Here is a 72,089-nt window from a genome sequence, read left to right as displayed (position 1 = left end):
TGAATTTGTCTTCATCCTATCATCCTCAAACCGTTGGCCAAACGGAGCGGGTGAACCAGATTCTTGAGCAATACCTTTGATGCTCACTTAGCTACCAGCAAGATGATTGGGTTGACCTCCTACCCTTGGCAAAGTTCACATATAATAATACGCAACATGGTTCAACTGGGGTCACCCCATTTTTCGCCAACTATGGTTTCCATCCTCACTTCAGTATTTCCATCCCTGGAAACTCTGTCAACCCATCATCGGAAGGACGTGCTCGTATTTTAGCCGACATTCATCAAGACCTCTCCCTTAAACTCATCCTTGCAAAGGACCAATATAAAGTGCAAGCTGATCATTGTCGTTCCACTACAGCCGCCTTTGCAGTTGGTGATCAAATTTGGCTCTTACATCGCCATGTTGATACTATTCGACCTTGCAGAAAGTTGGATTACAAGAAGTTGGGGCCTTTCTACATCATTGAGTGTGTCAATTCTGTCACTCCACATTTCTGGATTCATAATGTCTTCCATGCCTCTCTTCTCGAACCTTATCATCCATCCACTATTCCTGGAAGACACTCTCCACCTCCACCTCCAATTGAGCTTTCCACAGGTGAGGAGTATGAGGTGGATAAGATTCTGGACTCTCGTTGGCATCGACGACAACTTCAATACTTAGTCCTATGGAAAGGGTATCCCATTTCAGAGGCAACTTGGGAACCAGCCCAACACTTGGAGAATGCATCGGATGTTGTTCATGCATTTCATCAACAATATCCACAAAATCCGGGGAGGCATCTTTAGAGGCAGCCTTAGTAGGGGGATAATGTCATGGACATGACAACAGTCATGTCATGATTCGAACGCTTGACCTACTATATTTAATTGATATGTTTTAACCAACACATCCAATCCATAATCATGTTACCTTATTAGATTATTGTAGATTATCTATTCTACATGTAGCAATGGGCCCGGTTTTGGCTCAAACCGAACCGAACCGTTAAACTGTGGGTTAATGGTTTATTGGTTCAAAAATAAATAAACCATTTGGTTTGGTTTCAAATGTTATGATTCGATTTGGTTTCGGTTCGGTTTGATTTTGAATTTCATGGTTTAGCGGTTTAAAGGTTTATAGGTTTATAGGTTTATAGGTTAAAAAATATTCCTAAATTTTCATCTTTAGGCCAACTTTCAACTTTTAATTTTAAACCTCTAGGCTCTAACTTATTAAATTTTATATACATTATAAGTAGAGTGTCCTTTCGATGTATGATTATCAAATTTATGATAAGTACGATGACCAAAATTATAATATGTATGATAACTAAATTTATGGCAGGTATGATGACCAAATTTATAATAAGTGTGATAACTAAATTTATGATAAGTATGATGACCAAATTTATGATGATTTTCTCACATAGATTCATAATATGTATAATAATCAATATCACAAAAAAATGATTTGGTTTGGTTTTGATTTATGATTGTTGAGAATCAAGCTCAACATAGCACAATGTGTGAACACACCTTTTGAGAATCTATGATTACTCAAAGGTCAAGAGTCACACTACTACTCTCTACACATTAACTATGTGTCATAGAATCATATTCTATGATATATAACTAATGAGTTACATATTCCCCATGACTATGAGTCTTCACATTCCCCAAGAGAGAGAGTGGTCGTTGTAAGTTAATGAAGAGAGAGGGTGACTCTATATAAAGCACCCTCCTCATACTTCATACTAAGTTGGTTGTGACTCCTTGTAATGCTACATTTTCATTTATCATATTCTCCTTGTTAATATACATCTCCTTCTTCTTGAGTATTCCTTTTTCTATCTATCTTGTGTTCTTTCATCTCTCCTCTAATTCCTCTCACACATACACATAACACACATCTCTTCCGCTACACAAGAATCACCACCGATTCTTTACAATGATAAACCAGTTTGGTTTGGTTCTAAAATTTCCGTAAATGGTTTGGTTTGGTTTTTATTATAAATAAATAGTTTGGTTTGGTTTGGTTTGGTTTGGTTTCAAGGCCAAGAAACCGAACCGAACCAGGCCCATTGTTATCTACATGTAGAATTTTAGAAGCTTCTAGAAAGCTCCAGAAGCTAGAACATTCTAGAAGCTTGTGCATGAAAATGAGTCTTTGCATGGGGCTACATTTAGAGCCCATAAACATGTATAAATACAGGGGTTCACCTTGGCCTTAGTCAAGGTGAATAACACCAGTTATGAAATCATAATTCAGTTCTTGTTCTCTTGACTACTTTCTCTCTCTCTTTCTTATTATCTTGTCTATGATCTCTCTCTCACTCTCTTAGTATTGAGCCTCGTCTACTTGTCCGTGACAATGCGTGCTTTTCTAGGTATAATAACGTTACTAAACTGCGATGACCACAATCTTGTGAATTGATTCTAGGCAACATACCTATCGCTGAATGTACACATCTCTGATCTATAGGAATCATTGTCGTAGTGTGCTTCATATTCTGCGTGAAAAACATATAAAATAACTAATTGAATAAATATAAAGAAAAAGAAGAAAATATTAAAATATATGTTACATGCATAGGGCAAGATTCAAACCTTGTACCTCCATGTTATTTGAAGCCTTAACATTATACTAACACATCATGAATATTAAAAAAATAGATTTCCCATATACAAAGGTTATTTCACGCATATTTTCTAGGAAAAAGCTTTAGTTAGAAGAAAACACATGATTGAAAAATGCAACACATGAACATCTAGCATGCATGAACACTATAGTTGATAAAAAAAATGCATGAGGTTAGAAAAAGCATAAAGTCTATAGTTAGAAAAGGTATGGATTGTTAAAGCCTCTCCCATCACTATATAAGGATGGGAGTAAATTGTAATTAGGGTGTGAAAAAATTTTAGGGTTTCTAAATATTAATAAACTACATATATTATACTCGTGGGATTCACGAGTTTCCTATCTCTTTCTTACAATCTATTCATAACTAGATTCATCTCAAATTCTTCCTCCTCCTAGTCTAAAACCCCAGCGGTTCCCACCTGACTCACGCAACGATCTGGCGCTGAAAGGCACGACATCATAAACTTCTCAACATGTGTAATTATATGAGTGATGCAACCTACCGGTAGTTGGCATTACGTCAAAATTCAGCTTAAAGTATGTCTTCATCCAACTGATCGCATTTCTTCTTGATGCACCCTTCATACTTATCACATTATCGGTTTCGATATTAGGATCATCATTCAAAACTTGTAGTTGCACTCGATGTAATCTCATGTTGCTAACACATAGTGAAATCTTGAACACTACCCTACAACATTGTTGCGCCGTGAAGAGATAATACCCGGAGGAGATCGAGATGTCTGATGTTTTGTCGGATACCATCTATACAACGACCGCAAGTTTTCCTTTCCCATCCTTGACATACACCCACAAGTACAACATACTTTGTTAACATCTAAGGTAAGTTGATTCTCAGATGTTACTAGAGCAAATCTATCTTAACCTATATAGCGAGCAACCCTCCTAAAATACAACGGGGTTACCGACTTGATCTCCTTTATACCAGCAATTGATATCTCATCTTGCGCTAGATTGTTTATTTGTCTACCACCTAAAACACTTGTCGTAGTTTGATAAACATTCCTTGCATTAGTCGATTCCTCATTGAGATCGTACTCATCAACAAAGAACTCATGACTTAGTGGCATACTTTGTGGAGTCTCGATATTTGATAAACCAATGCAATATTCCTCCACCAAGAAAGGAGAACTTGTGGACAATGGGTATTCATCCACAGAAAATGGTGAGTTAGGGCTCATTTTTCAAGCTTATTCTATGCTATCAAAATAACTAAAAAGGCATACAAGAGTTTGCTTTTCAACAATAAACATAGATTTTTAAGCTTACATAGTATCGAGTTGACCTTCCAAATCGATACAATGTATCGAGTTCGGACTCTAACTCACTGCAATGTATCTAGTTAAAGTCTGAAAAAGAATACGTGTGCGATAGACACCAAGTACATAGTTGGTTTCGGAAACTCGACAGTTAGGTAAACACAGAGAATGGTGTAAGACAGAGACAGAGAGAGCAGACAACAACCTCTATTTCAAATAATGAACACTCTGTACATACATTGTGCTCAGTGAGCACTTTTTATACAAGCCCTTGACGAGTGGGCTGACACAAGTACTGTTAGTACTTGAATGCTCATAAATGAGTCTGACACTAATTTTGTCTACAATATTCCTATTTACTATAATAGGAATATAGACCCTCAATGGCCTTTCAGAATCCTTCCTACTCGGCTCACAACTCTCGGCTCTCGGCTCTCGGCTTCTTCAGCCGATTTAGCCCATGTTGAGCTTGTCTCTCAACATTCCCCCTCAAGCTCAACTTGACGTCTCTCCGTGTCAGTTCTAGTTGGTTTGTCATTCCAACCTCTTCTCCTAGCGTCCTAACGGCTCGCTCGTGCTCCTCGTCCAGTTCGGCCTTACGGCCCACGACCCCTTTGGTCTGACGATCCTCGACCCGTTTGGTTCCGCACACCTCGACCCTTACGGTCGGCTTGTCTGCTTCCGAGGCCCTTGTCAGCTCCCTTGTTGTCGTGGTATTTGTGCCCCTTGACCCGTCGGTTCCTCCGTGTCAGCGTCGGCTTTAGCTACCTCCTCATCCACTTGGCCTCTGTGTAATTCGGCTCGTCTGAATCACCTTCCATGATTGAATCGGCTGGTTCCGATTCGTTCCAAGTCTTGTCCAAATTGGTTGTCTCCAATTCTTCCTCCTTCAGGCCCTTGACCACATCTACCCATGTCTTGGTCTTGGCCTTCACTCAGCTGGCTTTGTCCTTTTTTACTCTACCGCCTTTCTTGCCCTTCTCGGCTTCACTTCCCCTTGGTACCATTGGCTTAGGCTTTGGCTCTCTTTTCCAGCTGCTCCCCCCGCATTTGGCTAGTTTCTTCTTAGCCGATCTTCTTCCATCTATCCATACGTCCCCGACTTCTCTAGCCGTTCTGACTTCTTTAGTCATGTTGAAGTCAAATTCTGCATCTGATTCGGTTCTTCGAACTTCATCTCTCTCCTTTTCATTTTCACTCCTCCCCCTCAAGTTCGGCATATCAAGGTGTTGTCTGCCAAACATGCCCAGGAATTGCCGCAACTTGTCTAGACCAAAAGGTTTGGTGAAGATATCAACAGTCTGTCGATCAATCGGAACATACACCAATTCGACTTCTCTAGAGAGGACTCGCTCGCGGACAAAATGATAGTGCACCTCAATGTGCTTTGTTTGGGCGTGGTAGACAAGGTTTTTCATGAGTTGGATGTTGCTGAGGTTGTCACAGTATATCATTGTCGGCTCAGACACCTCTACATGCAGATCCTTCAACAACCTTTTGAGCCAAATGGCTTCGCACGTGGCGATAGCCGCCCCTCGATATTTGGCCTCAGTGCTCGATAGTGCCACTATTGGTTGCTTTTTATTGCTCCAAGCAATCACGGCACTTCCCAGTGAAAACGCGAATCCAGACGTAGACCTGCGATCGTCGGCATTTCCGGCCCAATCGGCATTCGTGTTGCTGACTAACTCTTCGGCTACTCTTGCCCGATACAACAACACCCTATCCTTAGTGCCGCTAACATATTGCAATATCCTTTGCGTACACTAAAGGTATTTGGTCTTTGGTTATGAGATGAATTTACTATTCAGGCCGACCGGGTAACTGAGGTCCGACCGAGTGATTTTCTAATAGATAAGGCTCCCGACAATTTGTCGGAACCGTGTCAGGTCGCACGCCTCTCCCGAATCTCGACGAAGCTTCACGTTTCTGTCCAAAGGGGTTGAGATGGACTTACAATCCGCCATCCTGAACTTGAAGAGCATATTCAACACATAATGGTGTTGGCTGATCGATATGCCTTCGGGGGTTCGGATCACTTTGATCCTGAGGAAGTAATGAAGGTCCTCCCAGATCCTTTATTTCGAATGATGTCGCAAGCTGAGACTTTACTCAGCCGATTTCTTTGAGATCGGCACTAGCGATAACTAGATCATCAACATAAAGCAGAATGCTAAATTATCGGCTCAATTCCACTCGGCCGAATGAACAGTGAAGAGTCTGATTCTGATGGAGCAAACCCCACCTTATGCAACCTTTGCGTGATCTTCGCGTTCTAGACATACGTGGCTTGCTTCAGTCCATACAACGACTTCTTCAATCAACAAACTACTAAGGTGTTTCATTCGTATAGAAATCTGAGGGGCTATACCATGTACACTTGTTCCTCAAGATCGTCTTGCAGGAACGCGTTCTTTACATCCATTTCATGTAAGTGCCACCTCTTTGCCACTGCTACCGCCAGCAATACATGAACAATCGTCATCTTCGCAACTGGCGCAAAGGTCTCATCATAATCGATACCGTGTTTTTGTGCGTAGCCCTATGCCACTAATCGGGCCATCTGCATTGTACTTGACCTTGTACACCCACCTACATCTAATCAGCTTTACACCCTTTGGGGCGTCAACCAGGTCCTACGCCTCGTTCTCCATTAACGCATGCATCTCTTCCTCCATAGTGGCATACCAATTTGCGTCCTTGGCCACTTCTGCGTAGCTCTCCGGCTCACGCACATTTTCCACCATCACCATATATGCATAATGATGCGCCATATACTCATTGTACCCATACCAAATTACGAGATCTTTTGGCCGGTGGATCGGCGTAACGTCTAGTTCGCCGATTTCGTGACCCTCTCAGCCAACTTCAACCTCGTCTTCGGAGGTCCCTCTTTGCTCCTGGACGCATCGGATTCACTTTGATCCAATGTTTCGGCCTCGGTACCATACTCAGGTGCTTTGATCTTTCCCTACTCGTTGTGCATAAATCGTCTCCTCGATTTCTGGCGTGGGGACTGCACAGCCGAGTCTCCACTGCTCGCTGACTCTTCATCCAACTGGTCCGTTCGACTCGGTCACTCATTCGGCCCACTTAGCCGAAATGAGATCGGACTCTCTTCTAGAGTTCTGATTTCCTCTTCATCAAGAGGGCATCTCGGCCTCACTGGCCTCATCCTCAGAACTCGGAATGTAGTGGATGGGAGTTGGAGGTGAAGGCACGTACCACAAAGTCAACTCATTGGAAACGACATCTGGGCTTACTCGGACTTCTTTTTTGCGGGGTTTATAACACTTATAACCCTTCTGCTCATCCGAGTAGATGACCAAGATACATTTTTCGGCTTTTGCGACCAGCTCCCTTCGCTTTTCCTTCGGCACATGCACATATGCAACGCTACCGAAAACCCTCAACTATGCCAAATTCGGCTTCTTCCCGAAGTACAACTCGTGTGGCAACACTCCTCCATTTGCAAAAGTCCGATTTTGCAGGTATATTGCCGTCCTGACTGTTTTGGCCCAGTAAATCTTCGGCATATGCTTCTCTTCAAGCATCGCCCTGGCCGCTTTTTCGATCGTCCGATTCTTCCTCTCGGTCATGCCATTCTGCTTTGGCGTGTATCTACAGGAGAATTCATGTTGAATTCCTTCCTTTTGCAGATAGCTAGAGAACTGGTCAACGAAGTACTCTTTCCCGCCATCGGTGCTTAGGCACTTGATTTTTCGGCATGTCTCCTATTCGGCAAGACTCTTCACCTTTAAGAAGCAAGAGAAGACTTTGCTTTTCTTCTCGATCACGCATGCGAAAGTGTGCCAAGTGTAATCATCGATGAAGGTTACAAAGTAACGACTTCTTGATGCTTGAATCTCCGGGTGTGTCTATAGCATGAAATGCCATTTGTCGTAAACGCTTAGGACCCAAGAGGATTTGCTTTTGACTTTCAAATGCGGCCTCTCTTGGTTGAAGTTCCATATACGAACGCCTAGATAAAGCATATGCTTTTCCTTGTTGCATCCCAAGGCGATATAGAATTACGAAATTAAAACAAGTTAAGAATTGCACCCAACGAGCTTGTCGACGACTCAAGACTCGAGCACTTTGGAAGTACATTAGATTTTTGTAATCATTGTAGGCAACGATCTGTTGAGAAGAACCCTCCAAAAAATGACGCCATTGTTGAAAAGGATCCACAATGGCAAGAAGCTCTTTGTCGTAAATCTCATAGTTTCTTTCTGCAGTATCAAATTTCCGTGAGTGAAAAGCCATAGGGTGCAGTTGGCCATCATCACTAATCTAGGATAGCACGCTTCCTAGTGTGAAGTCGGATGCATTAGCTTCGAGTATAAAGCGCTTCAGTGGATCAACATCTATCAAAATTGGTGCGGATGTAAATGCTTGCTTCAAACCTTCAAATGCAGAGTTTGCATTTGTACTCCACACAAATGGTCGATTCTTTTGTGTCAGTTGAGTGAGGAGCAATATGATCTTTGAATAATCTTTGATGAACTTGTGATAAAAGTTTGTGAACCCCAAAAAACATTATACATCTCGCACAGACTATGGTGTTTGCCAATCCAAAATTGTTTGAACCTTTGTTGGATCCATAGAGATGCCATGTGAAGAGACTATGTACCCCAAAAAATCCACTTGACGTTGATCGAAACTACACTTCTCCAATTTTGCATATAGACCATATTCACGCAACCGTTGCAAATCTTGTCGAACATGTATATCATGCTCCTCTTGAGTTTTTGCATAGATCAAGATATCATTCAGGTAAACTATAACGAAAATATCGAGGAAATCTCGAAAAATGTCATTCGCCATATGTTGGAAAACTATTGGTACATTCGTGAGACCAAATGGCATCACTATATACTCAAAATGGCCATAGCGAGTACGGAAAGCAGTCTTCCATTCATCCCCAGGACGAATTCGTACAAGGCTGTAAGCACCTCAAAGATCTAACTTTGTGAACTATTTAGCTTCGTTGAGGCATTCCAAAACACTTGAAATCAATGGTAGAGCATATTGGTTTCGAATTCTTACTTTATTCAATCCACAATAATCCACGACCAGATGATGTGAACCATCTTTCTTCTTAACGAAAAATATGGGTGCGCTGGTAGGAGATCTTGAATGCTAGATAAACCCATTTGCCAAGTGCTCATCGATATATTCCTGAAGAACCTCTAGCTCTGTGGGCGAAAGGTTATAAATTGGCAACCATGGAGGCTCTTTTCGGAGCTCAAATCAATCGGGCAATCATATGGTCAATGCTCTGGTTGTCTATTGGCCTTCACCTTATCAAACACATCAAAGAAATCTATATATTTCTTCGGTAGTTGGACCCCCAATTCTTGTGAGCTCGATGTGGGAGTTGCTAAAACTGCAAACACAAACATGTCTTCCTTCCATCCTTCCTCACATAACTGATGTACAAAGAATGTCGAAATCTTTTGGAATCTCATATCCCTTCTTGGAGTTTTAAGAGACTCAGACTGTATTGAGACCTCTTCAATGGTTCTTTTTCTCTAATCAATAGTTGGGTTATGTAGCTCAAACCATGGAAGACCAAGAACTTGGGAATGCTCTAGACTACTAATGATGTTGAACGAGATGACACTAACCAAATTGCCTAGGACTACACAAATTGGTTCAAAATCTTCAACTATATCACCTGATGCTATGGGGCGTCCATCAATGACTCTGACAGACACTGGGCTTGGGAGCTTATGCAACTGAATATTATGCATTACATCAATGTTATTATAATGGTTAAAGGTCTAACATATAGACCAAGACGTCGTGGGTTCGAATCCTTGTAGGGCCAAAATGTATTGTATGTCTTCATGACAATTGCTTGTTGGTTTATCCACCCAATCGGGTGAGGATCGTAGCCAAGGTTGTTGCCTTGAGTCTAATATATTTCCTCTAGTCAAAAACCTAGAGAGACTACACTTAGTTGTGCTTATTATTGTTGTATCCACCCGATCATGTGAAGATTGTAGCCAAGGCCTGTTGTCTTGAGGCCAATACGTTTCCTCTACTTCAAAACTAGAGATACTATACTCAATTGTAATCTTTGTTGTCTTATCCACCCAATTGGGTGAAGATAGTAGCCAAGGTTGTTGTCTTGAGGCTAGTTCATTTCTTCTACTTCAAACCTAGAAAGACTATACTCAGTTGTAATCTTTGATATTCTATACACCCGATTGGGTGAAGGTTGTAACCAAGGCCATTGCCTTGAGGTAGACACATTCCTCTTGTGAGGTCGTATTCTATTGTACTCAAAACATAGTGAAGTTGTTCAGAACCTACGGTTCCCATGGTTTTTCCGTATTTTGGGTTTTCCACGTTAAAATTTTTGGTGCACTCTCATTTTCTGTCTTGTGGTTTCATCTATTATTTCATTTTTCTTGATTGTGTTGGTAGTCCAAATCATCCCGATTCAGTCCCACATTCCTAGCAATTTATATAATTGTTTTGTAATTTCTGTAATTGTTTTGTACTTTTTGTAATTTCTCTGTAATTTCGTTGTAATTTTTGTAATTTCTTTGTAATTTCTATAATTTCTTTCTTTTACCAAAAACATATTCTTCATTAGTACAAATTCTACATACATGACTAAATGATTAGACAGACAACCTTATAAAGGTTGTAGCCGTGGTAGACCAATAAAAACTACAAAGACTCAAAGTATAAAACTACAAAGAACGGTGAACACATACAGGAATCTTCTTTCCATTCATGTGATCATTGGCTTAAACATTGAACTATAATTTCTGTAATTTCTTTGTTATTTTTGTAATTTCTTTGTCATTTCTGTAAATTTTGTAATTCTTTTGTAATTGCTCTCTAAGTTTTGTAATTTTTCTATAAAGCTTGTAATTTGTTGAATTTTTGCAATTTTTTTAAATTTCTTACCTTGAAAAAATATTTAACTTATAGTAAATAATTTATCCAAAGGTATGGTATTTACCATTCTTCAAGGGTGTTTACCATACTCGAATGATTGAAACATTCTCGAACACGAATGCATGTATGGTACGTATGGTTCATACTATGAAGTGAATAATCAAAGAATGTTGTTGTTGAAAAACCAAGGAGATTATTTTTTACTACAAACTGAATCTTGCATCCTTAGAATCATACATCTATTCAAAAGATGTACAATGTATGTATGTATGTATGTATGTATGTATATACACCTCCACGATTGTGATACTTGGAAGAAATGCATTTTAACCTAGAAAGCAAGAGAGCAACTTTTCATCGAGAAATGCAAAAATAAAGAGGAGGAATGAGAATGCATACCAAAGTTGAAAGGAAGAAGAAAGAAAACAAAGGAAAGATTACGAAGAGAGGGATGCGAGGAGATCCCGCCCCCACTTCATATATGATGATGCATGCATGTATATGTGTATCTATGTGCATCCAACAACTTCTACCTGAACCGGAAAAAAAAAATATGAATGAAGGGAAGGATGAAAACGAAAGAACAAAGAAATACCTAATCGAGAGAAGCATTAGCAACAACATAAACCCTAAAACCCTAAACTGATTGTTAGGGTTTCAATTTGCGCAATCGTGTTCTCTGTTTTCCCCGTCCTCACTCACCACATAAATAAAGTTTCAAAATTCTCTTCCCACACCACAATATATGTATATACAATAGACATTCAGTTAAGTATGTGCCCACTTAAGTGCACCATTCTATTAAGTACGCTTTTTATAGAGGTCAAAATCCAGATCAAAAAATTTACATTGTTTCATGACGAAATTAAATTAAACCAAATTGAAACTATGTTCCAAACATTCAAAAATAACAAAAGGAGTTTCTGTGTGTATGTGTATGTGTATGTGTATGTGTATGTGTATGTGTATGTGTATGTGTATGTGTATGTGTATGTGTATGTGTATGTGTATGTGTATGTGTATGTGTATGTGTATGTGTTTGTGTGTGTGTATGTGTGTGTGTGTATGTGCGCGCGCGCGTGTGTGTTTATGATTATGAGTCTGTGATTTTGATGCTTGATTAAAGAACATAAGCAAAGAAAAGCAAACAATTCTTGATGATTGTGAACAATCAAGTTTTTGCAGCGATCGGCCGTGAACGCGAGCTCTCCTTCTCCATGTGCAACAAAACTTCTATCTATTGTCCTTCTCTTTTTGTGTGTGTCTGTGCCACATGCATGCATGCTCTTTTCCTGCATGAAGAAAGCCTCTCTCCCTCCCTCTCTCTTTCTGTGCATCTTGTTTATTTTCAAAGATGACAAAAGTTGCAGCCTGTGATTTGTCCATTGCTCCCTCACTCTCTTTTCCTGTCTCCTCCATCTGCACTTCGATTCCTCAAACCTACCGCCACTAGGAAGAAAACGCAAGAAAAAACTCATCGCATCCAAGGAAGTTCATTAGTTTTGTTGCATAATGGATGTATTCCTCAAACGTAGCAAAAAGGTGAAAACTAAAGGTAACCTAGAATGGAGAAAGAAACTGAAGAGTATGTATGCTGAAACCAGAAACATTTCAGGTCAATTATATCATGTAAATTGATCACTTTTCTTATCAAGAATTGTATGATTAGAGCACAAAAGGAAAATATTTCAAAAAACCCTAAAAACTTCCAAAAAACCATAAAATGTTATAGAAAACCCCTAAGTGCGCAGCTCGGTTAAGTGCACACTTCTTCCTTGCGTTCAAAGTGTGCACTTAACCGAATGTCTAGTGTATACGGGCTCCTCGGGCTCCTGCTTCAGTTGAGTCATGATTCCCTCAATTGACCTCTTTAATATTTGGGAGTAGTTAGACACGTCGGTGTGTGTATGTGTGTGTGTGTGTGTATTTGTATTTGTTTGTTGGGCTCGTGACTAACTACTACAAAAAATTAAAGAGGGAAAGTGAGGGAATCGCGGGCGCAGACGGTGCAGGTCGCTCAGCTGATGGCGCGTGCAATCTCCACCGTCCAATCTGGATAAAAAGCTGACAACGTCTGTCACCAGGAGCCCGACTTTGTCATAAGGAGCCCTGCTATCTGACAGCCTCTATCACCAGGAGCCCGACTTTGTCAAAAGGAACCCCACTGTCTAACAGCCTCTGTCACTAGGAGCCCGACCAACTTTGGGTTGGAGCCCGACTCTCAAAAACGTAAAACCAATATAATAAAATAAAAATGAATAGGGCATTGGTTAATGTTATTCTTAAGTTTTGCTAGGTTTATGGTTCAAATCCTTCTTTTTTAATTCTTTCTCTTTGGTTTTTTTTCTTCTTCGATTAATTTCTTTATTAGGGTTTCAACATTTGGTTAGTCACTTTACACTTCATTTACATTTAAGGGTCGTAATAGTGGTATTGAATTCTCTTCTTTACAAGTTACAACGTGATGAATTCTTGTCTTTTGCAATTGTAGATCTTTTACCCTATGATCCTTCTAATCCGCATCCTGCCCTTAACACTTTTGTTTAAGTAAAATTAGCTCGTACCATTTGAATTTTGGGCTATGTTGATTGTCACTTTAATATGCAACTCACTCATGTTCCAAGTAAAGTTAACTCTCGTAATTTGGGCTTTTTCTTGATTCTTTGACTTTATACCATGGAATACTCTACCTATGGATCATGAGCCAAAACAAGAAGAAATGACACAATGACACATTCACATTTTCAAACTCACTCATTCACTCATGTTCCATGTAAAGTTAGCTTTCATAATTTGGGCATTTTCTTGGTTCTTTGACTTTTTACCATGGAATACTACTACCTATGGATCATCAATCAACAGAAGACGAAATGACACAATAACACATTTTCAAACTTGTAGGAAGCATTGGACACCACTTGGAATTTCCAAGGTTAAATAGACATAGCAAACAACTACTAAAGAGTACAAAAAATAGTGGCACTTATAACATTTCAATTCCACATGAAAGATTCCATATTAGGGTGTAAAAATAAATTTCCATACATACATCCCTCTAGAGTACCAGTATCAATATAATACTACCCAATTTTGAATATATACAAGGTATGCATAGAAAACCTTGTGGATGGTGAATATCATTCTCACATGCTCATCGGATGCAATAAGTATGATGTCGTACTAGAGAAGCATGATACTCAAATCCCACCAAGAAGGATGAGCATATAAGCACATTAATTACCTTCACACACTTTTTAACTACAAAACAGCAAACCCCCTTCACAAGGGATCACATATATGATGACATGTTTAATTGCTCCCATAGATCGGAATTTGCTGAATGGAAAATAAGAATAGATTCTATTCTACTCCATTCTCTCTTAACACCTGAATTCAATAGAAGTGTTTCATTCTTTTATACCATTACTCAACTACAATATCTCATGATAATAGGACAAGTTTAGCATGTATTGAACTCATATATTAGTATTCTTGTAGGATTGTCTATAAGATTGAATTCTGACCCTTTTTTAGCATTGAACAGAAAATCCTTGGTTTAACACACCCAAAATCCATATAATAAATCAATGGCTATCCATATAAGAACATTGAGATATTACCATGATGGCCTTTTCAATGCAACTACATGTATAACATAACAAAGTTGTGATTTATGTTCGCTTCACAAAGAAATATAGCAATGTGAGAAAAAATGTAGCTCCACATTGAGTTAGATACAACCAAAATGAGATTCAAATATTGATTTTGATATTACAAAATCCATATACATCATCATCAGTTTTGGTTATACTGAAGTAGATCATCACCCTTAGAGTAGATCATAAGTAAATCCATTGGCATAAGAGTGTATCATAAGTAATTCCATTGCATTACTCATGTTGTCAATTAATCATATCCTCTAAACAAAATCCATTGCATACAAAAACTGAAAAATCAAAACTCCATCCTCTGAACATAATCAAAACTCATCAGCCTATATACAAACAGTTTCATATAAACAAGCTTTACATCCATGTTACAAATAAGAGGCAAGAAGAAGATACACAAGACGTATAGATGCCATATTACAAAATCAACCATTTACAACAGGCCACGATCATTCAAGTTGCCTTGGTTACAATATGCAAAAAAGGTTGGCAGCCTTGGTTCCAACGTACTAAAAAGATTTACAACATTGTTACAAAAAATTGATACAAAAAAGCTTGATAATACACCGATATCATATATTTTATGTTACAAAGTATAACATTTCCTTCGGTTAATATATGGGAAAGCCCAAAATTCGGCATGCCCATTTTGCCAACGTTTTCGAAGGAGCTCCACATCAAAATCTGTTGAATCAGAGATTCCTTGAATGAACTCCTCAACCATAATCCAAATTATAAGCATCATGTAAAACCCACAATCTGCCCCATTGGGTTGGGTCAGGATATGCAATACATGATGACGCTCGTCGCTAATGATGCAATGGTCGGCTGCAACAGTAGAGATATGACGTATCATCAAATCACCCAATGTCTTCAAGTTGACCGTCGATGGATTATTCAACAGGTCACAATAGACTATTGGGCTCCTCCTCAACATTTCGTCATATTGATGCTGAAATTATAACTGTTACAATGCATTTATATGATACATTTGAAAAATGGAACAATTAAGTCTCTCACCATGTTAGAATATGGAACCATGTGATCAAATGTAAATGAAAAGAAACCCTAAACGATGTAAAAAATAAAAATAACCATGAAAATACACACCTATTATTTCCTTCATTTTGCAAATTGAATGTAGGTGGTTAGGAAGTGCTCGCTGGCAGAAAGTGGTGCTCCTCTCTGATTCTTCCATCCAAATACCCTAAAATTCTCTTTTCAAAATAGGTTCAAAATGAGTGATTCAGGGTTTTTATAATCAGTGCTCATTAATAATGAGTGGGGTTCCTAGTCGGGCTCCCCAGTAAGTGACGATTTCTTCGCGAGTTTTTTTTCCCCACATCGGACGGTGCAAATCGCATTTGCCCTAGGCTAAGCGACATGCACCATCCCTCTCCGCAATTCCCTCACTTGCCCTCTTCAATTTTTGGAGGTATTTAGACACCACGGTTTGTTGGTGTGTGTATGTATGTATGTATGTATGTATGTATGTATGTATGTATGTATGTATGTATGTATGTATGTATGTATGTATGTATGTATGTGTGTGTGTGTGTGTGTGTGTGTGTGTGTGTATTTGTATTTGTATTTGTATTTGTATATGTATGTGTATTCGTATTTGTATTTGTATTTGTATTTGTATTTGTATTTGTATTTGTATTTGTATGTGTATTCGTACTTGTATTTGTATTCGTATTCGTATTTGTCTGTTGAGCTCCATAAATAGCGCTAAGAATCCATTCTATCCTTCCTTGAGTTCTTGTTCGATGTCTACAGAGAGAATGCATTGCACAGTGACCACACGCTCTCCCCCGTCGTCATCAAAGAGGATCTATGGTGAATTCCATGCCTCCTCTCTCATCCCAGGAACCTTCTCTACTCCCGCTGCTCATCATCTAGCCATACATCGACCCCCTCCTACACAGGTAAACGTTAAATCCGTCCCAATTTTGGCGTAAATTTCTATCCATAGCTGTATTTTCCATGAACCCTCTTTAGGGTTTAGCGCATCTGATATATGATATATGATATATGATATATGTAAAATGTGGTTTAGAGTCAAAGAGTAAATGGTTTAGGATTAATCCAACTGTTATTCCATTCCACTTTGGTGAATATTCAGATGGATATTAAACATGTAATGTAACAGAAAAACCTAAAGAGTTCATTAAATTGCCGAAATATTGTGTCCAGGAAGCAAATATTTTACCATTGAAAGCTTCTTTGTACAAATCTCATAGTAGCGGATTAATGTTCACAGTTAATTGTCTATTGTAACTCCATCAAAACATTCATTAAATAGCATGTAATAAAATCAAATCTAGATCCATGTAACATATGAACATATCAATTTTCTCAAATGAATCCATAAAACGATATGTACCAAGCAATGATGTTTTGGTTGGATCTCAGGATAAAATCATGGTTTAAGTTTCAGTGTTTATAGTTTAGGTTTTAGTGCTTCCAGTGTTTGTTTGTGTTTGGTGTGCTGCTTGAGATCTTTTTTCTTCTCTTTCTATTGGATATGTTAGGGCATCATACTTGGAACGGACCATTTTGGGATTTTCCCTTTTGTAGTCAATATTTGGCTCCGTTATAAACAAATTCAGGTTATGCCGATATTTAGTAAAGACATGATGAATAATGCTTGGAGAGCTCTATTTCTTTGGGATATGCATGTGATAATCATAGCTAGGGTTGTCTGCGAGGTATTTCATGATGGGCTATACCACTAGTAGTAAGCATTCCCTTTATGGGACAAATGTTGCAGGAAAGTTGTTAGATAACAAGAAAGTTTAAGGAGCAATGACAGGAAAGTTGTTAGATAACATTTCATTCAATTGCCAAATTGTGTGTCGATCCATGCATGTGAGATGCTTAGTAAGATGTGTCCTAAGGAGGGTGTTATGTCCCAAAATCACGATTCAACTAATCACACACAAGAACACACAAATGGAAACAAACATGGGACAAAAATGCTAGTATATTATCTTCCAACGCAAAATATTACAACCATCCCAATATTTGGACAAAACCAAAACATGAGTTGGGACAAGTTGGGACAAATCGGGACGAGTAGTCAGGACAACTCCAAAACTGATTCGAGGGAGAGAGAAAGAGCACCACACTCCTTGGAGCAAAATTTGTGAATTTGAGAATGAAGTGAATGTGGAATGGCTCCTCCTTATGTAAGGCCAAATATGACCATTCAGACTAGCTGTTCGGAGTATAGCCATTGGATAGTCCATTGAGATTACCCATTGGGACACAAGGTTGGGACAGACCATGGTGGTGCCCCTTTTGGGATTGGGACTGGGTCCCTTGTTCAGTCCTACTCAGTTTTGGGACAAAATAGGGACATCCTCTAGAGCTCTAGACCCATCAAGATCACAAAACTGCTTCAAGCACTTTGATGCCTTAGTCTTGTGCCTTGTGTTGCTCAGGCTACTCTCAATACATAAATAAATAGATAAATATTTTTAGTCCATAGAGAGGCCAACATTGACCCATGGGATCTAATTACAAAAGTTCCCTTGATGTGTGTCTCCTTCCTAAGAAGGGATAATCATACTTCGAAGCACCAAGTCTCAATGTGTGAATAAGGCATACACATATGAACTCAACCTTCTAGGTATTCCATTTAGTGTGACACTCAAATTATCACTCCCTCTTAATATACCATCATAGCTTTCATGAATTGCACTATATGTAGAGCATGTAAAAAGCAAATGATACTCATCCTCTACTATCCCTACTTTGCATACCTTACATGCCTTTATATTTGGCTGATTTTGATGCCATAATGCAACTTCAATACCTAGGTCGTGTGATCGAGTGCAAAGGAGTGTTAGGGCTATACGAGAACTGATACACATTTTAGTAATGAGGTAAGGTTGAATATGATCAATAGGGCTTCTTGCCTTTTATAGAACCCAACATTCAGGATTGATGTTTGCAATGTAATATTCTAATTTTGTCCTTTTAGCATCTCTCCACTTCTAGTGGGTCCATTAAACTTTCCTAAATAACTACATATTTCATAGCATCACTTGAAAGCTCTAAGAGATCTTCCATGAAAGAAAAAGTGATCGAGGAAAGTAGATTGGAGTCAAAATCAGAAGTAATCAAGGAACCATGAGGGGGAGGGAACCCGGTTGAGATTGCTTTGGCCAAGTTGGCGGAAATCTTGAAGGAAAAAACGAAGGAACAAAGCTCACCAAGGGGGCAGAGGGAAAGGGTTGAGGAGGAAGACAATTATGGAAGCTACAAGCCAGCTGCCCCGATAGAGTACATAGGAACGAGGGAGTCCTTCATGCTAACTAGATGGATCCGCGACAAAACGGAAGGCTATCTAGAGCAATGTCGAGTGAAGCCGAGGTGATGGGTGAAGGTTGCAAGTCAGTTCCTCAAGACAAATGCCTATAACTAGTACTTGTTGGTGGAGCGGAGGATCCCCTTCAAAGATTGAGAAGATTTCAAACAAAGGATTAGGCAGTATTTCATTCCATGGAATGAACCTTTTAAAAGAAGGGATGAATGGAGAAATCTAACTCAAGAGTTTTGGAAACTCAAAAGTTATATTTCTAAGTATAGGAAATTGATGTTAGGAATAACTAACATTTGAGATTTTTAATAAGTTGCATGGTTTTCTCTATGGGTTGTTGTGGCCTTCGGTGAGGAAGGAGGTAGAGAAGATAGAGCCAACAACATTGGAAGAAGCAATTCAAGTAGCGGAGCGAGTTGGTGACTGGGAGCCGAGCTAAGTGTGGTGCTCCACGCTTGAAGCAACCTCGTTGGAATTGGGATGTCCGTCCATCAAAATTTTGAGGGTGTGACTCATTCTCTCGCTTTGCTTGGTTCCTCATACCTTGCTCGATCGCAAGGTCTCGTGATTCCTTCTTTCTCCATGGTGTCTTGCTTGTATTGGGCCACCTCCCAATCACCCATGCACTCCACTACGTCAATCGCCTCCTCTAGGTTTGTTTGTTCCATCTTCTCTACCTCCTTCCTCACCAAAGGCCGCAACCCATAGAGAAACCCATGTAACCTATCCAATCATCAATGTTAGCGATTTGTAACACAAGCTTCCTATATTTAGAAATATAACTCTTTGAGTTAAAGCTCTCCATTCATCCATTAGCCTCAAAGGCTCATTCTGTGGGATGAAATTTTCTTGCATTCTCTGCTTGAAATCTTTCCAGCCTTCAAAGGGGCACCTCTCGACCAAAAGTAACCAATTATAGGCATCATCCTTGAGGTACCAACCCACTACGTCCACCCATGCTCGTGGCCTCACTCAACACTGCTCTAGACAGCCTTCCATGTCCCAGATCCACCTATTCAGTACTAAGGATTCCCCCATCCGTGCGTACTCCCTTGGGGGACTGGCTTGTAGCTTCTTTAGTCGGATTCCTCCTCCTCGACCCTCTCCCTTTGGCTCCTCCTTGGTGAGCGTTGCTCCCTTCTTTGCTCCTTCAAGATTTAAGCAAGTTGCGCTTTCATGATCTCCACAGGACTCCCTCCCTTCTGTGGCTCCTTGATCGCCTTGGATTCCGATTCACTCTCTTCATCGCTTTCTCTTTCCTTGTATAGTTTTGTACACTACTAGAACTCTCTTAGCTTAAGCTATTTTCTTTTATTTTAGTTTTGATGATTGGATAAACACTCATTTTTGTTGTAAACCAATTGTCTCATGGGCCAAATTTGGCCTTAGAAGACGTTAATATATCTTTCTCTCTTTCTAATAACGATTGTTACATCCCATAATCAAGATTACACAAGAACACGCAAATGTAAACAAACCCAGGACAAAAATGCTAGTACATTAAATATAGTCCAACTCAAAATATTACAACCATCCCAATATTGGGATATAACCAGTGTTTGGGAACTCTTTCCCTGTTGGAACAGAATAGGGACACCATAGAGGGTCTTGTTGATTGGTAAATGTGTCAATAATGTCTTGGTTAATGCTTAGTATTTCGTCATACCCAAACCTGGATAAGGCTGTGGTTGATAATTCAAATAATCTCAAGAAAAACCTTCACAACTGAGGGTAATAATGATATAAGAAATGTTATCATCTTGCCTAACAAGCATAATACCACTACTTGTCACTAAAGCTAAAGTAATTTTTGTGAAATCAAAACGAAATTTTAATTTTGGTAATATATCTGGAAGAACATGCATCTGTTCAAAAGTTGACATGACAAGTTTATATTAAATGCCCAAGTAACACAAGACTTATCTAATATTTTGTCCATTGTACAATATGTCATGTAATCACTCTAGAAATGTTGATTTCTAGTGATTGTATTGCTTTAATGGTTGGTAACTGTGAAATAATACAAATTGTAGGCATTAGCTATGAAAATTTGCTGATGCAGTTGCAGCTAGTTACACCCCATGCAAACAAAGTGATCAATATCTGGAACTCAAGGCTACATAACATATGCTGCTCACATTTGGAGAAGAGCCCTATTGAACATGAAGGCAGGTGATAGACTTCTATTTTCTTTGTTTTCTATTTTCCACAATTTCTATAAAATGAACTTCTAATCTACAGGGGTATGATTATGCAGAAGAACTGCAAAAAGGTAGCAAACTTCAGAGTGCAACCGAGATTCAAGGAAGCTTGGGGGTTGCAATTGCACTCGCACTCTTAAGCTTCTATAGAAGTAAGTTTTCTTTCCAAGGAAACTTGTATAGCTTGTAAAGCCCTTAATATACAAAAGAAGCTATCTACTTTTTGGCCAAAATTATTTTATCAATGAAGGTTCTAGAACCTTCTATACATTTGTAGGGATTTTTTGTCTGAAATGGGGATGTGTTATAGAAAGGATATCACAAGAAGGATACAAATGCATAACATTGTAAGCCGTGTGATGAATCTCAATGCAAACATGGAGATGATTCTATGCAAAAAATATCACATGCAGATTACCAAAGTTTTATCAGATTTATTCTAATCAGCAACCTTCCAATTCTTCTGTTGAAATTGATTTTGAAAGGAATTCTAAAACAAATCTACCTTCTCTGGACAACTGCAAGATCTTGTACTTTGAAGCAAAGCAGAGCATAACACTATTTAGTATGCTGCGAGAAACATTATATACCTTTTTGTTTTTATCTTTGCAGGAGAAATATCACCATTTTTACCACGAACTTGTCGCTATGTGCCAACATGTAGTGAATACTCTATGCAAGCATATCAAAGATATGGAGTTACAAAGGGTACAATTTTAACCGCGTGGAGGTTGTTAAGATGCAACCCTTTTGGTAAGTGTTTGCACATGATTGAAGAGCTTCGAAATTATGAATCATGAGATCGTGAAATTGATCATTATATAGCATGGTATTTGTTTGCAAAGAAAGATTGTTAAATTGTACAGTATGGAAAACGTTTGCTGATTAATAGTATGAAGTATTTAGGTATTTTAAGCACACCGTGTGATATGACAGAAATGCACTATAGAGTACCCAGTCCTATTTTTATTGATAAATCCTAGGTCTATGCCCAGACATTGGAAAGATGAGGACACCTCTTCTTGTGCTCAATACAAGTGCTAGACTTAAGATGTAGTTGGGTCTTGTCAATGTGTTTCGCAATGCATTTTGATCACTGAATGATCGACACTCTTGGAATGTTGCCCTTGGTGGCCTTGTACATATACTAATGTAGAGTGGATCCATAGATAGGATGCCACATTTGTGGCAAGAGCTATTCTCTCTAAGGGAACTAGGCTTAGCCCTTATCTATGGTAAATGTCCATCCCTATGGTGGTTCATGTTGTGTCATGTCATGTGTGTGGGTCAAAATTCTCAAAGGTTTTTGAAGAAAGTTCTGGCATTGCATCAAGTTCAATCTAATATCAACCTTTTGTGAATATGTCAGGTTCATCTGGATTTGATCCTCCACGTTGGTTTGGAGAGAGCGAAGCTCCTATTGATTAGGTCTTATGATCAGAAAAAAACAATTATATTTATTTGTTCTAATTATTATCATGCTTGTAACATATATCTCATGAGCTGTTTGTGGGAAGTTGCATGTGTAATTTATACCACTGATAAAATATGAATGATTTGATGTCTCCGAACTGCTCTACTACAGAGCACATTTTTTTGAGTATCCTAGGTTTGGTTGAAATGTATGATTCGGCTTACTATAAGAAAAAAAAACATAAGAAATATCAAAATCTAATTTTAAGCCCTCAGCACTCTTGAAACTAGAAAATAGTTATCATGATTATGAAATTGATAAAAAAGGATTGGAATTGGCTATGGAAACTAATGATCTTACTAGAAGGATCTTAATATATCTTTAGAAGATTTTAAATCTTTGTTTGAATGATGCAAATGTTTCTTAGTGGACATGCGTGTTCCATCTATCAATGTATAAATAAAGGCACTATGAAGAGGATAAATAGCAACATTTGCAAGACATTACTTTAATTCAATATGTTGTTGGGTTGCTTATTGTGTTTCCACATACGACTATAACATTACCTTGTTTGTTTTTGGTAGAGTATAACAAAAGTCAAGTTATCTACCTAGCCAGAATGACTTACATTGATAATCACCTTGTCGCAAACCAAGGACATCAACATGCTGGATAACTTAAAGGATGTTGATATCAATTGAGCTCAAACTATATAGCCTAAATAGATGAAGATGTAAATAAGATTCTCTTCTCTCAATATATTCAGCCAATCAAGAAGATAACTTGGTTTAGTCCAATTTTGATTGTTATCAAGAGGAATGGGAAGCTTTGGGTAGGCAAAAACTACAAGAAAGTTGATGACATCACAATTGTGACGAATCTAAAACGTGGGGGTCTCGAAACAAACCCAAAACACGGTGGGGAGAAGAGAGATTTTATTAATATAACTTGAGCATTATTATAATTAAGGAGCAAAGAGTTTCTAAATCCGGGAATGCTAAAAAAGAATAGGGTTCTTATATAGGCCAAGGGAGTGGCCGTTATGCCGAGAGGGGTGGTTGTTATGCCAAGAGGTGGCTATTGGTCTCTCTTAATGTTAGGCCAATAGGTGTCTTTTGGTCGATCCTATGGCTGATCGTTTGCACTTGGACGTTGTTGTTCTTGTAGTAGGGTTTGGAGTTGGGTCTTTCCCAAGTCCCAACTCAGTTTGGGACTCGTGGTCCCAACCCAAGGGTGGAACCCCTTCTTAGGAATTGGGACTGGGACTGGAACCGTGATTGGGACTAGTTCCCTTCTTGGGTCCCAACTCCTTATGCTTGTGCCAACATTGATGGTGACCCCTTGTCCCAAGTCGTTTCGGGGCTTCTTGGGTCTGTTGTGGCTCACTTCGGGATCGTGTTCCGGTTGGGACTCTTTAGGGACCCCACAATAATAATGAACCCCTACTCCAACCCCTTTTGTAATCCTATTTTGGATATGTTGTCCAACCATGAATTGTATAGTTTCTTGGTTGTGCTTAGGGGTTATAACCAAGGGATTAGACTAAAAACCACATCAATGAGTTTCTAATGACTCATCATAGAGATATTTGAACTTTTCATCTTGACATTAATGCAAGTTTTCTTGGAAGAAATTGTAATGTCCAAACATATAGACACCAACCTACAACACTTATTGAAGTATCAAGTGAATCGGGTCAACCCCATGTTGTCATTCCTTTTTGGGTCAATGTCGTGCATTTCAACTATGTTGACACTAGGAATCTTCAACCCTAGCAAAAACAATTGCTATGAGACACCAACTTGTTGTAGATCTAAAGGTTATCCTATGTTACCAATCATTGAGGGGGGGAGTTAGGATCCCCTAAGGGGTGCTCTATCTTAAACAAACTTGCATTGACTTCTTAGTTGTTACCTCTCTATACACCACTTTCATTCAACTAGAACTTGGTTGTAAAAAGGAGAAAGCTTAACAATTTGCTATGTTGGAAGGGCCATTTACACCATTTAATCAAATGGGTGACACACAATTAAACAATGAAGTTAATGAAGAGGATAGGTAAAGGGTCACATGTTGCAGTGGTATTAAACACATATGCCCGGAACTACCTATTCTTCTTAGGAACGACCACAATTGTACTAGAACAAATTATATTCTTATATTTGAGTAAAATTGAAGTTGAGAAGCTTATCAATATCCATGTCTCTCACACCTCTTACCCGTAACCCATGTCTCTTGTTTGCACTTCAACATATCCGGGTCATGCTTGTACATAAGATTAGGATACCAAGACAATTATATAGTATATGATTTGAATACAATTATAGATTATTTTACCACAATAATCATACATTTATTGTTTGAAAAATATCTCAATTAACATGCAATTGAAACAAAATACTTAGTAATCAATTAGTTTAAGAATCATAGGCACTTGCTTTAAAACATTGTATGATGTGGGTTAAATAACATTAAAACCTCTATTAAATTGTATCATGATTCACAACTATGTACGTATAGCTTATAACCCCATAATTCTTTGTTACATCAAGTTACATTTATATAGGTTTGTAGGTTTAACTATCTTAATTTTTGGCCAATTGATCAACAATTGCTTTCACTTTAAAATCTTACTCCCCCTATTTAATGATTATTTATTCACCCTATTTTACACATAATGTTACGAGTCTTTCAATCGCCTACACACTTGTTAGACAGCTAACAACAATATTTCATTTACTTGATGACCCTAGAGCACCATCCACGCATCATATTAAGTGATAATAATGTTGGCAAGTCTTTTGAATGTGTTATAGATATTGTGATGAAGAAAATCTAGGATGGATAACATTATATCACAGAGCACGGATTGGACCTAATTGGTACCAATATTCCATTACTAGACTATCAAGTCTTGTACTTGGTTTTTGCCGCCAATGGATTATTTGAATCTCCAATTGATTTATTCTATCCAACGTCAATTGTGGGTTGTTGGTTGAATCATTAGATTCAAGGTGTGGTGGTACTTCCAACCTAATTGAAAGTAGTACACAATAAGAATCCTTCATGTTAGCCTATTTAGGTGATCAAGAAAACCTTGGTGGTGGAATAAAGCAACTAGTGAAAAAGAATCTGCATAGAGTTCTAGGTTATGAAAATATTAATGTCCTATCTCTACTTAAGAAATTTCAAAAAAAAGTTAGAAAAAAAAAGTTGGGACACTCCAAATGATGTTTTTTTATAGGTGATCCATCACATGATAACCTTATTGTATATTTGTCATTTGGCTTACCGCCACTTTTTGTCTCTATCCTACTTAGACTTGTCCACACACATTGTATGGATACTTAGACTTTCCAACAACCATTATGGTATAATTTGTTCCTCTTTTAGATTATTTAATGGCTCCTCAATGGAGTCCTTGTCTTGGACAAACAAATTTGTTGCCATGATTGCACAGTATGACTTAAGCAAGAATCCATTTATCATTGTTTCTCGATCCATTCGTCCACATATTAACCTAGTACATACATTTCTTCTATTTGTAGAATAGTAGGAAAGGCATCATATTTGTACTCATTTTATAGGTCGTGTTATATACACCAAAAGCACATAATTGAGTTTGTGGCCCCAAATCATCCACTTATTAAGGATGATACAAAGGCTTTTCGGTGAACTTTTACAATCCGTTCATTTGTGGTTCATAGGAAGTAACCTATGGCATTTGTCAAAACCCTTTTTTGTGGAGATGTTTTTCTGTATTGTTGGGCACCGTAATCTGCCTTGTTATACTTAGTGTTGTCATCTTCTACATAATGTTTCCTAGTGTTTTTCACCCTTTTACATCCTAACGTATGACTTGGGTGTACAAATAAGCGAGCAACCTCTTGAAAAGTCATTTCAAACTACATTTGCATGTACAAGGTAAATTTGCTCCATCATTGGACCTTATTAATTCGACAAGTAACAACTAAAACACTTGCCTAACTCTTCCTAATGGTCACAAAATATTTCAAACCTTAACATCATCAAGTTAGTTTGAGTAATTAGTAAAGTGATTATACGTATGCTATTTGAATTCCACCATGTTTCTTATGGTGGATAGAGTTCTGAAGTTGAATGTTGGCATTAGTGAAGATTATGTTGGATTAGGAAGAAAGGAAGTACATCAACTCCCCATGAATAAGGTTTAGAAAGCATAGTCGATGTGATAGATCTTTGCAAATATAACCATTGACAAATCCTAAGGTAACATGTTACTATCGCAACCAACAAGGACATGTTATTAGATAATGTGAGATGAAGATTTTTTATGATAGAAAAACAAAACACATAGCATAACAAAATATTGTAAGTGTTCACGGAGACCCTAGGCTTAGCCTCTCTTAAGCATGGATGCATATGTGGAAGTGGTAAAGTTGTAGTCAACAAAAATATACAAGCATGCTTGCATTAATAATGATAAAGTGGGATACAACAATGTAAATAATCATTCTATTGGGTGTATGTAGTTTGGAGTCATTTAAGCATGTTTGTGTGAACTTTGTATCCCATTTGATGTCCAAATTTTGTCATTCATGGGATGGTGATGATAATGGACCTTTTTTCTTATAAAATAAGGTTTGCCTTTATCGAAGAAAACAATTATAATAGATGAGCCATGGCCAACACCTTAGGAATGAAACATGGAAGCTTTGATTGAAGATAAAATCGCCAATTTATTATGTTGGGAATTTATATTTATTTAAGAGGTTTTGATATTGTCAGGAATAGTACTAAAAACAGAGAGAGAATTAATACTAGAGAAGGGAAGTACTATGAGGATTAGTACTAAGAGGAAGGTAATGTGTAAGAGACTCACAAGAGAAAAAAAGAGAAAAGGAGAGAGAGAAAATGATAACATGTGATATATTATATGAAGAGTAAGTACAAGAATAGCTATGAGGATTAAGACTAGCGTTGAACCGATTTGGTTCTTGATAATGCCATGTGCCTCTTTTTATAGTGGCTTTAGGAATATTCTTGACATTTCTAGAATGTTCCAGAGAAATCTAGAATATACATGGATTTCCTAAGTGAAATAATAAATGGAAATAATATTTTTTGTATTACAAGTTATAGCTTAATGGTAAGGCTTCCGCCCATTTGTCACAAGATCATAGGTTCAAATCCGTTTGAAACCATACCATGCCATATCACCATGCTATATCATGACCATCGGGGATGATAGCCCATATAAGCATAAAATGGTGTAACCCTAGTCGATGAGTGGATAGAGTTATTATACGCAAATTCTGAAAAGTGGAGAATATCCGCCCAGTCATCTTGTTGATAACTTAGAAAACACTGAAGATACTATTCTAGTGTTTGATTCGTACGTTCTGCTTGTTCGTCTGTTTGTGGGTGATAAACAGAGGAGAGATTACAAGTGACCTTGAGCATTTTGAAGAGATGCTTCTAGAATTTCGAGACGAATAGGGGTCCACGATCGCTAATGATGCTATCGGGGAGGCCATGATGCCCACATACCTCTCGCATGATAGTTTCGGCGGTTTCTTCACTAGTGATTTCCTTAGTACAAGGCAGAAAATGTGCCATCTTTTTATATCGATCTACTATTGTTAAGATCGCGTCGAATCCCTTTGAAACTGGAAGATTTGTGATGAAATCTAGAGAAATGGATTGCCACGGCTTACTTGGAATTGGTAAGGGTTCCAATAAACCATATGGATGATGTCTTGGCATCTTTGCCCTGCAACATATATCACATGTCCGAACATAATCTTCGACAAATCTTCGCATATGAGGCCACCAGAATGATTGTTGTACTAAATCCAATGTTTTAGTACTACTGAAATGCCCAGTTGTATATGTGTCATGACAATTTTGGACTACTCGAAGGCGACAAGAACCATTAGGAACATGCAAGAGTTTCTTAAAGAATAGTAATCCATCATGACATTCGATAGTCTGTACCTGGTTGTTGCGACTATGAACAAGATGCTCGAGAGGGATCAATTTGTGCTAGAATGGCTTGGGCGAAAGCATCTGTCTTCAAGTCCCCATGTATGGTATCAATAACGTGGGAATCCAAGGGCATACCGAAGACCTGTGTTGCTTGCAGTCGTGTCGATCCTAGGATTACTTGCTTTTGGTTATCAAAAGTTGGCTCGCCAGGACATTGTGCTAGCTATGAGCGTTGTGATAATGCATCTACCTTCCCTTGATGCTTCCCAGGACGATATGTAATTTAAGTCGAAACGTGTGAGGAATTGGGCCCACCGAGCTTGACGTCGATTTAACACACGAGCACTCTAAAAGTAGGCAAGGTTTTTGTGATCACTGAATACGGTGACTTGATGAGAAGATCCCTCTAGAAAATGCCTCCATTGTGTAAAAGAGTCCACTATTGCTAATAGCTCCTTATCATGAATTTCATAGTTGATTTCGGCAGCATCAAACTTGTGTGAGTAGAAAGCCACAGGATGTAGCTTTTCATCATCGCCTTGTTGTGACAAAATGCTACCCAAGGTGAAATCTGACGCGTCTGCTTCAATGATGAATGGTTTTTCCAGATCAGTATGAGCTAGAATAGGAGTTGATGTAAATGCCTTCTTAAGACTCTCAAAAGCCATGTCTGCTTCTTCAGACCAAACGAACGATTGTCCCTTCCTGGTAAGCTGTGTGAGAGGCAGAACAAGCTTTGAGTAATCCTGTATAAACTTGCGGTAGAAATTGGCAAAGCCTAAAAAGCATTGCACATTTCGCAACGAACGTGGAGTTTGCCACTCTACCACTGTTTTGACCTTAGCTGGATCCATGGAGATGCCTTCTGAGGAAATGACATAGCCCAAAAATTCTACCTGGTTGCACCCAAACGTACATTTTTTCAACTTTGCATAAAGACCATGTTCTTGAAGCCGTTTTAGTACTAACAATACATGAGAATCATGCTCTTCTTGGGTCTTCGAATAAACCAGTAGATCATCCAAATAGATGATCAAACAAACATCCAAGAGATCTCGGAATATATCATTTGTCATATGCTAGAAGACTGTTGCGCATTAGTGAGACTAAATGGCAATGACCGTATACTCAAAGTGCCCATATCTGGTGCGAAACGCGGTCTTCCATTCATCTCCTGGTCGGATCCGTACGAGGTTATATGCTCCTCGTAAGTCGACCTTTGTGAAGAACCTTGCACCATTGATCCGTTCAAAAATACTTGAGATAAGGAGGAGTGCATACATATTCCTGAGGGTGACCTTATTCAAGCCACGGTAATCTAAGACGAGACGAAGTGATCCATCCTTTTTCTTGACAAAGAAAATGGGTGCGCCGGCTGGAGATTTCGAATGTCGAATGAAACCGTTTGCGAAATTCTCCTCTATATAGTCTCGAAGGACTTCTAACTCGAGTGGTGACAAGTTGTAGATTGGTCCCCATGGTGTCTCTTTTCCCGATTGTAAATCAATGGGGCAATCATATGGTCGATAGTGAGGAAGCGTATTGGCTTGTACCTTATCGAACACATCAGCATAATGAGGATACTTCTCTGGAAGTTGAAGTGTGGATTCCTCTTTAGTGGTGTTGGAAGGTTTTACTGATACCGCGAAGACGAACATTGTTTCCTTGCGTCCTTCCTCACGCAATTGATGTAGCGAAATGGTTGCAATCCTATGAGTAGATCCTCTGGTTTGTCAATACCGAATTTCTCTTGTTCTCCGATCTATGTCAGATGGGTTATGTAATTCGAACCATGGTAATCCCAAAACAATGGGATGTTCTGGGCTACTAATTATATTAAATGATACTACACACGGTAAATTATCTAGCACAATATTAACTGGCTCTTACTCTTCTATGATATTTCCGGAAGCAATGGAACGACCATCAATGACTACTGTAGAGGCTGGACAAGGGAGTTTTCTTAGGGATATCTTATGAGTTTGGGCAAAATTCCAATCCATGAAGCAAGAATTAGCTCTGGAATCTAGGAGTGCTAAGACATGTACTAGAGGGGTGCTTTTAGTATTAACTATTACTTGAGCTAAGAACACATTGTTAACTTGCTTAAAGGGAATGAAACCACTAATGGGCTACACGGATCTAGGGTTGTCCAACCAAACGGCTCCTATTTTGGCTGGATTTAGTCGTTTAACTCTTCTTCTAACTGACTAAGGACATCAAATTTGTTCTATGAATTTGGACTATTAGTACTATTAGGACTATCAGATATTCCTACTAAAATAGACTCGGATTTAGTGCAATTAGAACAAGGGACTATTTGGTTTACCTGTCTTCTTGGCCTATGGGGATAGTTCACTACAATATGCCCTGGTCCACTGCAATAGAGACATAGTCGATTTGCTTGACGTCATTGCTTTTCCTCTTCCGATAATGGTCCGCAACGACATGTGGTGTCAATTTCCATTGGTGTTGAAGTATTTGCTGGAGACGCATTATATGACTCCCTTGGAAAAGGTTTTGCTACAACTGAGGCATAGGTGGGCTCTGATCTTGTCCTTGGCATCTAGAATTAACGTTCCAAACATCGTTCAAAAAGGCAGTTATCGCATCACACCACGCGATTGATTACTTCTGTCAATGACATTGGCTCTTCGGGGAAAGTTAAGAGTACATCCTTGACATCATTACGTAGGCCAAAACGAAATTGCTCCATTAATACCTGGTCATCCCAGGGAATATTGTAAAAGAATACGTGTGCGGAAATGTATGCGTAAGACACGGAGTACATAGTTCGCAAGTATGATAGTTCGGTAAAATGCAGAAATCACAGAGAAGGAGAGGGAGAGAGAGAGGGAGAGAGAGAGAGAGAGCAAAAACGAAATTATATTCAAAAAATTAATTCTCTGTATGTTCTCTATGTACTTCATGCTCAGTGAGCACCTTTTATACAAGCCCTGACTATTGGGCTGACACAAGTATTGACAGTACTTGATTGTTCATAAATGAGCCTTCTACACTAACTCCCAAAATTATTCCTTACAAGGAATAATGTTCTAACGGCCTCTTGGTTTACGCACCGTTATAGCCATGTTGTGCGTACAGTTTTACGCACCTAGTCTACGCATTGGGTTATGCATCCGTTTACGCACCCAATGTTGAGCTTGTATCTCATCAAATATCAGTGGCGAGAAGACGAAAATCCGCAAGTAGCGTGCCTACTAGTCCCACTCGTGACATCAATGGGATATCGAGAAGGATGCATTTGAATCACTAAGAGTACCTAATTAAGAAAACCTCTAAATTGTGATCGGGTCCCATCAAATTTAATAGGAAGACCGATCTTGGATTCTTTGTGAGTCCCTTGAGCGCTTGATCCTTGTTGTTATAGTGATACAATAGTCTCTTCAAGTTGTTGTACACGTAACGTTAGCTCTCTGTGTTGTTGTTTTTCTAGAGCTATTTGTTAAAGATCCCCCAACAGACGGTTATTTTCTTGTTCTAGTGCTACAAACTTCTCTTTTAAGCATTGAAGCTCCGAGAAAACGGATTGGTATTCTTGAGCGCTAATAATTGCCATTTTACTAGGGATAAGAGGATTAGTATGAAGGGAAGGAGGGATAAGAGGATGCAAAATCGGTTCAAACGGTCAGGAATAGTACTAAAAACAGAGAGAGAATTAGTACTAGAGAAGGGAAGTACTATGAGGATTAGTACTAAGAGGAAAGTAATGTGTAAGACTCACGAGAGAGAAAAAGAGAAAAGGAGAGAGAGAGAGAGAGAGAGAATTATGATAACAGGTGATATATTATATGAAGAGTAAGTACAAGAATAGCTATGAGGATTAAGACTGGCGTTGAACTGATTTGGTTCTTGATAATGCCATGTGCCTCTTTTTATAGTGGCTTTAGGAATATTCTTGACATTTCTAGAATGTTCCAGATAAATCTAGAATATACATGGATTTCCTAAGTGAAATAATAAATGGAAATTATTATAACTTATAGCTTAATGGTAAGGCTTTTGCTCATGTGCCACAAGGTCATGGGTTCAAATCCATTTAAAGCCATCATGTTATATCATGACAGATATGAATCACTTGAAAAAACCGAGAATGTCTACTCACCATATAAAGCAATAACTTGAACCCCGAAACTAGTTAATCGATTCTTATTGTGCACGATTTGATATTTCCTTTGCAACATTGAAATATTACATGAAGAGAAACGTGAGAAACCGTTGTTACTTGAAAAAACCGAGAATGTCCACTCACCATATAAAGCAATAACTTGAACCCCGAAACTAGTTAATCGATTCCTATTGTGCACGATGTGATATTTCCTTTGCAACATTGAAATATTACATGAAGAGAAACGTGAGAAATTGTTGTTACTTTGTGTAAAAGATATTTACGAAATAACTTATATTCTCTATAATGTTTCGAAAAACATGAAATTTCTAGTCTTATGAATATGTTGGTGCATATGCACTTTGCTACAATGAGGTCATGGGTCCAAGTCTCAAGCAATTATTGACGTTGATTGTGATTATTACAAACGTGTAAGTTGCTACATTTTCAAATCATAGCATTTGGCCTTGAGGAGAACTTGTGATTTTCAATTTCTAGTTTCAAATTATCTCATTTTTAATCTCGTCGAGCTTTATTCATTTCCTTATATACATCAAGTAGTTGGAATTTTAAACAATTGTGACTTTCAATGAGGAACTATACACGAATTGAGCAAATATTGATACATGCCAAAGAGATTATCACATTTTTCTTCATTCTTTTTATAACGGCCACGTAAATCATTGGAATCTAATTGACTTGTGACTTTCCAATAAGACTTATTAGCATGACAAGTTTGAAGTTGGATTTGGTCTCTTGTCAGACCAGCTTCACAATCATGAGTTCATGCCATTGTATGTAATCACTTAATCAAAGACATTGTTCGTTTTCCCATTCCATCGTTAAACTTTTACCCACACTTCGAATTTGCACATATGAGTTTTTTCTACACAATACCGAACTACGCATGCTGCTAAAAAGCCACTGTTTGAAAATAGCATCTTGTAAATTGTTAAAAATAACAACATGAGCTGAAAATTGGATCCATGAAGCCCATGACAATGAGGGGACGCAAAAAGCGAAGTGAATGCAAGTTAAAATGATAAATAACAAACACAAAGGAAATTATAAATCTTGTGAGAGGGTGGTGTGAATTGTGTGTTTAATGACGATCCTTACGCAATCAATGATGGACATCACTTATTATAATTATGACGTGTGTTTCATCAGCTCCTTTGTAAATGATGCCATACATGACGGAATCACAAAGCGTTGTTAAGCATGCACTGAAATCCTGTAGATCAATGGCATTTGTTGTAATTACCAAATTGCATTGGGCATTCTGTCAATATATACCAAGAGTACTAAACCCCTATACCATGGTGGCATTTTTTGTAATTGCCATTTATAATCAGGGGCGGGCAGGCGGGTGTGCGACGGGGAAGTTGACGGATTGGTAAATGAAACATTTATCTCTCGGACATTGTTACACATGATTTCCTAAAAGCCATATCTAACTAAGTCAAGTCTAGATTGTTGTTGTAATTACCACAGAAAGCCATGCAATATGTACATATATGAAACCTCTACTAAGATCTCGTAAATTATGTATGTATAATCATCGTGAATTCCTAGTAAAACATATATGTACATGACAAAGTAATGGCTAAAATAAACTTGGAAGAGAGAGAGGTTTCATATATGTATTGGAAAGATACAGATAAGATTAGCAGAAGATTAATGAGGAGGTTTCATATATTGGGCTTCTTTGCTTGAGCGGTTTTGGTTTGGGGCTCTTCGCGATGGTGGTGGTTTTCCTGTTTTGGAAAACAAGCGGTTTTGCTTCCTGTTTTGGAAGAAAGCGGAAACAGCGGTTTTCATAAACTTGGAAGAGAAAGCTAAGCTTTTGCCATCGCCATCGCCATCGCCACCCCTTTCTTCTTCTTCTTCTTCTTCTTCTTCTTCTTCTTCTGCGTTCTCCTTAGCGTATCTGCACATATTAATACTCATCAGGGAATCTGTGACAATCTATGTTTGTTGTGCCGAGGCATGCTCGTTAGACTGTGGATCGATCTTTGATGATGGCGATGGCGATGGCGATGGTGATGGTGATCGGCAGCAGTGGCAGCTCCTGCTTCTGCTTCTGCTTCTGCTGCCGCAGGTCCATGCACAGCCATGTCCTCTGCTAGCACCGTATTTTCTTCCAGTACGTGAAACCGCAGCCCGCCTCTTTGAAGAAGACATCTATGGAGTAAGCCATCCCTTCCCCCGTATTCTACTGTTTGTTCTCTGCCGGTATCTCTCTGATCTGATGATTGATGATGATGATGGCGTCCACTGGTCGGTGCTCATATATTTTTCGCCTGTCAAAATACGTGAACACTACAACTTGCTGGCTATGGCGTACTAACTCTCTCTCTCTCTCTCTCTCTCTCTAGCATATATCTATATAATGTATGTACACACACAGTTTTGGAGGTGAAGAAAGCAATATCTACAGTTTCACCTTAGCTATGGCGTGAACTTCCGCCAATCCGTTAAGTCTCTCCCTCAGCTTTGTTTGGTGCTGTACCTCAATTTGTGCATCGGTTTATAACCGAGAAATGTGCAGACATCGGATGTGTATTTATATATAGAGCTTTCATCTGCATATGTCGTGTGAAGTTCCATTCTTTCTTGTCTTGTCTGTCCATGAAAGGTTCTTTCTTCTCTCTCTCTCAGATCTCTGTTTGTGCTCTTGTACTCGTGAAATATGTCTTTCTCCAGCTCAAATGTGAAGGTAGTGTAACAGCTTTTCGCTATGGCGTTATAACGGGGCATCGTTTTGTGTCCTCTGTGTTATTAACAAATTTGGTTCTCCTCTATTCTCTGCGTGTTTTCTGAAAAGCTTCTACACTTTTGAGCTTCATGACTATGGAATCTACTATATTTAACGAAGCTGACGAGTTCGTCCATGAAGAGCTTCTCCACAGTTACGATCAGATCCCCCCTCGTCTCTATGCTAGCTCTTCAGCAGCAAAGAAACTGAACTTCTCCAGCTGCTCTGATCGCCATGATTCCCGTGTTTCAAACCCTAATACCATCTCGTCAGACAAAAACTCTAATTGTAATGGTTCCACTGACACAAATCCTACACCGAACCATTCTGCAGAAGTACATTGTATTCGTAGTTCAATGCTACCTCCTCCATACACAAAACATAAGGCTCTACATCAGAGCCTAATTCCAGAAGTGTCCTTAATCAACAACAATATTAACAGTAACATCAGTCGTAACTTGAAAAATGGTCATGAATATATGGATCAATCTGGGTTTCTTTCTCATGCTTCCATAGTTAATCTGACTGGATCACAGCAAGAACAAGAACATATTTCCTCGTCTTGTGAGACCAAACGATTTGATACTGCTTATCCTGCATTCAGGGGCAGAAGCAACTTGCATGATCAATATTATGTTGATGAATCCAGTGTTGCAAATCTACAACTTAATTCTGCAATGGTTAAGCTGGGATTGCAAATACAAGAAGAAGAAAAAGAAGAAAACAATTGCCATCATTATAATACAATTTTCTCTTCAGATGATCAACAGATTAAACTAAATAGTGCTTCTGCAAAGATAGCATCTGGTTGTAATTCTTCTTCAGCCAAGAACAATAATCTGCTTCATGGAAGTCATTGTAATTTACCAGATATGTCAAGGGCTAGAGCTTATTTTGCAGGAGTTGTGCCTGTAAGATGTGCCTCTTCCATATTCAATAATCACTCCGTTCAATCATCAATGGAGCTTCATCGTTCTAGTTCTAATTGTCCTGAATCAATGACCTCTCGATTCCAGGATGATTCATATGCACATTCATTATGTCAGGAGAGTTTTTCTTCATCATCATCAGCTCCGAGGACGAGAGATTCTCCTTTCCTTAACATTAGTTCATCATCGAGAACTATCCCTACTAAAATCTTTCTTCCTGCACATGATCAGAGGCAGATGATGATCAGACCAGAAGTGACATGTGGAAGTGAGAGAAACATACTAGTAAGAAAGCACTTCGATCTCTCTCACTTTGAAATATCTTCTATTGCAGATATAAGGACTCTTACAAGACAACAATGCTTTGAGAAAGGTTTGCCTTCACCATATAGTGATGGTGAATATGCCCAATCTGCATATCTTCTGCATCATCACCATGAATCTGGTCATCTCACCCCCCCATCATTGATGAAAACATCTACTAGGTGTCCGTTTATTCCTGATCAGAGAATTCTTCCAGAGAATAGGTCACTATCTAATGGAGTCCTTGAAGAGCGTAATAACCAGTACATTGATGTGGTACCTATGGTTAATTCTATCAATCAGCAGAAGATTATTCAGTTTTATAGGCAATTAGCTGTGCAGAAAGAGAGGTTAATGCATATGCAAAGTGAGAACTTTCTTAATGGAAATATGCATCAATATAATCAAGTTGAGTTACCTAGTTGGGGATCAAGAACTGTATACTCACCTGGTATGGGAACTCATGAGTTAATTAGGGACTTTCAGGATAATGCCTCTCTCCCAGATATCAGTCATTCCAGATTCTACACTCAAGGTACTTGTCATTACTCACACCATCTGCATGATTCCTCCCTAGCTTCTCGGAAAGGGTTTTTTAATGGTGAGTTAGAGGAAATCAAACAATTTCCAAACGTTCGAAACCAGAATAGGGAGACTAACTATGGAAGGATTAATGGAGAATTTGCCAGCACTATTTCAGCTACTGATAGGAAGATAACAAAGAATAATATGAAGCTGGAACCGATTGTCAATAATGGGTGCTTTTTCCACAACAGTACTACAGATGAAACAAATCGTGTGTCTAATTTGGCCATGCCTGATAGTAAGAGCAGTAATGGTGTAGATTCGATGCAAGAGATTCTAAAGCTCATGTCTTTGGATGACATTGAAGGAAGGGTATACAACATAGCCAGAGATCAGCATGGCTGCCGACTTCTGCAAAGGAAACTTGATGGAGCAAAGTTTGAAGATGTAGAGAAGGTGTTGAAAGAGATCAAAGATCATGTTGTAGAATTAATGACTGATCCTTTTGGAAACTATCTTGTACAAAAGCTCCTTGACTTTTGTAATGAAGCACAGTATACTGCAATACTTGAGGCTGTGACCAAGAATAACAATCTCGTGGATATCTCATTGAATATGCATGGGTAAGTGGGTTAATGAACTGAAATATTTGAATCGGATGTTTGATAATTTGGATCTAATCGCTTCTCTTTTCCTGTTTAGAGTAATGCTGTAAAAATTATGTGTTTATAAGTTGCTGTCAATTTTAATTGCCAATGTTCATGGCGTAAGCTTTATACCGCCCAGATGTTTAAGATGTGCCTTAGTTGCAATGGGCCTTATATTATGTGCTTGGATGGCCATTGTATAAAATTCCTTAAAACATGTTTTAATTAGGTCTTTACCTCAACGAAGTTTGTTGGCTGCACAGTATATCAAATGCTTTTTTTTGTTCTTCTTGACCTAAGGCCTTGGGGTTTGGGGTTTACTGATTAGGTTTTTAAAATGTGCCTTCATTGCAATATACCTACATAATTTTCCTGGCTAACCATTGTATCCAATGCTATCTCAATTCCACTAGATTTAAGGTGTATATCCAAGTAGGTCTTGTCATAATTACAGTGCACCTTATAGGATTCTGCTTTGTCCTTTTGTCAGCACTCGAGCTGCTCAAAAGCTAGTTGAAAAATTGCAGACGCCAGAGCAAATTACTATGCTTATCTCATCTTTAAAGCATGGTGTTGTGACCCTGATCAAGGATTTAAATGGTAATCACTTGGTACAAAGGTGTTTGCAATGTCTCAGCAATGAGGATCATCAGGTGCATTTTACAGTATCTTCTGTATTTAAACATGTGCCTATTCTACTATTACTGTTCCCTTAATATGATTTTTTAGTCCTATATTGCTCATAATTAGCTTTACCTTATTTGTCATTTTATGTCAAACAGTTCATAATTGATGCGGCTGCTTCTCATTGTGTTGAGATTGCTTCACATCGGCATGGTTGTTGTGTTCTGCAACGATGTGTAGATTTTGCATCAGGGTTCCAAAGGCAAATTCTAGTGTCTGAAATAGCCATCAATTCTCTTGAGCTTTCACAGGATCCATTTGGGTAAATATACTATTTTGTACTTTTGTCGCCTAGTGTATTAAATTTAACTTTGAACTAAGTTGAATGTGGTTCTTCAATTGACAAATTTATTCTGATGCCCATTTCTGATATCCCTTTGCTTAAGGTGTGTATTGGAGTGTGCAGTCAAACTTTTGATCATCAGAGCACTTAGTATATGTGATATACGAGTGTGCCTTTTCTAGCTTAAAAAATGATGTGACAGTTGTCTTTAAAGGATTCAGCATGTTTAAAAATTCTTGCTATTATGAATTTGACATATCATTTAGACTTCCATATTTTCTTGTATGCATGTTTATTTCCGTTTCTAATTTCTAATAAGTGTGGCCTGATTCATGACCTTTCTAGTCTCTAATCAAAAGTTCATTAGTGTTATTATTAAAAGGTTTTGTTTCATTTTTATAAGTTCATTAGCGGTGTTATTAAACGCTTGTGTTTCATTTTTAGATTTGGTGCCTAGTGTTTATTAACTAAGTAAGATATTCAGATATCCTCAGTTCTTGTCTTAATTAGGATTTTTAATGCATAATTCCATTTGTAATAACAGAAATTTCTTATTTATTTTTGTAAAAAACTTTTGTTTACTACGAATGTGCAACAGGAATTATGTTGTACAATATATTCTGGAACTTGGGCTTCCTTGGGCATCAGCAGAAGTAATTGCAAGGCTTGAGGGCAATTATGCACATCTTGCAATGCAAAAATTTGGTAGCAATGTCATAGAGAAATGTCTCAATGTTGCAACAGAAGAAAATAAGGTCTGCATCATAAAGGAATTGATAGGGAGCACGGTGCTCAGTCAGTTGCTACAGGATCCTTACGCAAATTATGTTGTTCAGTCTGCCCTTCAGGTTACCCAAGTATGTACTTTTTCTCGTGACCTATTATTATATTTCTATATGGCAAAATTACCAGAACAATACCCCTAACCAGGTTGGAGATTCAGTATAATACCGCTAACTTGTTGTATCCATCAGAATAGCGTAAGCTTTCAAAATTTTACTAGACTCCCTTTTGTTTTCAAAATTGATAAAAAATACCCCTTGTTTATTAAAAACTTCACCACTGTATCGGGGTATTCTGGTCAATTTTGAAACTTGGCAAAATTCCGATTAGTATCCTAAAGGTAGGGGATAGTTTGGTTTTTTGCATTTATGGACCTGTTAGTGCTGCTTAGTAAATATTTTAATTATTTTTTTAGGGACATCTTCACAAGAGTTTAGTTGATGCTATCAAACCACATGTACGAGTGCTCCATAGCAGCCCGTATGGTAAAAGAATTTTATCACGGACCCAGTTCAAGAGGTGAAAGCTCCAGCTCATTTTCACTTCTGTAAGCTTATATTGTTGTGGTCATCCTAATATTATACACATCTGAGAAGGGGTGTACTGACAATTGTCTCTCATTATTGGATTTTTGTAAATTTTCTGTATGAATAGGATAATAAAATAATGTCTTCAAGAGAAGATAGGTAGAGTTCAGAGTTCCACGTGCTAATGGACAACACAATTTTCCTTCCATACCCTCAACTATCAGAGAAATTTGAATTAGGGGATGTTCATAGCATATACTCGTCAGCAAGCATTATAGGATATACAGATTTGCTTTACAGGAATTTGTGCTGAATACACCCTTTACTGATCTTTATCATGCTTAATACTGCTGCAATGAAATTTTTTTGATCTAGAAAGGTAAGCTGCTCTATTTGAACATTCAACTTCTTCATGAGGAGACATTGAATCTTGCAATAGAATCATATTCACACAATAGTGCTAGAAACAGTAATGTGTTCTTAATCTGTATTGAAAAAGCAATGATGGTATTGGTTAGCATGCAAACAGTAGCGTACATAGTGCAAGAATGTGTTCAGACCTTTGTATTGAGTTGAGGGTTGATTGTTTGCAAAAGCTTTTGCTCTTTTTCGTCCTAAGGTACCTAGTTATGACAGGCTGAAACGCTTAAGTTTGTTGTATTTTTTAAGTTGTATCTAGACAATGGTGGCAAATTTCTTTATTTTGCATTAAGAGCAAAAGATTGATTGTCAAACTGTTGCATAGCTGATAGTCCAAATCCAGTACATCGTACATGGTTAAACAGAAAATGGGAAAGGATTGAAAGAAAATCTTATTTCTGGTGGTTTCCATATTAAAGTACAAAATTTCCCTCACCTAAATCATAGATGAGAAGGTTTTGTCAGATCAATGAAGAAAAACAGCTGTAAGCAAAGTTTTTAGTGAAGTATGTGCAAACTGAAAACGGTCAAGTTTTTTAATTTTCCATTGTAATATTGGCATGTCATGGTGATGTGACACAACGTAGCCTTGTGAATGTATGGCTGTGGAATGCTAGTTTTTTATGAAATAATTCAAGACCTCATGGGCTTAGGAAAAGGTCAGATTATTATTAGTTCATAGAGATTCACATATTGACCACCTTATCTGCAAAGATACCAATCTAGTCTCTCAGTGATGCAACACAAAAGAAGCCTTGTGAATGTAGTAACGATAATATGCAACATGGCTGCAGATTTTTAGTTCTTTATGAAATAGTTCAAGGCCTCGTGGCCTTAGGAAAAGGTTGATCATTATTAGTTCATAGGGCAAAGCTTGAGGATTCCCAATTTTTGGAATTGGTAATCTCCAGCTATGAATGTTGGAAGTTGGAATCATAGTGCAACATGACTGCAAGATGTTAGTTTTTTATGAAGTATAGTTCAAGACCTTATGGTCTCAGGAAAAGGTTGATCATTATCAGTTCATCTTCATACATTGAACTTATCTGTGGTAACAATCAAGTCTCTGATGTATACAAAGGTTCTTATTATTGAATATGGGCAAGCAGTGTTTTTTCTGTCTGACATGTAAGTCTTGCTAGCCTAGTTAGTCTCTTCCCATATGTCACGCCATTTAAGTGCAACTGGTGGCACATCAACTCCCTTATGTAGTCACTTATATCAATGCAAGATAGAAGAATGCACTTTATTGAATATACTAAGTGCATTGAAGAATGATGTTGAACAATCAAGTCCATCACCATGTCAGAGATTTAAGAGAATGCCATCTTTGGAGAATGTTCTAGATGCATGTTTGGTAGATTATTTGAAATTTTAAGCAGGATACCCCAACTTTTGATAAATCATGTGGTGTCTATTTAGATAGACTGGACATTCCCATTGCCGTCATTGATTATGGGTACAGTTTTATGCAGACTAATCTTAACTTTAATAAAAGGCCATTTTCCACATTGACGGTTGAAAATGTTTTACAGATTAACCCAAATTTGTCGATTAAAAAAGGCCGTTTCAACATTGATTGCAATTGCAAATTTACGCAGATTGCTTGTGTTTGCACTGCTGCATGTAGCACACAGGTATCCTCACAAATTCTCATATCTCTGTTTGGCAACGAAAGCACACTGCCAAGCTAAATGACTTGAAACTATCATATAAACTGGCTAAATAAGTTAAGATGAACATATCTTAAATATGTCAAGGATGTCAGTTCTTACTCGCTTTCTGCCAAACTTCTTGGGAAGTCCGCATGTTTTTCTGATGATTTTTCTGTTTTATTATTGACTACTGAGTTTCCAAATATGACATCAAAGATTCCAAGTTTTTCTAACGAGTTTTCTGTTTTATTATTGATTTGTGGGGTTACAAATAAGATGGAAATCAGCAATTATCTTACCTACAAACAGATTGATCCAAATGACAAAACCTTAATAACAGCAAACCATGGCCACTTGAAGAATAATAAATCTTTAAAAGAATCATAAAGAATGTTTTTCAGAGGTAAATATACTAACCATTATATCAACTTCTGACAGATGATTAAAGGATCACACTTGTTATGGCCATGAAATCCTAAAATGAGGCATTTAGAGAACATTTTGCACTGAATGTGAGCTATCTATGAAATTCCACCAGTAAAACCCACATCAATTTTGACAGTACAATAATAAAATATAAGATATTTGAATAACTTCAGAATTAGATCCAGAATTCAGAGATTTGTTGATATATAATTTTGATACAAAAAATTTATTACTTTTTGGAAGTAAACAAACAACGGAGTTATGTGATAAACAAACAACACCTCATGTGAAGAATACATCATTTCCACACGGTATTCCAATAGTTTGATGCATTCACTATGACCATCCTTGAAGAGCTGCCAGAGCCCACAATATTTTTAAAGTAACCTATGATAATGATATTGCCTCTACATATTTTACACCCTGTTTCTCTCAACACCTTCTCTATGGCCATTTCTATCAAACTAAGTCAAGATGTGTGCCATGCTCGCATATAAATTCTGGCATCAGAGTTATCAAAGGTTTTCTAATTGAGGCAATGTACAAAATACTGGTTAAGGACCCGAACTATAGTTCAACTAGACTTACTTTAGGATCATAAACAGTAGCTTCTGAAGCAAAGCCTCATCTCATAGCTTAGACTTACTTTAGGATCATAAACAGTAGCTTCTGAAGCAAAGCCTCATCTCATAGCTTGTGAGTCGAACTACTTGAGGCTGTTTTAAAAAAAGCAAGTAACGAGGCTATATTATCCTTACATAAAAATTTAAAATGTTACAAACAAATGCAACAATCCCTTAACCACGCCTTCCACTGTTCATGTGCTTACACTAGTTTTCCACCATAAGCCAAAACTAATCTGCCAGAAACCGACAATCTGATCACATAATAATCAATCCCTCCAGAAAAACAATATCCCTGGGAATATTTTAAAATAATATATTTGTGCTAAAAAGTTTCAAAAACAACATCATTGGACTACAAACTGTTGTTTATTTGTACAAATAACACGACACATTGTGCACGCATACCATAAAAAGGATAAACGAGCACCTAGAAGAACCAAAATAGAACTTAATAAAGCGTCGTAATATGTAATTGGAAGAGGAAGTCACTATTGCCATAAGAGGAGCTGGATTAGACATCACAGCAGAGGGTGGTTCAGTGCTAAAAAATTATTAATTGATTTTGTTTGGTCAGTTTCCCGAGAACATAACAGTTCCAGACCAGTTAAATATGAAACTACTATTTCTCAGAAGCATGAACAACAAGACCGCTAAAGCACAATGTAAAAGAAACATCTTGTGGCTTATAGACCATACAAGAAACTAGACATTGAACAAAATTGTCACTTATAGATTCATGAGCTTACCTCGTCAAAAAACTTCAAGCTTTAACCATCATGGTGTTGTGACGTTTGTGATTTGCAACCTGAACATTGTGAGACAAAGTACCAACATACAGGTTTGATGTTACATTCTACAACTTCTTAGTATTTTTTAGAAATGAGATCATGCACACTAAAAATTTACTCCTAGAAATATGTGCAGAAATCACTTTCCATAAACCAAGGGCCATTGTCTTAGCCAGTGCAAATAAATGTTCAAAATGTAAATTGGAATAATCACCAGGAGCAAACCTAGTCGAGTGGAATCCAATCATTATTGCTGCAAGAACGACCGCTTTAAAGTGAGCTCCTCAACTTGACAGCACATCCAATTATCCAAGACCTGTGTCAAAAAAAATTGCAAGGCATAGATAGTATCATAATAATAATTTTTATTGTAATATGTATTGATCCATGATCAGTTCCAATTATTGAAATTACTGAAATGCCAATAAATGCACAAAAAGACAAGTTCTATATCACTCCTTTGACACTTTAAGCATAGAAAAGTATGAACTTACTTGAACGTAAATGCAAATAATACTAGAAATATTAGGAACTCCAGGGGTTTAGGGTAGAAATGCAGGATTTGAAACACTGCAAGGAAATAGTAGCTTTACACATGTTCTAAAGTAAAGATGACATTGTCATATACACACAACTGTACTACATTGGCACCATGGATGAAAAACATACTTCTTCTGGCCTTTGGCTTTATAAACAATAAGATAGAGGATGCAATACACAGCCATCTAAAATTAAGTTCTATGATGTTTTAGAAAATGAGACCAAATACAGATTTTAAGATGGCAGACATTAATAGATATCATTAGAGATCTAATTCATGTTATTTCTCTGCTGGAACTTTCTTTAATGTTTTGACATTTTACTTCTTGTTGGAGCCTTTGGAAGCACTTTTTCCTCACCACATTCAACTTTTTGATATAAACACCACACCCTATGCACATTCACCTTATTCTGAGCAGCTTCCAAGTTTATCATAAGAGAGTAGCCCAAGGTTTACTGTCGGGAAGCATCTACAACCTTTAATAAATGGAATGATGAAAATGCACGTATCCAATGATCCATTCCAAGATTTTCAACATATGTGATTTGGAGAAGGATGCAGTTCAATGCATATTATCAGGAAGGGAATAACTTTTGTAACACACTACTATTTTATTCTCCTACAAGAATTTATTTTTCAGTAAAAAGAATACAAGCACTCACTGGACAATGATAAAACTTGCATTCTAATACTTGTTAGCTTTCCCTTCCATGCATAAAATAATGGAATAAACTTGGTGAGATGATATTACAAATTAGTTGGAAATTTTACAGTAACTATTCTCAAAGGATCTTTGTTCCACTTAGTAAATATTCTCAACTTAAGCTTGAAAAAATGAAGAGGGGGGCCAAATTTCCATGCCTCAAATCAACAGGAAATGATGAGAAAATGGCACAAAATCCGTCTGAATATAGCAAAAAAGATCTGAAAGAGAAATATGGAAGTCAGCAAACCAACCTTTTGTCGCAGAATGTCCAGGCACAACGATTCTTATTCCCCGTGTTGCTTTTGCTTTGTCTGCGGTAGCAGTCAGCAGCAGCAGTCTCTTGCAGAAATCCATCGTTTCAAGGTAGATATAATCGATATATCTCTTGCAGAAATCCATCTGTTTGTGTCTCCCGAATCGTGATTGTCCAAAAGCGGCGAATTCGATCGTGGAAGCGGAGAAAACGAGCATCTGTTAGGGTTTTGATCTTCGGACTCGATGCTACAATTGTGAGATATACGATTCATATAATCAAACATAATAAGAGTAGCAAGCACCACATACATTCCAATTCCAAACAAATGTGGTGCTCTCAGGGCCCTTCACCGAACAAGAAACCTTGGAGATTTGTGGAATATCTGAACTTTGATCTGGCTTAATTAGAATTAGGTCGATTTTGTGGACCTTTAATATCTTCAAAAATATATTGATAACATAATTTCCTTACTAGAAACACACAAAACTGAGTCTACAATGATTGCATGTTAATTATACTTGATTAAGGATGAATCGTTATGTTAAAATGTGGGGCGTTTGGGTAAATAAATATCAAGCACAAAAACGCGAGGGTTAAGCATGTAACATTTAACACGATAAGTAATAAACAACATAAAAGGTAGATTAGATTAGGATCACAAAGTAACCATTTATATCATTTATACAACATGGGATATGTGGACCCCCCTTGGTTTGTCGAACCCATGTTTTCATGGTAATAGTGTGGGAGACATGAATGATCTCAAGTATCATGCCCAAAGAGCTCAAATGCATCTAATGGCATCGACGAAGTGAGGAAAGGAAGATTGCTTTGCATGGTGGAAACTTGTGCAAACAACACGATTCAGACCAAACTAACCATCATGATATAATATATTAACTATGTATTCATACCACCAAGTTACACAATGTTGGGGCATGTGATGGCCTCTCAAAAGTTGCATGATAACTCAAATTATATGTGTGTTGTATTATTTGAGGTAAATATCTTAGCACTCATATATTCGTATAGGTGCACGCTAGCATTGCACATGCCCATGTAGCTAAATGCACGGGACGAGGTACATGGTATTGTGTTGATATGACTCCTTAACCACTTTTTAATACAAGGACATGGTCATACAATGAATGTAATATACATTGGCACAGATATATTCATACGATTGCAACAAACATTGCACATACATGTTTCAATATATATTTAAATGGGCCATTAGAACGACGGAAGACAACATCTCCACTTGTAATATTTGTTGATTTTTCCATATTCCTCAAGCACATGACGCTGGCTAACCATATGTTTAGTGTATGTGCATCTTGGTAACAATTAATTTTATTACTACTTGGACTCTTTGTAGTTTTAAGAATATTATTACATAACCCCTTGTAATTTTTCTATAGGGTGGTTACTATAGAAAACATACTTCCTTTTACTACACAATAAAAATATTCAACGTGAATAATTTGGTTAGCAACATGACATTTTACATGAACGATTAATAACATAATATTATTACCAATCATACTTCACTGGTCAAGAATTCACTTACTCCATGTCAAGTTTAAGCTAGCAAGCAATTTTGTTGTTATTTTTTGTCACTGTCTAGTAGGTGACTAGGAAAAGGCGTCTGAACTCTTAACCTTAGGTTTTGGAGCTTGTTATGTCATTAGGGTTGTGACTGCCTAGCAACCTAGTACCAAGTAAAGCACACATACCATAAAGTTGAAGCACACTTTTTTTTGGAAGGGGCATTACAATATATTTAGGATTGTGAAGGACAATACAATATAATATTTCCCCATAATACACTGTGTAATATTGAAATTACCTTATTTATCAAGGATGGTCTCCACTTGCAATTATTGAATGTTACATGCGTGCATGTTTGTATATACACATCCATACTAACAACTTGTGTGAGTGCGATAACTCGTGCATGAGACTAGTAGTCCTCCGAGTATTACTTTCCACCGAGTGGTGGCTCCCTAAAGATAGAATTCATCATTTTGAGAAGCGTAGCAACCACAAAAGTTCAACGTAAAGCTTGAATAAAATACCTTAGTTAAAAAACAAATAGAAAATTGTATTAATCTATTGCTTATGCTTGACATATTTGTACTTGATAAAGTTATTAAAAAACCATTAACAACAACAAATGTGTGACTTCCTTTAGGTTTCAAATGCTATACGAACAAGGGAAATGCATGGCCTTGTCCTTCACACGTAATGTTATTGTTGCACCCTGACCCTCTTCAATAATATAATATATTCATGCAATGCAATCAAAACGAGGCTTAATACACCGAGTCAAGTCTTGCACCCTAATTCAAGGCGTCATGCATGAACACTCCCAACATATGGAGTATAAATGGTACAAAATTGCATTTCCACGGAAGAATAAAGTAAAAGTAGATGAATAAAAGCGCGATGATGAGTCAAAGTAGTAAAGCTCTATGCAATATCTCTCTACGACATCAAAAATTCTAAGAGGCATCACTTTTACAAGTGACTTGACCCACAATAGGGAATACTAGTATCATGATGATGGGACACGCTCACACGGTATGAGGGGGATGATGGTACATGTATCAATTGCCTTTCCCTTCGCAACATAGTGTGCATAATATGTTTGTAATGTATTGGGTGAGTTCCCAAGTTCATGAAGAGGTGATATGTGTGCAACGATGCACACACACACACAAAATGACTTGTGCAATTAGTATAGTGTTTATAACCTTTATGTATGTATTTGGGCGATAACAATCCATACGTTAGATGCCCTTACGTCCACAAGTCTTTCAACAAACTTTTAATTTCTCGCTAATTTAATGTAAGTATGGGCCATAAGAAACGAACACTAAGTAAATGATGTGCGGTCTGTTGCAAAACTGGGTTCTGGAAGAATACAGAGAGGAATGAAGCATATGCGACGATGTCGAAGGTGATACGTATGTATCTCTCGAGAATTCAAGGCATGCGAGTTCTTAAGAGTTGAACAATCAATCGTTTGCCCGATGCTGCCCAAGACTCTCTCTCTCTCTCTCTCTCTCTCTCACTATCAGTGTCTCGATCTAAAACATGTGCAACCGATGCTACACAGAGGACTCTTTCCGAGCACACATGCAACAAAGCAATGCACCGAAATACATACATAAACACGATGCAACAATCGGGATAGATGGACAATATCGGGGAGCAGGCGTGCATCCAAGTATAAAAGAGATGATCGCACCATCAAGGTCGAGATCGGATGTGGAGGCAGGCGGGTATCCATGATTCTCCTGGGCCCGCCCCAACAACTGCTGCCTACCAGAAGAACCTAAGCAAAGAAAACAGAGCAGAGAGCACTCAAGCCTCTCTCTCTCTCTCTCTCTCTCTCTCTCTCCATCCTCTCACACGTGGCTAGGCCCTTCTCTCTCTCTCTCTCTCTCTCAGCCTTTTACACTCCTTCTTCTACCTAAATGTATGTATGTATGTATGTATGTATGTGTACCTCCTACACATCCACTCACATACACACACAGGTGGGAAAAGGACGAAGCAGAAGAAGAGACAAATTCTAAACCCTAAAAAAAAACAGAGGCAGAACAAAAGACAGTGGAAGTGTCTTCCAAAAGAAGATGTAGAGATTGATCCTGGATCATGTTATCTCTCTCTTCTTAGCTATGTATATATATATATATATATAGCTACAGATTTTGTGTGTATATGATGGATATGTAAAGCATTCCCCTGTTCTTCTTCTTCTTCTTCTTCTTCTGCTGCTGCTGCCCACCCAGCAATGGGGTGTGTGAATTCTAAGGATGAGGCAGAGGAAGTTCTGCTATGCAAGGCCAGGAAACGACACATAAAACAAGCTTCCTCTCACAGACACGCATTTGCTTCTTCACACGCTTACTATATTTCCTCTTTGAAGAATACAGGTGCAGCTATACGGCAATTTGCCGAGATAGAAGATCCTTCCTCTTCAATGTTGCACGAAGAAAAAGCTTCCCTGCCTTCTTCCAGAGCTATGGCCATGGCCAATATGAGTACTAGGGGTGTGAATACTGGCTCTGGTCTCCCTCATGTTCTTGCACCCCCGGAACCTCCTGAGTTTGAGAAAGAGAAAAAACCATTGCCGAGGGCACGTAGTATGCCACAGCCTGATTTTTTCCATAATTTAGTTCCTTCCTCAACCTCAAAGAGTTATGGAGATAAGAATCGGGGAGAGGGCAGGAATAAAGAAGACGGATTGGATGATGATGATGATGAGGATGAAGATGATGAGGATGAGGATGACGAACCTGACGACGATGACGATGATTCAGAGAGTAGAAATGAAAATTCAGGTTTTGGGAAGCATCGTCATCATCACGAGGGAGAAGAAGAAAATCATCAGTATCAGGAAGAGCATTTCAGGGCAATAGGTAAACCATTTGAACAACCACCGTTATCTCCGATCCCATGGATAAGCAGTCGAAGGTTGGCATTTGTTCTGAAAGACATAGATGATATTTTTCTGGAAAGCTATAAAGCTGGCCATGAGGTTTCTCGGCTGTACTTGGATGCTCATAGAGATTTCTTTCACACACCTGTCATTGATGAAAGATCTGGTAAGGTGTCTTAAGTTTTTCCACTTTGTTTTGCTATTTTTTCTTCATTTTCTCAATTACAGAAGCTTCTATCACAAATCGCTCTTTTGTTGATTAGAGATATGGCAATTAGTGAATTTTTCTATTACACTTGACCCTAGCAATGGGCACGGTTCGGTTTCAAGGCAAAGAAACCGAACCGAACCGTTTATATAAAACAAAAACCAAACCAAACCGTTTAGGGAAAGTTGAAACCAAACCGAACCATTTAATAAAAAAATTAAACCAAACCATTTAGGGAAAAGTTGAAACCAAACTGAACCATTTAATAAAAAATTAAAACCAAACCATTTAAATCAAACTAATTAAACATCTAAATTAACAAAAATACGTTAAATTAAATAATCATTTAAGTTAAATTAATTAAATCAATAAAAAACCAGTAATTAAACTATTAAATTAATAAACTATTAAGGTAAAAAAAAGTTAACCAAAAACCTAGAAACCTTTAAACCAAACCTATAAACCCGAGTTTTAGAACCGAACCATTTATCGAAAATCCAAACCAAACCAAACCATTAAAAATTTCTGGAATCAATAAACCGTTAAAACCATGACTTAACGGTTCGGTTCGGTTAACCGTGCCCATTGCTACATGGCCCTTTGTTTATGGAAGGGATGGCAATCTTCCTAGGGTATTTTCTTTGCTCTTTTTGTCTAGTAATACGGTTTTATGTGGGTGTTGTCCCGAGTCCCTTTCATAAATGATGGGTCCTGTAACTTTTGAATTCTTTCCTTTCTATCATTTGCTTGGTTGCCGAAGAGTCCTGTAAGTAAATGATAGAGAATCCTTCAGCAGCTTGTGGCAAAGATATATATTTACTCAAAATGATGTGAATGTAGTAGGGTGGAGGCCAGAGTAAAGCGAGTGATATATAATTTGGTGACAGAAATTAATCAGTACAATGTTCACCACAAGTTATGACCAGAGCTGACATTAGTTTAGATAACCTAGACTAGTAGGGAGGTCATGCTGAATGGGTTTCTATGCATCGAGACTAATGGTGAGGATCTTGCATATTGCTCACAATCTATGCCTCAAGCCTGCGGAAAACAAATCACAAGTTTTAATTCTTTAAGTTCAATGCCTTGTGAGGGAGTGTAAGGGTGACCTGAAGGATGAACTTAGGATCTAATTCCCTGCTTTTTAAGATAATTTTGTTGCTGACTGCCACATGCTGTAGGGTAAGTTTTCGAGACAATACGGCCTAATAACTGATGGAATAATTCATTGTCTTTGCTAGTATTGACACAAAAAAGTATTAGAGAAACTTATGCAATTCAATCAAGGTCATGTTTTAGAAGAAGGGGTATGGTCAAAAGAAAAAAGCCACATCAGTATCTTTGTCTTGCTTTGTTGCTATGGATAAAAATGATTAGTCCATAGAAGGAAGAAGAAGGAAGAAAAAGGAGGAGAAGAGGACTCATGAAAAGTATCCACCTTCCCTACTCAGAGTCGTCCACCATAACTAATCTCCCCATTTAGCATTGCAATCCATTGCCATAATAACACAGAATGACATTTCTGCCCAAGCTGAAAATAAATGAGAAACAATGTTCTCTTTGCTGCTCTTCTCTTGTTCTTTTTGTTCTCTTCCTGGAAATCAGAAATGATGATCTCTTTCCTTCTTCTCTTGTCCTCATTTTTCTGCTCTGAATTTTGCATTGTAATCCACTATCAAGTAGCATTGTGTAGAACTCAAGTTCAGTTTTAGAGCTAATGGAGTCATTTGAGAGTGCGACCAATTCTAAAGCTAATTTCTATGGTTTTAAGGGTGAGGGAATTGGGGAACTAGTTATCCTAGGAATTGGGACAAATCCATAAGAACCTATGAGGGTTTTCAGCCGCAAGACGTGTTGGTTCAGTTGGGATGCCCTTTTATTGAGTAAACACTAAGCAATACTGTTTAGAAGTTTTGTGATAGAAGATCATCATAATCGTTCATAGTTGGTGAACCAATTTCTATTCCCACATTTGTATGGTGTCTATCCAGTTATCCTGCCAATCTGTTGGAAAATCTTGTGCCACTACCCGATTTAGTAATGCATACAATCCTTCTTTAGGCACTGGGCTAGCCCATTTGGTCATTTCTGAATGTCGGTGAAGTGTATTTGCAACCTTGCCATTTTGAAGTTTTCTAACACTTCCCATTACCTCCTTGTACTCAAAAGCTTCCATTTTCATTATGGCAAACATGTTGGACATGTGTCTTTCATTCATCATGTATAATTGTTCCACACATTTCAAGATTTTAGCTGAGGATAAATGTGCTTTCAATTGTGATATCCCTTTAGAGATCTCCATACATGTACGGTTCCACGAGCAAAGTGATGGTGCCCCCTGATATATCTCTAGTGGAGATGGGAGCAACCCCAATGATCGATCACCAAGGCATTATTCCGATCAGTGATCAGTATCCAACGTCTTGGGGAGATTCCTAAGCGAAGGTACTCAAGGTTGGCTCTCATGTCATCAAAACAACTTGTTGAACATGAAGATAATCATTGTTGGTATTTTGAAACGCAACAATGGTTTGAGTCTCATGGTATAGGCATAAATGCACTACCCCTGTTCCAATATACCTTTGATTGCCACCATCTGAATATGGCCAAAGTGGAAAAGTATAGAGTGATCCAAACTGATATTATCAATTTGGATAAAGGAAGAACATGCATTAACCCCACAACATCTCGTGTAGGAAGGTGGCCCACTATAAGGCACACTATTGACACATATTGGATGATGAATTCATCAAGTCCTCTTACGTGGATTATATCTATTGCATGCATTGTGTAGTGTGATAGGACAAGTATGAACCTCTTCACATCAATTGATTGAGTTACGCAGATATGCTCATACCTATGGCGTCATCAAGGAGTGGAATATGAAGAAAACTATGTTTGCCAATTATCTGTTTTTTATGAAATAAGAGTGAGATACCATTGTCTCTTTAACCAAGGGTTTAGCCCCCTCATCAAGGTAATGGAATATGAGGACAAATGGTGCTTGAGAATTCTTGCTAGAACTAAAGAGACACATGAAGAAGTCGTTGGAAGGACAACAATACAACATACAAGCTCATCAACAAAGAACAATCGCAACTTGTTTTAGCCCCATCACTCCACGTGCTGCACGTTAATGAAGGTTTGGGTCCCTGACCAGGACATTCCACAAGGGTTGCAATAGATCAAGCAATAGTAATTTATCATGCATGTAGGCTTGGGCTTGTGGACCATGATCTTGCCATTCTCACCATTGTAGGTGTTTTTGTGCTTCAAAGATTGCTCCATTTGGAAGCCCTTGAGAGATAGATAGATTATATTATCGTCTTCGGAGGTCAAATATGACCTATGAGACCAAAAATATTACATTTCACGTGATACGTGTGAAAGTGAGTAGCAACTCTCGATGTTCAAGAACTTTACCAATGAATGTTGTAATCGAGAGTGCACATTGTGGTTGTGAGAGAAATTCGTACAAGGATTTGGCTTGGTCAAAGATGTGTGGAAAGCATGGACAAATTGTGAGAAAAGCTGTTAATAGCAGCAGCGGAAGACTTAAAACAAAATAGGCACAGTCAAGCTGTGAGAAGGCTGTTAGACAGCAGTAGAAAAAATGGTTGCAAAGAGTAGAGACACAACCAAGGAATAGAGCTTGTTTTAAGTAGCAAAAAAGAAAATGAAAAACTATACAAAAGAGGCTGGTATAGCCTATTTATACAAAATTGGGAAATGTGGGTGAAATGGCTGTTTGGTAGTTAAGTGACTCTTGTACTACCAAACAGGTACAAAACACGAGGAATAAAAGGGAATATCTTGGAAAAGGTAGAAGAGAGAAAAGGCATTTAAAGCATTGTAGATTCTAGAGAGAGAAGGCATTTAAAGAGTTGCAGATTCTAGAGAGAAGAATCTGAGAAAAGAGAGAATGTAGTATAGAGATAATAAATATGAAAGAGAGTGCAGGTTTGGAGCTGCCACCCTCCAACACCTCCTCTCAGCTCCAGAACGGCCATCAAACATTGAGTCGACCGAGGAGCTGATTAATGGCATGCCTTGGAAGCGGGAAATATATATATATATATATATAGATAGATAGATAGATAGGTAGAGAGAGAGAGAGAGAGAGAGAGAGAGAGAGAGAGAGAGAGAGAGAGAGAGAGAGAGAGAGAGAGAGATTGTTGTCAACATAACAGTTCTGAAACCCAAGAGAGAGAAAGAAGCTATCAATTTTGTCATGCCAAGCTTTGGGACCTTGCTTTAAGCCATACAAGGCTTTGTGTAACCTGTAGACCATGTTTTTCTGCTCTAAAATCTCGAAACCTGGAGGCTGTTCAACATAAACCTCCTCTTTCAAGTCACCGTTAAGGAAGGCTAACTTGACATCCATTTGAAAAATGGCCCATTTGTTGTGAGCAGCAAGTGCAAGCGCACATCGGATAGATGTGTACCTTGCTGTTGGAGCAAAAGTTTCCTCATAATCCACTCCTTCAACTTGTGAGTAGCCTTTTGCCACTAAACGTGCCTTGTGCTTATCCAAAGTACCATCGACATGGTATTTGGTCTTGAAAATCCATTGCAATCCAATGACTTGTCGATGTGGAGGCCGTGGGACCAGCTCCCATGTATGATTCCGCTCAATGGAATCAAGTTCAACTTCCATTGCTGCTTTCCACTTTGGAAGAACAAGGGCCTCTTTTGCTGTTGTGGGTTCTTTTGATTGCACAACAGTGCACAATAAGGCAAAGTTGCATGAGTGAAGAGGCCGTTGTGACTTACGTGTTCGAGAACCAGATGTATACTCATGAAGTTCAGCATCAGAGAGATGAGAATCACAAACGGTGGCTTGAAGCCACTTGGGAAGTGGTGGAAGCTGGTTTGTAGAGGGAGTGGAAACAAGTGGAGTTGAGGGAGAGGTTTGAATTGTTGGCGAAGTTAGAGATTGAGTAGGAGGAGATGGGGGGCTTGAAGATGAGACAACTTCGTCTAAAATAGGAGATTCCGGAGGAGCTTGGATTTCAACCATGAACTCAGGTGAAATCCTAGAGTCATCCGGCTGAGACTCCACAAAATGAACATCCCTGGATATGACTAGGGACTTTGACTCTAAATCCCATAACCTGTATGCTTTAGATTGTGTGTTGTAACCAAGAAATTTGCATTTCTTGGTTTTGGACTCAAATTTCGTCCTTTTATGATCTGAAATGTGAACATAAGCATCACAACCAAAGACTTTAAAATGAGATACTGAGGGCTTTACACTTGTAAATGCTTCTGCAGGTGTCATTCCAGCAACTGCTTTTGTTGGGCAGCAATTGATGATGTAGATTGCTGTGTTGATAGCTTCACCCCAAAACGAGAGAGGAAGATCAGATTGAGATAGCATCGTACGAGCCATCTCTTGGACTGTCCGGTTCTTCCTTTCCACGACTCCATTTTGTTGAGGAGTATTGGGTGTAGAAAATTGGCGAGCAATGCCTCGTTGAGAGCAGAAATGGTGGAAAGCTTTGGACATAAACTCTCCACCATTGTCCGACCTGATCTTTCGAACTTTCTTCGATGTCTCGTTCTCCACGAGAGCTACCCATTCTTGAAATTTTGCGAAGGCTTGGGATTTTTCTACAAGAAAATAAACCCAAACCTTGCGGGAGAAGTCATCAATTATAAGCATGAAGTAGCGTACACCACCAAGAGTAGTGGTTTTCATGGGACCACAAAGATCCATGTGCACTAACTCCAAGATAGATGTTGCTCGATGAGTGGCTTCATGAGGGAAAGGCTCTCGATGTTGCTTGCCATGAAGACAAGCAACACATGGGGTATTGGGAGATTTGAAAATAGGAAGACCCTCAACTAGTTGGGAGGAGGAGAGCTTTTGAAGAGAATCATAGTTGAGATGACCAAACCTAGCATGCCACAACGTGGGATCTTCTTGTGCCACCAAGGCATGAGAGCCTTGAAGAAGATGAAGAAGATGAGATTTGGAGTTTTCCAAGGGGCTATGGGAGCTTTTTAGGCGATATAAACCCCCTTCTTGTGTGCCACTAGCTACAATTTGTAGGCTGTTGGTGTCAATCACTTCCAAAACTGAGCTATCAAAGTAGACTCCATAACCTTGCTTGGTGATTTTGTAAACCGAAAGTAGGTTGGTAGAGATGCGAGGCACATGTAGCACATCTTGAAGAACGACAGGTTCTTCACTTGAAGAATTGTCAAGAAACACATTACCCACACATGAAGCCTCAATGCTTGAGGCATCTCCTATAGAGATTTGGGAAGAGCTAGGCTTCACATCATGCAAAATGGATTTGTCATAGGTCATGTGTGAAGTGGCACCACTATCTACTAACCACTCATCGATGGTTGAAGTAGTTGGTCCAGCCAAATGTGAAGTATGTTCCTCAATGCCAAGGAAAACTGTTGCTTTGGCTGAGTGGGCCGAGTTGGATTTCGGTGTAGGTTGATTTCTGGTAGAAGAAGAGTTCTTAGCATTGTCCCTTTTCTTTTTCCGACAATCTGGCTGAATGTGACCTTTGTAGCCACAATAATGACAAGTGAGCTCCTTGTAAGCTGGGTTGTTTGGCGGTCTTGGATTGGGTTTGTTGTAGGAGTTACCATTTTGCTTCCACTTGCCTTTACTTGTCGCATGTAGAAGCGTCTCATTGGAAGTTTGAGCACTTTTCTTCCTTGTTGCCCTATCTTGTAGCATACCAAGAAATGTATTCATGTCAGGTGTGTTGGGAAGAAGAGAAATGGTGTCACAAAAGGCTGAGAATGACTCGGGCAACTTTATCATTAGACGATGCACAAACTCAACTTCAGTGGACTTGCTTCCCAAAGAAACTAGTTCCTTTTGGAGAGTGACAAATTCCATTATTTGATCCATGATGTTGGGAGTGTCATGAATCTTGAGATTTGCTAGTTGGCTTTCAATAGCTATCATTTGAGCATGATTAGCTCGATGATACCTCCTTTTGATGGCTGTCCATAGTTCATTGGCTTTCTCGTCATCTTTATCTTGAAATTGACGAGCGATGCTCGGTTTAATATTAAACATGAGGAAAGCATGAGCACGAGAATCCTTATCTAGCCAAGCTTCAATCTCAGCGTTAGATGAGCCAGCAACTGATTTGGTTGAAGAGGATGAAGTTACTGGTGGTTTCTTGTCACTACCATTGACTACATTCCATAAACGATGGTATTGTAGCAAGGTCTTTATTTGTAGCTCCCAATCCAAGTAATTGTTCCCATCCAAGATGGATTCTTTGGGGAGTTGGGGAATGGTTGATGAAACAATGGTGGCATGTGAGACCATGGATATCCTCCTCTTGAGCTACAGTTGGACAATTTACAGCAGTTGTAAGTAGATACTCAGGGTCTTTCTACTTCTCCCTAGATGCTAGGTGAGGCTCAGATAAGGGGAAAAGAAAACAGAAGAGCCTCCTCTGTAGGGTTGGGAGGGAGGGATAAAAGAAGATAGGTCTGTGTGCTCTTTGGCAAAAAAAAATCAGGTTGAGGATATGGAGACCTCACTGCTTTGATACCATGTGAGAAAAGCTGTTAATAGCAGCAGCGGAAGAGACAACCAAGCTGTGAGAAGGCTGTTAGACAGCAGTAGAAAAAATGGTTGCAAAGAGTAGAGACATAACCAAGGAATAGAGCTTGTTTTAAGTAGCAAAAAAGAAAATGAAAAACTATACAAAAGAGGTTGGTATAGCCTATTTATACAAAATTGGGGAATGTGGGTGAAATGGCTGTTTGGTAGTTAAGTGACTCTTATACTACCAAACAGGTACAAAAAACTAGGAATAAAAGGGAATATCTTGGAAAAGGTAGAAGAGAGAAAAGGCATTTAAAGCATTGTAGATTCTAGAGAGAGAAGGCATTTAAAGAGTTGCAGATTCTAGAGAGAGAAGAATTTGAGAAAAGAGAGAATGTAGTACAGAGATAATAAATATGAAAGAGAGTGCAGGTTTGGAGCTGCCACCCTCCAACATGAATATGATTAAACGCAAAACATTGTATCAAAGTATGATACTCAGACTCTCGAAATTGTTTAGGGCAAAGTGTGCATAGTCGACCACTCTCATCATTTGTGCCCCAATGCCCCTTCTCACATTGCAATGCATGTGAGCTAAGTTGCATAGAAGTAATGGTTTGAATGGTAGACAATGGGATGGGCTCTAACATGTATCGATGTGTACGGTTTCCTTGTTTTGTAAAGAATATTGTTTAGTAGTAAGGTGCAACATGTGTAGCATAATGTGTGAAGCGGGGACGTCCACATTTTTCCCATGTCATGATACATTGGTGTTTCAAAAAGGCCTCATTTACAGAGGAATCTAGTGATGCATCATGAAGCAAATGTGTTGCATCCCATCTACCAAACCACTTTTGCATATCTTGCATTCAAAACGCAAAATTTTGCTTTTATGCGTCTTTTGGGTCTTTTTGCTTGCTTCCCATGCAATTCTAGAAAGTCGATGTGAGAGACTTTTTTGAACCTTAGCATGTATTCAACAACCCTTTCCATGGCCATGATCTCAATGGGAAGTGATCCCGTCTCAAGGAGGAGGATGTATGACGTTTGTTTCTTAACTTCTAGAACCTTTGTAAGAAAATGTTTTTGGACATTTTCAAACTCTTTCCAAGTAGATTTAGGGATGCTACCACCCCATGCTTCCACCCCATAGAGAAGCATTGGTGTCACCAAAGTGTCGAAAAGGTATTTCTTGAGGACCCAACACTTAATATCTCCATGATTGCATGTGTTCCCAAATGCATAATATGCTCACTTTCCCACCTCTAAGCGGCGTGTAGTACATTCATTCCATCTATGGTTTGAAGGAACTTCAAGGGCAAGATATTTGAAGCTTTCCGCATATAGCAAAAGCATAATGACAACATTCCCAATTGCAACTTCTTCAACACGTTCTTCCTTTACAAACTTGGCAACCATTTCTTCCAATTCGTCAATGCATAGACCAAATAGAGTTGGTGAGAGTGGGCATCCTTGCTTAGCACCAATAGTGCTATTGAAAAAATCTGAAAGTTTATTGCCCTTACGCACACAACATATAACCTTCTCATATATTCAGGAGATTGCAAGCATATATTCACTTGACACCTTGAGTTCTTCCATTAGCCTTCAAAGATGCTCACGAGATACCATATCAAAAGCGTTCTTGAAGTCTACGAAGCAACAATATAAACCTTTACCTCCAAGGCGACTTTCCTCCATTAATACTCGAAGGGTCAATGCATAGACAAGTCAAGAAGAGTTAAGTCACCATAACTCTCAACACGTTTCCCCTTTAAATTTCCCCAAAATTTAGCACATGCATGCGCTTTCTCTTGCGTTTGTACTCACGCAAATGCTTTTGATAAATTTTTTTATCCTTAATTACATCCAAAATCATACGACGCTTTCAAGCTTCATGACATTCTTTATCAAACCATTTTTTCTTTGAACTACATTTCTTGATGCATTTCCAAGATGTGTGCTTGGTCGAAAACTGTCACAAGCATGACAACAGTCATGTCAAGATTTGAACTCTTGACCTCTTCGATATAGTCAAGTGTTGTGTTCTAACCAACACATCCAAATATATGGTCATATTATGTACATCTTAGTAGATTATTAGTAGATTATCTATTTCACGTTCTAAGAGTTTTTAGAAAGTTCTAGAACTAGAAGGTTCTAGAATATTCTCTTGAATATTCTCCTGGATATTCTAATGCATGTACTTTGACTCACAGTATAAATACTTATAACCTCGTTGGTCCCTTTCAAGGGATTCGACGCCAATCATTGACATATCAATCTAGTCTTCTTGTTTCATGCCATATTGTCTCCTTCTTTATCTATGTCTTCATGCTCTCCATAGCTTCCTAAGTTCTTGTTCTCATCATGCACAACTTCTAGAGTTCCTAGCCTTGTGACTTCCTATTCCACATTCGTAGCCTTATCGATCATAGCCTTGTCATCCGTGCTTTGTCGTAGTCCGCGGTTAGTGTGTCCGTGATAAAAACATTTGTTTGTGCATGAGAGAATGACTTTCTTCAAAGCTTCCCATTTGCATTTTGTGAGAAAAGTTGTTAATAGCAACAATGGAACAATTGTTGGAACAAAATAGACACAATCGAGCTGGAGAAGGCTGTTAGACAACAGTAGCAAAAATGGTTGCAAAGAGTAGAGACACAGCCAAAGAGTCGACCTTGTTTGGAAGTAGTAGCAAAAATAAAGTCTTTACAAAAGAGGTTGGTATAGCCTATTTATACAAAATTGGGGAACGTGGGTGAAATGGTTGTTTGGTAGTTACCTGACTCTTGTACAACCAAACAGGTACAATAAACTAGGAATATGAAATTAGGAATAAGAGGGAATATCTTGGAAAAAGTGGAAGAGATAGAAGACATTTAAAGAGTTGCAGATTATAGAGAGAAGAATCTAGGAAGAGAGAATATAGAAGAGAGATAATAAAGATAAAAGAGAGTGCAAGTTTGGAGGTGCCACCCTCCAACTCCAGAACGACGGTCCAACATTTAGTCAACCAAGGAGTTGATCAATGGCTTGCTTTGTAAGTGGCTTAATAAATAAATCAACCACATTTTCTTGAGTAGGACAATATGCCAAGTTGATGACTTGTGATTTCACTAATTCACAAACAAAATGGTAATGCACTTCAATATGTTTTTTTCTACTATGAAATGCTAAGCTATGTGCCAAGGCACGGGCACTTTGGCTATCAGAAGCGATGGGCATGGTTCGGTTTCAAGGCAAAGAAACCGAACTGTACTGAAATCAAACCGTTTATATAAAACAAAAACCAAACCAAACCATTTAGGAAAAAGTTGAAACCAAACCAAACCATTTAATAAAAAATTTAAGCCTAACCATTTAAATCAAACTAATTAAACATCTAAATAAACAAAAATACATTAAATTAAATAATTATTTAAGTTAAATTTATTAAATCAATAAAAGAAACTTTCATTGAATCATTAAATTAAATAAACATTTAAGTTAAATTAATTAAAATCAATAAAAAACCACTAATTAAACCATTAAATTAATAAACGGGCACTTTGGTTGTCAGTAGCGATGGGCACAATTTGGTTTCAAGGCAAAGAAACCTCAAGGCAAAGAAACCGAACCGAACCGAACCGTTTATATAAAACAAAAACCAAACCAAACCAAACCGTTTAGGAAAAAGTTGAAACCAAACCGAACCATTTAATAAAAAATTTAAGCCTAACCATTTAAATCAAACTAATTAAACATCTAAATAAACAAAAATACATTAAATTAAATAAGTATTTAAGTTAAATTTATTAAATCAATAAAAGAAACTTTCATTGAACCATTAAATTAAATAAACATTTAAGTTAAATTAATTAAAATCAATAAAAAACCACTAATTAAACCATTAAATTAATAAACGAGCACTTTGGCTGTCAGTAGCGATGGGCACGGTTCGGTTTCAAGGCAAAGAAACCGAACCGAACCGTTTATATAAAACAAAAACCAAACCAAACTGTTTAGGAAAAAGTTGAAACCAAACCGAACCATTTAATAAAAAATTTAAGCCAAACCATTTAAATCAAACTAATTAAACATCTAAATGAACAAAAATACATTAAATTAAATAAGTATTAAAGTTAAATTTATTAAATCAATAAAAGAAACTTTAATTGAACCATTAAATTAAATAAAAATTTAAGTTAAATTAATTAAAATCAATAAAAAACCACTAATTAAACCATTAAATTAATAAACTATTAAGGTAAAAAAAAGTTAACCAAAAACCTATAAACCTATAAACCAAACCTATAAACCTATAAACCCGAGTTTTAGAACCGAACCAAACCAAACCGAAACCGAACCGTTTATTGAAAATCCAAACCAAACCAAATCTTTAAATTTTTTTGGAACCAATAAACTGTTAAACCATGGCTTAACAATTTGGTTCGGGTTGAGCCAAAACCGTGCTCATTGCTAGCTGTCAGTGAGAAGTGCAATAGGAGAGTCTTGCAAAACACTAATATGACAAAACAATTGCATTAACCATAGCAACTCACAAGAAGTATCCAAGTGGCGCGATATTCAGCTTTCGTCGATGAAGTAGAAACTGAGGTTTGCTTCTTTGATTTCCAAGAAAGCAAGCTTGAATCTAACATAAACCAATAGCTAGATGTGGACCCTCTAGAATCAATATCACTTGCCCAATCAGCATCTGAGTAGCCAACAAGCTTGATGCCGCCTCTAAAAGAGAGACCATAGTTGAGTGTGTTGGCCAAATACCTAAGAACTCGAATAGTTGCTTGCCAATGACTTTGTCTTGGATCACTTGAGAATTGGCTGAGAAATCTCACATTATAAGACAAATCAGGCCTAGTGTAAGTTAAGTGAAGAAGAGACCCAATTAACCTTCAATATTTCGTCATATCTTTAAATAAGGGAGAATTTTCTTCATGAGATAGCGTTGAGTTTGGATCCATTGGACAGGAGAGTGGCTTGCAATTTGACATGCTATAGGTCTCAAGGAGCTGCATGAGATACCTATGTTGGTTGAGGAAGATACTACCATGTGATTGATGGACCTCCATACGTATAAAATAATGGAGAAGTCCTAGATTAGTCATTTCAAATGTTGTTTTGAGGTCTGCGGGGAGTTCTTCAATTTTAGAAGCAAGGAACCATGTAATTAGAAGGTTATCAACATATAATATGATCAAGCATAGCAAATTATCTTGGGAAAAAACATAGAGATTGCTATCAGCATAACAGTGCTAAAACCCAAAGAGAAAGAAGGTATCAATTTTGTCATGCCAAGCTTTGGGAACTTGCTTTAAGCTAGACAAGGCTTTGTGTAACATGTAGACCATGTTTTTCTGCTCTGAAATCTCGAAACCTGGAGGCTGTTCAACATAAACTTCCTCTTTCAAGTCACCATTAAGGAAGGCTGACTTGACATCCATTTGAAAGATGGGCCATTTGTTGTGAGCAGCAAGTGCAAGCGCACATGTAGCACATCTTGAAGAATGGCAAGTTCGTCATTTGAAGAAGTGTTAAGAAACACATTACCCACACACGAAACCTCAATGCTTGAGGCGTCTCCTATGGAGATTTGGGAGGACCTAAGCTTCACATCATGCAAAATGGATTTGTCATAAGTCATGTGTGCAGTGGCACCACTGTCTACTAACCACTCATCAACTCATCAATGGTTGAGGTAGTTGGTCCAGCCAAATGTGAAGAATGTTCCTCAATGCCAAGGAAAACTGTTGCTTTGGCTGAGTGGACCAGAGTTTGATTTTGGTGTAGGTTGACTTTTGGTGGAAGAAGATTTCTTGGCATTGTGCCTTTTCTTTTTTCGACAGTCAGGCTGAATGTGACCTTTCTAGCCACAATAATGATAGGTGAGCTCCTTGTAGGCTGGGTTGTTTGGTGGTCTTGGATTGGGTTTGTTGTAGGAGTTGCCATTTTGCTTCCACTTGCCTTTACCTTTCGCATGTAGAAGCATCTCATTGGAAGTTTGATCACCTTTCTTGCTTGTTGTGCTGTCTTGTAGCATGCCAAGAAATGTATTCATATCAGATGTGTTGGGAAGAAGAGAAATTGTGTCACAAAAGGCCGAGAATGACTCAGGCAACTTGATCATTAGACGATGCCCAAATTCAACTTCGGTTGACTTGCTTCCCAAAGAAACTAGTTCCTTTTGGAGAGTAACAAATTACGTTATTTGATCCATGATGTTGGGAGTGTCATGAATCTTGAGATTTGCTAGTTGGCTCTCAATAGCTATCATTTGAGCATGATTAGCTCGATGATACTGGTTTTTGATGGCTGCCCATAGTTCATTGGCTGTCTCTTCATTTGTATCTTGAAATTGACGAGCGATGCTCGGTTTAATATTAAACATGAGGAAAGCATTAGCACGAGAATCCTTATCTAGCCAAGCTTCAATCTCAGCTTTAGATGAGCCAGCAACTGATTTGGTTGAAGAGGATGAAGTTATAGGTGGTTTCTTGTCACTACCATTGACTACATTCCATAGATGATGGTACTGTGGCAAGCTCTTTATCTGCAATTCCCAATCCAAGTAATTGTTCCCATCCAAGATGAACTCTTTGGGGAGTTAGGGAATGGTTGATGAAACAATGGTGGCATGTGAGGCCATGGATATCCTCCTCTTGAGCTACAATTAGACAATTCGCAGCAGCTGTAAGTAGATGCTCAGGGTCTTTCTACTCCTCCCTAGATGCTAGGCGAGGCTCATATGAGGGGAAAAGCAAAAGAAGAACCTCCTCTGTAGGTTGGGAGGGTGGCTGCAACGAGAACCTCCTCTATAGGGTTGTGAGGGAGGCTGCAAAGAAAAGGAAAAAACTCCTCTTAAGGGTGGGAGAAAAGAAGATAGGTTTGTGTGCTCTTCGACAAAAAAATCAGGCTAAGGCTATGGAGATCTCACTACTCTGATACCATGTGAGAAAAGCTGTTAATAGCAGCAACGAAACAATTGTTAGAACAAAATAGACACAACCAAGCTGTGAAAAGGCTGTTAGAGACAACAATAGCAAAAATGGTTGCAAAGAGTAGAGCTTGTTTGCTAGTAGCAAAAATAAAGTCTTTACAAAAGAGGCTGGTATAGCCTATTTATACAAAATTGGGGAACGATGGTGAAATGGTTGTTTGGTAGTTAAGTGACTCTTGTACTACCAAACAGGTACAATAAACTAGGAGTACTAAATTAAGAATAAGAGGGGATATCTTGAAAAAAGTGGAAGAGAGAGAAGGTATTTAAAGCATTGCAGATTCTAGGGAGAGAAGGCATTGAAAGAGTAGAGCTTGTTTGCAAGTAGTAGCAAAAATAAAGTCTTTACAAAAGAGGCTGGTATAGCCTATTTATACAAAATTGGGGAATGAGGGTGAAATGGTTGTTTGGTAGTTAAGTGACTCTTGTACTACCAAACAGGTACAATAAACTAGGAGTACTAAATTAGGAATAAGAGGGGATATCTTGGAAAAAGTGGAAGAGAGAGAAGGTATTTAAATTGTTGCAGATTCTAGAGAGAGAAGGCATTGAAAGAGTTGCAGATTCTAGAGAGAGAAGAATCTAGGAAGAGAGAGAATGTTGAAGAGTGATAATAAAGATGAAAGAGAGTGCATGCCTGGAGCTGCCACCATCCAACACATTCTAGTGTGGCACCATGTTGTATCTTTGTCATTTGTAGCATATAATCAACCATCTTGGACTACATGGGCGCTTGCTTAAGGTTCATCCTCAAGTCAGGTTGTTTATTTTACATGTATTATGTGAAAATGCTATCTTTTTGGTCTCATAGGACATGCGATAATAAAATCTCTCTCTCTCTCTCTCTCCACTCTTCTCTCTTCAAGTTTATTTTAGCCATTACTTTGTCATACGAGGCTTGATTTTGACAAGCTATGGCTTGAATTAAAATTCACAACAAGATCTATGATATGATCTAAGAAAAGTGAGTAGTTACTCTCGGTTTTCAAGAACTTTACTAATGGATGATGCGATTGAGCGTGCACATTATGATTGTGAGAGAAATTCATGCATGGATTGGGTTCAATTGAAGATGCATGGAAAGCATAGTTGAATGTGACCAAAGGCAGAGTGTTGTATCAAAGTGTGATACCCAAATTACCGAACTTGTTTAGGGAAAAATTTGCATTGTTAACTCCTCTCATCACTTGTGCCTCAATGTCCTATCTCACATTGTAGTGTGTGAACTAAGGTTTATGGAAGCAATGGTTCGATGGTAGACAACACGATGGACACTTCACTCGTATTGATATGTGCTGTTTCCCCGTTTGGCGTAGAAAATGGTTTTGGAGTTAGGTGAAGCACATGTAGTATAATTTGTGAGCCTCCTCATTTTTCCCATGTCATGATACATTGGCATTGCAAAAAGCCTCGTTCACAACAAAATCTATTGATACATCATGAATCAAGGGTGTTACATCCCATATTCCAAACCAATTTTCCATATCTTGCATCCAACCGGAACACAAAAATTTGCTTTTATCTGTCTTTTGGATCTTTTTTCTTACTTATTTAAAATCTGTAGGGATTCAGAGGCATCGTCAGCAAGTTTCTAGAATTATTTCTTGGACCAAATCACCAAAAGAACCATTGGCAGATGAACAAAATAACAGTGAGAATCTTGCTTCGACTCTAGACAAGTTGCATGCATGGGAGAAGAAACTCTGTGATGAATCTAAGGTAATTGATTGGATATTGTTTCCTTTTTTGAGGAAATATTTTCAGTGTTTTGAGATAAGGTAATTGAAAGAGAGTTTTTGAACAAGGCGTTAGCATCTACAACTCTAGAGCTAGCCAGGAGAGCCAAGCAGTTACAAAGTCAAAAAGAAAGAGGAGCCGGAACAAAGATTGATAAAACGAATAATATTGTCAAAGGTTTGGAAACCAAGTTGTTCGTGGAGCTCCAAGCAATTACGGAAGCGAAGTCCGAAATCTGCAAACTGAGGGATGCCTGTCTTGCCCCCCAGTTGGTGAATTTGTTGGAAGTGTAAGTTGAAAGATTTTGTAATCTCAGATTTACGTTGAATGCTTTCTTAAGTTTTTCAAGCATTGGTGATAAATCTCCATCACATAAAATGCTCAAATCCAATCTACCTACCACCGAATTATAAAGTCATGATAAATCCGTAGTTAAATCTAAACTGAAGCTTATTACGTTAAAACACCTTTTTCCGTCCAGCACATTTTTACTTTAATGTTTGGCATATGTCATCCTAACCTGTCTTTTTTGTTTTGTGTAGGCTAAAAAATATGTGGTCAAAGACATGTGTTGCTCATGGAAAGCAAAATTTGTTTATACAGGATCTGATAAATCTGAAACCTGAAACAGTCCTGAATAACCAGGAAAGAGGCAATTTCTCTGAGAGGCTAACTCGTGATTTGAAAAATGAGATAGCAAAGTTGTGCAATAATTTGGAAACTATGGTGAAATCACAAAAAGAATGGATGGAATCGATGGTAGAGTGGTTACGAGGACAAAACGAGAATGATGTATTGGGATCATCGGAGGTTGTAGCTCCTCTATTGGAGCTTTGCAAATCATGGAGTGGTAAGCTAAAAGAGTTGCCGTCTGATAAAGTGATAGTTGAGCTTAAAGATTTTGTTGAAATTTTGCATGAAATGTTCATAAAACAAGGGTATGAAATGGAAGCTCAAAAGAGGATTAATGAGCTTCAAAAGGATTTTGAAAAGAAGAATCAAGCTCTGGAGTCATATGTGAATACTTTGCATGACAAAAGTAGACAAGAGAATGGGGTTTCACATGAGAATCGAGATCCTCTTGAAGAGAGAAAAGCTATAGTTAACCTACTTGTGAAAGAACTCCAAGTGGAAAAAGAACGGCATAAGAAATTGTGTGAAGAGAATAGCGTGATGATGCTAGGTTGTCTCCAAAAGGGCCTACCGAAAGTTCTAGATGCTATAACAACTTTCTCGAAGAGTTGTATGAGTACTTATGATTCCCTACTGTGTGATCACAAGAAGAACTTCACAAAACCAGCATGATTTGGATATATAGAGCTAATTAGAGTTTGTATCACTATGGGTTATATAGTGTAATAGGATGTCCAATTCTTTGTTGTATATTATCAAAGCCAACCTTTATATCATTAAGATGATATATACCATCTGATCTACATAGTAATTTTTTTGTAAAATTTGTATCCTTGTATTTGAATAACACTTCATAAAACCTTTAGTGGGTGATATATAAAATTACAATAATATGTATCTACCTCTACCATTAAAATTTCCCCAATTGGAATTTGAATGGTTTGTTGAAAGCATGAAGTTCCATAATGATGTTCTCTTTGGATGAAATATATTAAATATGAAGCCTTAACCATAATTAGAGAGTTCCAATACTTTGTTGTATATTATAGTTGTAATGATGTATGAATGCGCTTGCTCTACATATACTTTTTGTATCTATTTGTATTCTTGTATTCAAAGAATCAAAACAATACCTTTTCGAGAGATTTTATGGTTGGTGTGTTGATAATTGATGTATGTATGTGTAATATTATAAGTAAATTCTTATGATGCCTTTTTGAGAGATTTTATGGTTGGTGTGTTGATAATTTATGTATGTGTAATTTTATTAGTAAATTCTTATGATGCCCTCATTCTGACATCAAGAATTACACCCAACACATACAGTTTTTGTATTTTATTTGTGCTATTTATGCATAGTACAACATACATGTATTTTATTTGAACTCCTGTGCACTTCTCTATGCATTTGTTGTTTTACCTCCTTGATATCTCGGCTTATTGTAGCTATCCTCTCTTCATTTGCAAGGAGGATATCAACTTTGTCTTAGTAGGACCTCCATGCCAAATTTGGTCTTAGAAGACGTTAATATATCTTTCTTTCTTTCTATTACTTCACCTTTGTGCTTTTAGATAGGTATTAGCGTTTTTTTCCCTATTTGGGCATGCTTAATCTCAAGTTGAACATATTCTAGTTCCTGAATCTTGTACTAGTTTTCAAGAGTTTGGTTCGTAAGGGTACATTAGTTTCCCCCCTCGTGACTAGACATTCTCTTGGAAGGTGAAGAACATTGTCTTGATTTTGCAATCCTCCTATTATACAAGTGAAAACTTATGCTAGATCGGTTCTAGTTGTGTTGGTGTTCTTTATGTCAGTTCATGATTCACCCAGTCACGAATCCAAGTTTGTGAACACGAATGTCAAAATGGAGTGAACCTAAATGCACTAGCTCCACATCAATGGGAGGGTTGGCCCATGGTAAAAATATATATTATATTATAGTTCCATTTTTTTATAATTGAGTAGCTATTAGATCCTTATGTGTTGGGGATGGCATTTTGATTAGTTACCATTTACAAAGTCATGATTGAGCTCCATCTAATTATGTCAATTGTATCTAAACTAATACATGTTCCTCTTGTTATATAATGGAAGATAAACACATCACATGATTTGGATACATCCTATTTCTTTTGAAGCCTTGTCTATGTTAAAGTGTTAGCTATTAGATCCTTACGTGTTCGGGCTGACATTTTGATTAATTACCCTTTACAAAGTCGTGATCAAGCTCCATTTAATTATGTCAATTGTATCTCAACTGATACATTTTCCTCTTGTTATATAATGGAAGATAAACGCATCACATGATTTGGATACGTCCTATTTCTTTTGATGCCTTCACATGTGTTCTTAAAAAGTGTAACAAAATTGTATTCTAGATTTCGAAGGACATCAACATGGACGATTTTAAATACACTCTTGTTCAACATACAAACCCACTACCCAAAGAGTACATGTGGCTACTTTATGGCAATGATTTGGAGACTTGCAATACATTAAGGCAATAATATGCAAGTGTAATATCTTTTAATATAATTAGCAGCACAAAACATCCAATTATCCTAGGGATGCCATGGTTTGATTTGCATAACCCCAAAATCAACTGGAGAAAGAGAGAAACCAAGAATCACCAACAAGATAATATGAAACCTCAAGCATTTACTCATAGGATTTCAACTATTTCATTATAACAATTACGTAAGGAAGGAGGAAAGGACGGAATGCTTTTATTGCACTATCAATGAAGCCTTCCAATATCTTTGGGGAAAAATCAGAAACTCAACTTCCAAAGAAATATCAAGATTATGCCAATGTTTTTGATAAGGTAAAAGGTACTACATTTTTGGAGCTAATATGATTGTCCCATTGATTTACAACTAGTAAAGGAGCTACCATGGGGACCGATCTACAATTTGTCACCAATTGACCTTGAGGTTTCTTTGAGCATACATTCAGGAAAATTTGGCAAATGAATTCATTCAACACTTGAAATCTCCAACCGGTGCACCCATTTTCTTTGTAAAGAAAAAAGATGGTTCACTTCTGTAAAAGAATACGTGCGGAAGCGTTACGTAGAAGGACACAGTCGATTATCCGGAAGATCAACAGTATGGTAAACATAGAGTACGGGTGAGAGAGAGAGAGAGAGAGACTAAGTGCATATGAATGTGCTCAGAGAGCACTTTAATAGAAGCCTTGACAGTGGGTTGACAAGTACTTGAATGCTCATTGTTGAGAATCAAGCTTAACATAGTGCAACGTGTGAACACACGTTTTGAGAATCTATGGTTACTCAAAGGTCAAGAGTCACACCACTACTGTCTACTCATTAACTATGTGTCATAGAATCATATTATATAACACATAACTAATGAGTTACATATTCCCCATGACTATGAGTCTTCACATTGCCCAAGAGAGAGTGGTTGTTGTAGTTAGTTAATGAAGAGAGAGGGTGACTATATATAAAGCACCCTCCTCATACTTCATACTAAGTCGGTTGTGACTCCTTGTAATACTACATTTTGTATTTTCTATTGTACGTGTGAATATACACCTTCTTCTTGAGTATTCCTTTTTCTATCTATCTTGTGTTCTCTCTTCTCTCCCCTAATTCCTCTCACACATACACATAACACACATCTCTTCCGCTGCACAAGAATTATATCCGATTCTTTACATGGTATTAGAGTGGTTTGGTAGTTGGATCTAGCCCATCTGCGTGTGTTGTGTTCTACGCCGACGTTCAAGAAGAACCGGCTCATCACTATCGTAGTGCGACTACATAGCTCGTGTTCGAGAGAGAAGGAAAAGAAGAAAATAAAGCTTCATCGACAATGAATACTCAAATGGGGAGTGCTCTCCCTAGCAAGAAGCTAGATTGAAACAACTTTGCATCTTGGGAGTACAAGATGCACCAATACCTTGTCAGACAAGGCTATTGGGGTTACATCAAAGGAGCACAAGAAAACCGACCTGACCCGAAAGACGTTGACTATGCAACATGGGAGCAAGCGGCAAGCTGAGTGATGTATTGCTTGGCGACATGTGTTCACGACCACATGCTCGGGTACATTCGAGAAGTCGAGACGCCAAAGGAAGCGTGGGAGAATCTACGAAAGATTTTCGCCGCCAACACAACCGTGAGAAAGCTTCAACTCCACCAAGAGTTGAACAACATCCAACAAAGGGATATGTCCATCACAAGCTACACCTTGAAGATCAAGGAGCTTTGCGACTCACTCGGCTCGATAAGCGTCAATGTGGACGATGATGAGATGGTGTAAATATGCCTCGGCGGCCTTGCACCACGGTTCAACGCGATGAGGACCGCCATATTAGCATGGGAGAATCCGCTCTCCTTCTTTGATCTTCAATCCATGTTGTTGGTCGAAGAAAACCATGTTAGAAAAAGGAGCAATGCCTCGGAAGGCCACATGATCTACACGCATTCGAACGGAGGAAGAGGAAGCGATCGAGCAAGAGGCTGATTCGGCCAAGGATGAGGCAGACTAGGTTTGACTTACGAAAACAACTCGCAATTTCGGCATCAAGACGGAAGCCATCGAGGAACCTTCGGAAGAAGGGGGAGCTTCCATTCCGGTCCAAGTTGACAAAACTCGGTCGAATGCGGATATTGCGGAAAAATCGGTCACCACGAAGAAGAGTGCCGTAAGAAGGTACACGAGTCGGCTTCCACAAGCCGACAACTCACCAATTACGCCAGCAACTCCGACTATGACAACCATGGCGGAATGTTCGTGATGAGACATAGAGCAAATTCTATGTCGACTTCTCCTTCGAATAGTGCATCTAGTCCGGAAGACATATGGTTCATCGACTCCGGTGCCTCGAACCATATGACGTCTCATCAAGAATGGTTACAAGAACTTCGAGAGCTAGACCGACCCGGCTATGTCGAAACTAGAGACGACACTACGCATCCGATTCGACACATCGGCAATGTCCCATTTGGCAAAGAAGGTAACCAAACTTTTATTAAAAATGTCTTGTATGTACCAACCATTACGAAGAATTTGGTCCGTCGGCCAAATTGTTGAGCAAGGGATGCAAGTACGATTTAATGAAGGTAGTTGCTTCATCGAAAAAGAGGGCCGACTCATCGCTTGCGGACGAAGAGAGGGAG

At 38.2% G+C, this 72,089-nt stretch overlaps 3 protein-coding genes across 5 annotated transcripts; all 3 read left to right on the top strand.

The window, feature by feature from the left end:
* The first annotated feature begins 16,217 nt into the window (after window positions 1-16,217).
* On the top strand, window positions 16,218-22,586 carry LOC147861059 (membrane protein insertion efficiency factor). 2 transcript variants are annotated; one of them, XM_087323981.1, is made up of 5 exons: window positions 16,218-16,419; window positions 20,881-20,986; window positions 21,076-21,171; window positions 21,632-21,772; window positions 22,389-22,586. In XM_087323981.1, exons 1-5 carry the CDS (start codon window positions 16,261-16,263, stop codon window positions 22,445-22,447), a joined length of 561 nt encoding a protein of 186 aa, XP_087180107.1. In that variant the 5' UTR covers window positions 16,218-16,260; the 3' UTR covers window positions 22,448-22,586. The 2 variants fall into 2 exon arrangements, with proteins under 2 accessions (XP_087180107.1, XP_087180108.1); XM_087323982.1 differs by lacking the exon at window positions 16,218-16,419 and having other exon boundaries at window positions 20,853-20,990.
* Window positions 22,587-35,137: 12,551 nt separating this feature from the next.
* LOC147861058 (uncharacterized) lies at window positions 35,138-40,313 on the top strand. 2 transcript variants are annotated; one of them, XM_087323705.1, is made up of 5 exons: window positions 35,138-37,667; window positions 38,182-38,344; window positions 38,474-38,637; window positions 39,257-39,515; window positions 39,857-40,313. In XM_087323705.1, exons 1-5 carry the CDS (start codon window positions 35,377-35,379, stop codon window positions 39,962-39,964), a joined length of 2,985 nt encoding a protein of 994 aa, XP_087179831.1. In that variant the 5' UTR covers window positions 35,138-35,376; the 3' UTR covers window positions 39,965-40,313. The 2 variants fall into 2 exon arrangements, with proteins under 2 accessions (XP_087179831.1, XP_087179832.1); XM_087323706.1 differs by lacking the exons at window positions 38,182-38,344; window positions 38,474-38,637.
* An 8,801-nt stretch (window positions 40,314-49,114) lies between these two features.
* Window positions 49,115-67,879, top strand: LOC147861057 (protein ROLLING AND ERECT LEAF 2-like). The gene is made up of 4 exons (XM_087323971.1): window positions 49,115-50,002; window positions 66,137-66,291; window positions 66,378-66,598; window positions 66,852-67,879. The coding sequence occupies exons 1-4, from the start codon at window positions 49,189-49,191 to the stop codon at window positions 67,612-67,614; spliced, it is 1,953 nt and encodes a 650-aa protein (XP_087180097.1). The 5' UTR covers window positions 49,115-49,188; the 3' UTR covers window positions 67,615-67,879.
* Window positions 67,880-72,089: the final 4,210 nt, after the last annotated feature.

This window comes from Azolla caroliniana, unplaced genomic scaffold (genome assembly GCF_043228905.1).
Source record: "Azolla caroliniana isolate FFs.n. ecotype wild unplaced genomic scaffold, voAzoCaro1.0.p SCAF_8, whole genome shotgun sequence".
NCBI lineage: Eukaryota > Viridiplantae > Streptophyta > Polypodiopsida > Salviniales > Salviniaceae > Azolla > Azolla caroliniana.
The sequence above is the reverse complement of the archived record's forward strand: the minus strand, read 5'-3'. Positions and strand labels throughout refer to the sequence as shown.

Bases quoted from the DNA above. Each gene is read 5' to 3' on its own strand.
- LOC147861059 (XM_087323981.1), top strand. From the start codon at position 16,261: ATGTCTACAGAGAGAATGCATTGCACAGTGACCACACGCTCTCCCCCG. The intron at 21,172-21,631 runs GTAAGTTTTCTT...TTATCTTTGCAG, and splicing joins ACTCTTAAGCTTCTATAGAA to GAGAAATATCACCATTTTTA. The intron at 21,773-22,388 runs GTAAGTGTTTGC...TGAATATGTCAG, and splicing joins GTTAAGATGCAACCCTTTTG to GTTCATCTGGATTTGATCCT.
- LOC147861058 (XM_087323705.1), top strand. From the start codon at position 35,377: ATGACTATGGAATCTACTATATTTAACGAAGCTGACGAGTTCGTCCAT. The intron at 37,668-38,181 runs GTAAGTGGGTTA...TCCTTTTGTCAG, and splicing joins ATCTCATTGAATATGCATGG to CACTCGAGCTGCTCAAAAGC. The intron at 38,345-38,473 runs GTGCATTTTACA...TATGTCAAACAG, and splicing joins TCAGCAATGAGGATCATCAG to TTCATAATTGATGCGGCTGC.
- LOC147861057 (XM_087323971.1), top strand. From the start codon at position 49,189: ATGGGGTGTGTGAATTCTAAGGATGAGGCAGAGGAAGTTCTGCTATGC. The intron at 50,003-66,136 runs GTAAGGTGTCTT...TAAAATCTGTAG, and splicing joins TGTCATTGATGAAAGATCTG to GGATTCAGAGGCATCGTCAG. The intron at 66,599-66,851 runs GTAAGTTGAAAG...TGTTTTGTGTAG, and splicing joins TTGGTGAATTTGTTGGAAGT to GCTAAAAAATATGTGGTCAA.